This window comes from Enhydra lutris, unplaced genomic scaffold (genome assembly GCF_002288905.1).
Source record: "Enhydra lutris kenyoni isolate GAN:26980312 unplaced genomic scaffold, ASM228890v2 scaffoldscaffold6, whole genome shotgun sequence".
NCBI lineage: Eukaryota > Metazoa > Chordata > Mammalia > Carnivora > Mustelidae > Enhydra > Enhydra lutris.
In genome coordinates, this window is record NW_019154090.1 from 31,705,768 (window position 1) to 31,777,856 (window position 72,089).

The window sequence follows — 72,089 nt, forward strand, 5'->3', positions numbered from 1 at the left end:
ATGCCAGACGGCTCTGCTGAGACCCTTCCCCTGAGTGCTGGAGCCGGAATGTAAAAGCTTACGAGAGCCCGAGGCTGCATTCTTTTCTGACAGCAGAGATAAGCTGGAGGAATGGGAGGGGGCTTGAGGGAGGAGTCGGTACCAGGTTATGGAGTCTCCGGGCAGCCAGCTCTCAGGGAATGGTATGCAGAAAAGAGGCCTTCAGGTGGTGGGGACCAAGACCTCCATGTGGACTCTGCTGACACGGCCCACCTGCCTATGAGGAAATGATCTTCGGGGAATAAAATAATCATGGGTTGAGACTCATGGTATTTTCCTATTGAGGCAACCCTCAAGAGCAGTTAGGTTTTTAGCATAACGACTAGTAGAATGCTTAGAATTAGAAATACATATATCATTTGCGATTCTGTAAAAATTCACAGTGGTAAAATCCCACCTGAAATGAGAGGTCAGACTTGAATCTGCCGTTTTATTTGGCAGGTAGCACGTGGAACAAGACAGTACCTGGGCTTTATTATAAAACACATTCTGGAATTTATTACAGCCTGAGGCAGCACATGAGGGGGAAGGTCCTGAAACTGGGACAAGATACCGGGTTGGCATTTGAATGCTGCTTTTAAAATCGGGTACAGTATCTGTACTCTGAAGCTTCTATCTCTTACTTTTCATCTATAAAGTCAACAGACGGGTTCAGCTACCGAGCATGCCCCAGGTGCTCAGTGAATGAAATGGGGTCTCAGAGATGAATGGGATCTGGACTAGAAGGGGCAGTTCTCAGGCTAGGACAGATAGAAGACAGAGAAGAGCCACCAACAGCGTGAGCATGCTGTCTTGTCCTGAGAGGCTGAGATGCAAGCTCTGGCCTAGGCTGACTAAATGTCTAGCTTATCCTCTGCTGAACCTCAGCGCCTGGCAGTGCCTGGATACAACGCGTGTTTTTAAGAAATATTTGCTGACTGAATGAGTGTTTATTAACTGTGTCCTCCCCTTCTTTGGTTTCCGATCAGCTATATTTCCTTGATCGGGATTTTGCTCAGAGCAGCGACGATTTGCCTGCATATTTATGTAGATTTTTAGGACGTTAAAGAAAATCCTTCCCAAAGCAAAAGTGTTCAAGTTAATCTTGCAGAGCTTGGGTGGTGTTTATTTCCCATTGCCGCAGCGACCTACACACACGGTAAGACTTTGTTGAAAGGGAAAATGCCTGCTGTCCAATGAGCATATGGGCATGCGCTACTTACCGTGGAAATGCGAATTCAAACCACAGTGAAATACGGCTATGCACCTGCCAGAATGGCCAAAGTTAAAAATGTTATGCCCCAATAATGGGTCCGTGATTAAAGGAGCGAGACTGATACTAAGCGAAGGTCAAACAAAGCTTTATTTCGCGCCAAGCATCAAGAATCTAACCGAACATTCGGGGATGCACCTCTTACAAGAGAGGGCGACCCTTCTGTTTCACAGACTAGCTTTTAAGGGCAAAGGCCATGCAGCTGGGCCTGGCCACGCACAGGTGACCAATGAGATTGTAACACACACAGGAAATTCCACAGTGATGCTAGGTGACCAATTGAATTACAGTTTACCTTAGTAGACATTTGAACCAGCCTTGATTAGGATTTTAACACCTTGATTAGGATTGGCACCAAAAAGTGTTCCCAAATGGTGGGGGCTCCTACTCCTTGGTAGCTAGGGAGACCGTATGCATCCCCCTACTGATCGGATGTCTCCACTCTGCCTGACCCACCCTTGTGTCTGGGCTTTGTTACCTGAATCTGGTTTCTGGGACTTGTCTCCAAGTAAATCTCCTGGGGGAAGGGGAGCAGGGACAGTTTCTAAATAGGTCCTTACAAAAAAGACTGACTGTACCAAGTTTTGGGAAGGGTGTGGAGCGACTACAGGGCTGGTGGGAGTGTCAAATGGTACAACTACTTTGGAAAACTATCCATTTTGATGACTGCTAAGCATATGTCTATGTAATGACTCAGCAGATGCACCTTTTTTTTTTTTTTAAAGATTTCACTTATTTATTTGACAGAGATCACAAATAGGCAGAGAGAGAGAGAGAGAGAGGAGGAAGCAGGCTCCCCACTGAGCAGAGAGCCCGATACGGGGCTTGATCCCAGGACCCTGGGATCATGACCTGAGCCGAAGGGTGAGGCTTTAACCCACGGAGCCACTCAGGTGCCCCAGATGCACTCTTTATAGTCAAGAGAAAGGAGCATATATATCCACTGAAAGTATGTTTGTAATAACTTCATTCAAAAAAGCCCCAAACGGAAAATAACCCAAAGGGCTGTAAATAGGAAAATGAGTACAAAAAGTATGGTAGAGTCACACAATGGGCTACTACACAGTCACAAAACAACCACCACCACCAGCCAGATGAATGTCACAGACAACAGAAGGCAGGCGCAAGAGTACCTTCTGTATGGTTCCATTTATGTGAAGTTCAAGAACAGGCAAAACTAATACATGGTCAGAACAGTGGTTATTTTTGAAGAGCATCCCAAGTACAATGGTCCAGTAGGTGTGAATTGGAGGTATGACAAGACATGGTGGGTTGAAGGAACAGGCAGTTCAATATGGCAGGAGGCTAGCGGGGGCCATGGTGGAGTAGTGTAGGGAGAAGACATTGGAAACATTACTTGGGCTTATTTTGTAAAAGGCCCTGTGGTGATTATTAGAGCTATCTGCCACATATGTTAGCCTTTCTCCCTCTGGTCACTCAGTAGAATTGTGCTTCCTGATCCCTTATGGTTGAATGTTTCCACATTTTGTTCTGCTCAATGAGTGGTAATAGGAAGCTATGTGTGTCACTTCCAAACAATGCATTTAATTGCTGGTGTGAGACCCTCCAGGGCAATCCCTTCGGGTATTGGCAGTATTTGGGAAGGTGACTGCTCTATCAGCCTGGGTCCCTGGGAAGACCGGAGCTCCCCTGCTGCTGCTGTGCCTGTATTGGGGAATGGACAAGAAGTAAGTGAATAAGATAATTACAGATTGCAATTAACAATTATAAAAGAAATCAGGAGCGCCTGGGTGGCTCAGTGCGTTGGGCCTCTGCCTTCGGCTCAGGTTATGATCCCAGGGTCCTGGAATTGAGCCCCACATGGGCCTCTCTGCTCGGCAGGGAGCCTGCTTCTCCCTCTCTCTCTCTGCCTGCCTATTTGCCTACTTGTGATTTCTCTGTCAAATAAATAAATAATCTTAAAAAAAAGAATTATAAAAGAAATCAAAAGGCTGATGTCATATAAAGGAATTGGGGAGGAGTGTGGGGGTGGTGGTGGGGAGGGATTGCTTCATTTGCACCGAGGCCTGAGGATGAGATGGAGCTGACATGCAAAGGGCCAGGGGACTGATGTTCCAGGGAATAGCATGAGCAAAGATTTGGAAGGGAAAGAGCCACAAAGCAGATCTTTGTGGCTGGAGGATAGCGGGAGACGGGAGAGGTGGGCAGGGACATGATTACGCAAGTGGGTTGTGTTAAAGGTCACTCTAGTTGCTTTGTCTGTTGTAGGCCAGAGCAAAGCTAGACTGCTCCAGAGGGAGATGTTGCAAGTGTCCCTGGGGGAGGAGATGATCCTGGTTCAAGAGTGATGATGGTGAAAGTGCAGATAAGTGTTCACATCTGAAATATGTTGTGTAAGTGGAATCCGTAAGACTTCTTAATGGATTGGAAGTGAGGTGTGGTAGGCTAAATCATGGCCCCCAGAGATACACATAGCTTAATTCCTAGAAACTGTAGATATTACTAATATGGCAAAAGGAATTTGCATATGAGATTAAGGTGAGGATCTTGAGATGGGGAGATTATCCTGGATTATCTGGTTGGGCCCCCAGCTAGAACAATAGGTGTCTTTATGAGATGAAGGCAGAGGGAGATTTTACGACAGAGAAGGCTATGTGGAGACTGAAGGAAGATGCTATGTCGTTGGCTTTGAAGATAGAGGAAGGGCCTGGGAATGCAAGGAATGCAGTGTGGAAGCTGGAAAGGCAAGCACATGGGTTGTCCCCAACCCCTCCCAAGTTATATGGCCTTCCTGGCACTTTGTAGTTGGCTCAGGGAAACTGATTTCAGAATTCTCACCTCCAGAACTCTGAGAGAATAAATGGGTACATCGTTGGTGTTTTTATTGTGGTAAAACGTACAAAACAACCATATTACTTGAACCACTCCTTAGGTGAACTATTCAGTGACACTAAATACATTAATAATGTTGTGTAAGCATCGCTGTTATCTATGCCTGAAACATTTTCATCATCACAACAAAAACTCTACCCATTAAATAATAACCCATTAAATAATAATAATCCCCCTCCCCAACTTCCGCTAACCTCTTTTCTACTTTCTGTCTCTATATTTATCTATTCTAGATACTTCCTGTCAGGGGAATCGTGTGGTATTTGTCCTGGGTTGGCTTATTTCACTAGGTATGATGTTTATGCCAAGGTCCAACATGTTTTAGCATTTATCAAAATCTCATTCCTTTTTAAGGCTGAATAATATTGTATGTTGTTTTAAGCTGCCAAATTTGTGGTGATTTGTTATAGTAGCCATAGGAAACTAATACATGAGGGATGAGAGAAAAGGTATCAAGGATGATCCCTAGGCTCTCAGAGCTGAGGACTGGATGGATTGAGATGCCATTTACTGGGAAAGACAAGCCTAAGAGAGCAACAGATTTGGGGGAGGATAATCACAGACTCCGTCTTGGTCATGTGAAGTTTGAGATGTCTGTTAGACCTAGGGAGATGCTGAGGGAGATAACAGGACATCCAACTGTGGAATTCTGGGCAGAGGTTAGTGTGGGGGAGTTATACTTGGGAGGCATCCCCATAGAGATGGTGCTTAAAGCCAGCAGACTGGTTGAGACTCCGTAAGGCAAGTGTGCAGAGAGAGAAGAGAAGAGGACCAAACCAGCATCTGAAGGTGAAACAGAGGAAGAGGAGTCAGCCTAGCAGGCTGAGAAGCAGCAGCCAGGGAGGTGGGAGGAAAATCAGGAGAATTTGGAACCATGAAAGTTGGGAGAGAACAATATTGTATAAAGGAGGGCACAGCTAACCAGGCTGTTGTTGGTTTTTTTGGTTTGTTTGTTTTGTTTTGTTTTTTAAAATTTTATTTATTTATTTGACAGAGAGAGACACATTGAGAGAGGGAACACAAGCAGGGGAGTGGGAGAGGGAGAAGCAGGCCTCCTGCTGAGCAGGGAGCCCAATGCGGGGCTCTATCCCAGGACGCTGGGATCATGACCTGAGCTGAAGGCAGACACCTAACTATGGAGCCACCCAGGCACCCCTAGCCAACCAGGTTTTGACAGAGTGAGTAATGGAGGACATTGATGACGTGGACAAGTGTAGGGTTTAATGGGGGGAGGGACAGAAGCCAGAAAGGAGTGAATTAAGAGCATGAGAAAATAGGTACTAGCCTTCCTAACTATTTGAACTTTTGCTGTGAGCGGGAGCAGAAAAAGGGGGAAAGTAGAGTGTGAACCTTTTATAATGTGGAAAATATTGTTGTAGTTATCTATGGCTACCCAATCAGTACCTCCGAAACTTAGTGGCTTAAAGAAATGTTATTATATTCTATTCCATGATTTTTGAGGGTTAGGAATTTGGTCATAGTGTGGCTGGATGATTCCTTTGTTCCAAGTGCATTGACTGGCATCCCTGGCAATATTCAGCTGTTGAATGGACTGGTTTTGAGGCTTCAGGATGGCTTTACTCATGGGTCTGGCACCTGGGTGCGGCTGACTAGAGGACTGGGCTCTGCTGAGACTGTCAGTTGGAGTGCCTACACGTGGCCTCCCTAGCATGGTGGCCTCAGGGCTCCAAGAGGGAGTACCCTGTGAACAAAACAGAAACTACATGGCTTTTTATGACCTAAGGTTATAAGTCACATAGCATTACTTTAGCTGTACTCTATTGGCCAATAAGGCCATAAGCCTACTCAGATTTAAGAGGAGGGGACATAGATCCCATCTCTTGATGGGAAGACACTCAAAGAATTTGTAGCTATGTTTTAAAAGCTCCACAGATAGAAAAGGTGTTTGCAATCTGGTTGGGTATGTACCAGGAGATGGAGAGAAGTGAATGATGCCAAAGAGAGAAGAAAAACTGCGGGAGTCAAGTCCTTTGGAGGTCATGAGGGGACAATACCCAGAAGGCTGGGGATTGGGCACTTTTCCAACTGGGGCAGGAGGGAAGAAAGACATTGTGAAGACAGATGAAGAGTGAAAAGATGAGGCTCTTCCCATCTGATGACATCACTGTGCTTTATAATGTATAGGTCATTATGTTACAAATCATCAGCTGAGGGTAGGTGGTGAGGCAGGTTGAGAAGAAAAGAAGGTACAAAATAGTAATTTCAGAGACTTGGTATGTTAAGTATTCTTTTGAAAGGCAGATTTTAACAGTGATGGCTTTTTGTCATTGCTGAAAATAGTATAGATTGTAAGTACATGATTATTAATCTTTAATAACACATTAATAACAACATTACTTTTTGGTGTTTATTAATTATGCTGAGTGTTTATGGAACCTATTTGAGACACTGTAAATTCTAGGAAGTTGCTGAGCAATTCTTTTAGGTGGGAGCCACATGATATTATATTTCCATTTTGTTGCTGGAGAAACTAGTATTAATCTCATAAAGTAAATCTGAGAAAGAACCCAAGATTAGAACTCTTGAGATCATTTCCTTTTTTAGGAGAAGAGAGAACATGGAAAATACCTGTTTGTTTTACTTGAGGAGGATATTTGAATCATCAACTCCTGAGACTAATTAAAAAAAAAAAGTATCTGGCAAGGGTTGGTCTTGAACAAATTTATGTGGTAGATGACGTCATTTTGCAAATGAGGCTTTTAAGTGTTGAAAATATGTTTGTAATTCTTGTTCTGGAATTGCTTTCAGAATGAGTTTTTCATACACAAATCACCAGGGTTACTTTTGTTTGTTCAGTTGTTCACCAGAATATTTTAGTCACAATCTCCTAACTCACCTTATTTAGTCTTGGATAGTTCCAAAAATTAAACCCCCATGAAAGTAATGAAGATTCATCATCAGTAAGAATATCCCAAATAAGATGAACCAGGCTTTGCTGAGAATTTCCAAAGGGGAGTTCTGAGGATGTTTAGAAAGAAGCACTGTTGCAAAGGTCCACACACACTTCAGAGGGTCATACTGTTAGGAGAGATTGAGATCTTAGGGTCCCCCAAACCAAACTTACTAGCTGTGCCCACTGACTTCCCCTCTCCCTGGTATCCTTTAGAATTATTTACCATTTATCCACTGCCGATCAACTTGACCCTCTTCTCCATTACTCCACAAATTCACTTCTTTACTGTTCACCACAATCAGGAATATGTTCAGCTGCAAGTTACGGAAAGCCCAATTAATAGTGGCTTAAACACATCTGTTTATTTTTCTTCTATAACAAAGAGTCTAGAATCAGGGGCCTGTTGGTATCCCTTCAGCCACTCCATAATGACACAGACGTCTTCTGTTTGTAGGCTTTCCCATCTTTCATCCATTTTCTTTGTCCTCAATCTTGTTGCCTTCTGGTTGCAAGATGATTCTGTACCTCCAGGCATCATATCCGGACATTCAAAGCAGGCAGAGCATGGAACAGGGAAGGGGGAAGGTGAAGCCAGCTGCCTCTCCCTTCTCTCAGGACAGAAAAGCTTCCCCAGAAATCTCCATGGCATATTTTCCCTCAGGACTCATTGGTTAGAACGGTCACATGGCCACCCCTACCTGCACAGGAAACTGAGAAGTTGGGCAATAAGATTGTCACAATTGGTGTGGATCCTTAAGATCCATCACTGGAGGCGGCCACATTGGGTCAGCCAAAATCAGGTTCTGTTAGCAAGGAAGAAGGGAAAATGTTTCGGTAGGTAAATAATAGTGTTGACCACAATCGCAGTGTGCCAATTTTACTTCTGAAACAGCCCTCAGTTTTCCCTACCTCTCTTTCCCTTGGCTTAGCTCTGGTCCTCAGGGTCTTTTAATTTGGCTATCAGAGGCAGCCTCTGAACTGACCCATCAACTTCCGGTGTGACCCTCCTCCATCCATTCTCCATCCGCTGCCAGACTGACACTTCCTAAAATGCAAGTCTGATCATGGCACCCCGTGGATGAGAACTTTCCCTGGCTCTCTCTCCACTAATGGCCCCTCTCCCAGGCTTGACCTCATTTCCTGTCCTTCTCCCTACTCGGAAAACTCTCACTCATCCCTTAAGACCAAGTCTAAATGTCCCTTTCTCTGGGAAATCCTTCCCCTTTTGCTCTTGGCTCTAATAAAACGACTCCCTCCCATTTGTTCTCGTATATCTTTTTAACATGTCAAGAATAATGCCTGTTATATACAAAGTTATTTTCTCAGAGGTTTGTCTCTTGCTAGATGTATTATCCTTAGCAGGTAGCATAGTACCTAGCACACAGCAAGTGTTTATGGGCAGAGGAAGCTACTTGTTTCCTAATATCTATTCTCACCCTCTTTATCAGTAAAGGAACTCTTATTTTTAATTGAACCCATGGTGACTTTGAATAAAGACCAAATACTTCAACCTCCCTTGTAGTTCATTGAAGCCATGAAACTTAATGCCTCGAGCTACAGCAGCCATGTTGGATCACGAGATGACTTTGTGAATTGAAGCTGTAAATAGAGGATGGAAACAGTGAAAGGACATGGGTCATTGACATGGGATATAATGCTTTATTGGCCTGGGCTTGCCTTTGGAGTTTCTGGTGGAAAAGAGAAAAACTTCTCTTGTTTGAGCCACTATTATTTTCAATTTTCTGTCACTTGTAGCTAAGCAATTCTAACTGATAGAAGAAATAGATATATATACATATATAGTTTATATAATATATGTAAATAGTATAAAATATTCACATAAAATATGTAAATAGTAAATAAATGTAACAAATTATATCAACTATATATTTATATGTTATATAGCTCATATAAAATAAAAAATATATGTGTGTATATGTATTTTTATTTTTATTATTAATTTAAAAAATTTTATTTGAGAGAGAGAGACAGAGACAGCAAGAGAGATAGCAAGAGAGAGCATGAGCAGGGAGGAGAGGGAGAAGCAGGTTCCCCATTGAGCAGGGAGCCAATCTCAGGACACTGGGGTCATGACCTAAGCCGAAGACAAACGCTTAACCGACTGAACCACCAAGACACCCCTCTATATGTGTTTTTAACTGAATTGGTTGAAATACAGTTGGCTGAAACTTAGCATGGCTTGACAACTGTAGGCCCATAGGCTACATTAGGTTCTCAGACATATTCGCTATGTATTCATATATGTTAAGATATGTGACTGCTCTGCAGGGCATGCCTCCTTCATCCCCGTGGTCGCACAGCTGACTGAATGTGCCTGTGTACACGACCCACCCAAGCCCGTTAGCATTTGTAGCCACTTGTCCTAGAACGAACTTTGCTTAGGTTATAAATAATGGATTATTCAACAACTTCTTGCCAAGTGTTTGGCTGCCCAGTTGCTCTTCTGATGTCTACCTGACTCAAAGAGCCATTAATAAAGGGAAGAAAAGGTCAGAATGAAAATCATTTCACTCAGCCTCTAAGAGCAGAGCTCAGTCCCTGAGGGAAAGTCGCCTGTCTCTGGTGGAATTGGCATTAATCACTTTTATGCAATGGCAGGACCCGTGCCAACACCATTCATGGGGATGGGGATAGAGGAGGTTGTCTCTGGTCATGGGTTGGTGTTTTCTCTGCTGGGAAGAGGGCAGAACTCTTTCTCACCTTCCTGAGTGCCACCTCTGACCCAGATTTGCAGTCAAATGTCATATTGGACAAGTGGGCCAGCAGTTGGGGTCTGAAGATTTTTTTAGTAGAAATTGTCATTATTTTGACTTATGAAATCTGGTATATTGTAAATGAAGGACAAAATGTCTATGGAGTTCTGTAGTCCTTGCCCAAATATATTGGGGTTGAGGGGGCGGAAATCACCTCAGCAGAATTATCAGAAGTAAAGACAGTCTAGGGCTCTTGGCTGAAGAGGCCTTGCCATTCACATGGAATTATCAAGAGCAGTGCTGAAGAGCACAGCTCAAGTCAGGAGGATCTGGGTTTGAATCCCGACTGCCTACACTCTGGCTGGGTGACCTCAACAAGCTGCTTGACTTCTCCATCCACAGTAGATCTGCTGTGTCCTGGAGCTGGGTTGTCCCTGGCAGAGGGCTGGGTGTTCGGGTGTCTTCCCAGTTGTGTTCACTGATGCCACGCTGGCTATGGTGGGAGTTTTTACACCAGGAAGATTGGCAAACCAAATCTCCCATTGCTGACCCTTACACACAGAGCATTAAACATTTACCATTAAACATTTACCACTTCATGTTTTCTCATTTGTACAGTGAAGTTGACAACACCCATCGCATCCAGAGGTTGAATTGAAAGGACTCATGGGAAGCACATGTAAGAGTCCCTAATACACGATGGTGTTCTAATTCTTTAAGCCATGTAATAACAGCCCTATTACTGTTGAGAATATTCTTTGTGGGGAGTAGGGTGTGCAGATGTAAGATTTGATTTGCTCTCACACTGGTTGGCACAACCATTTAGCCTCCTTGGCATCTGTTTTGCCCGTACTGGGGCTCAACTGTCATGGCGGCCAGTTAACCTGCTCAGAAATTTGAGTTCTAGAACTGTGTGTCCCGACTCAGATAATGGGCCAGTGGTGGCAGAGTGAAGCCAGAGTTTCAGAGGAAAAGTATGTGCATGGTGCATAGGAGGGGGGATGTACCTCAACCTGACTGTGGGGAAGAGGGACCACAACGAGAGAGTGCTGGAGTGCAAAGGGCTGTAAGAGACCACACAGTCCAAACCCTTGTTCTACCGATGAGGAGACATACACTCTCAGACAGGGGCTTGGCTTTTCTTCTGCTACTGCTGTTCCAGGTTCCCTTTTCTCCCTCCCTCCCTCCCTCCCTTCCTTCCTTCCTTCCTCCCTTACTCCCTCCCTCCCTCCCGCCCTCTCTTTCTCTTTCTTTCTTTCTTTTTTTCAAGATTTTATTAATTTGAGAGAGAGAGAGAGCAAGCAAGCATGAATGGAGGGGGCAGAGGGAGAGGGAGAAGCAGACTCCCCACTGAGCAGGGAGCCTGACCCTGGGCTTGATCCCAGGACATTGGAGTTAATGACCTGGGTGGAAGGCAGACACTTAACTAACTGAGCCACTCAGGCATCGCTTCCTTTTTTTTTTTTTTTTTTAAGATTTATTTATTTTAGAGATCATATAGTGGGAAAGGCAAGAAGAGGGGCAGAAGGAGAGAGAGAATCCCAAGCAGATTCTATGCTGAGCATGGAACCCAACATGGAGCTCAATCCCACAACCTAAGATTATGACCTGAGCTGAAACCAAGAGTTGGATGCTTGACGGACTGAGTCACCCAGGTACCCTTCCAGTTTCCTTTTTGACCAGGCTAATGCAACACTGTCTGGAAGAGAAATCTGTATCCCCATGTTCACTGCAGCATTGTTCATAAGAGCCTAGACATGGAAACAACCCGTCTATTGATGGGTAAATGGATAAAGATAAAATATATATGTGTATGTACACAGTGGAATATTATTCAGCCATAAAGAGGGAAATTCTGCCATCTGCAACAATGTGGATGGACCTTGAGGGCATTATGCTAAGTGAAGTAAGTTAGGCAGAAAAAGACAAATACTGTATTATCTTACTTATATGTAAAATCTAAAAGAAACAAAGTCCTGGAAATAGAATAGATTGATGGTTGCCAGATGTGGAAGATGGAGGGTGGAGGAAATGGGTGAAGGTGGGGAAAAAAAATGTCTTAAAAGAGGAGGCATCATATTCCACATTAGAAGTTTTAAGCTGCCTTTGGGCAGGATCATAGCTCCGTACTTTGCATTCAGCCAGCTTAAATAGCTACTTTTTTTTTTTCTTAATGACTCTCTTATGAATTAGCCAATTTCCATGAATATGGAATGACTTACTGGATGTCATCTTAAAACATAAAAACAGGGGCACCTGGGGGGCTCAGTGGGTTAAGCCTCTGCCTTTGGCTCAGGTGGTGATCTCAGTGTCCTGGGATCAAGCCCCGCATCGGGCTCTCTGCTCAGCAGGGAGCCTGCTTCCCACTCCCCTCTCTGCCTGCCTCTCTGCCTACTTGTCATTTCTGTCTCTGTCAAATAAATAAATAAATAAAATCTTAAAAAAAAAAAACCCCATAAAAACAAAAAACCAGTACACGAGATGGTATAAAGACCAGAAAGACACAACACAACCCAAAATGCCAACAATGTGTGTCTTTGGATAGTGTTAGTAAGACAAAGCTGGCTTCGAATTCTGGTTCTGCTGCTTCCTGGCGGTGTGACCTGATGCACATGGTTCACCTTCTGAGCCTGCTTTCTCCTTTGTGGAATGAGAAGGCAAGCCCTTCCTGTCCCCCAGTGGGTTGATGTGAGAATTGTGAAGGGACATCTATAAAGTGCACGTCACTATCTGTTACAGACCCTCTACCACTCAATCAAAGAACTGTCCTAGACATTCGTCCATCAAATCAGAGGCCCTCTGATGCTCCCCTGCCTCTGGCTACTTCTTTGATTTCCGGTGCTTTTTCCAGAAGGTAGACCCGGGAAAAAACAGCTCATGATGTCAGGAAATCTAGGGACCTTCAATGGGAAAGGCATTGAAGCCAGCATTTAACTGAGGTTTCTAAGTCCATCTCACTGGAAAGAATGAGCTTAGATCTTAGAATTGTGAGGGTAAGTATGCCCTAAACCTGAAAGTTGCATTCCTTTTTCATGGGTGGAGAAAATATTCACCTTTTCAGAGACAGCAAAGTAGAGAGAACATGACCAGACCATACTCAAATCCATATAAAACTTTTATTTAAAAAAGTCCTATACAATAATAAATGCAGATTTCCCCATCTAGTGTAGCTAAGAAAGAATAGGAGGCTGAAAGGCACACATTAATTTAAAATTTCATCATAGGGAGTCAGATGACCTTTTGCAACCAATCTTAAAAAAAAAAAAGTCATTAAGTTGCTCTTTGGAATAGCAGCATTTGAGGTTTTCTTGTCCCACTTGTTTATTCCTCTGGGATGTGATGGTGTGTTCAGGGAAGAAACGTTCCTCGGAAAGTTTGGTTAAAACCAGTCCACTCCTTTGAGTGTTTTCATGGAACTGTCAGACAACCGTGAAGAGCTAAGGATGAGGGTCCCACTGAAGGTCTAGCTTTGGTAAATGAGGCAGGGCTGTCCCGGGCGGCAGACAGGTAAAGTGTGACGTCCAGGAGCATCACTTTCATGTAGGGCCTGACGTTCTCTTAAACACCTGACTTAGGTTCTAAAATAGTAGAGCCCGAGGCGATACCCAAATGACGAACAATGAGATGAACAGTAAGCTCATCACTAGTTTCTATACAAACATTTCAAATGAAGGTCTTTATGGTGTGGACCAGATCTGCCAAGTGCCTAAGCTGTCTCCGAGTTTAAGCGAGGCCTCGGAACTTCATCTGGTGCCTGGAGGGTTTTCATGAACCTGTGCCTCTAAGGAGAGGCTGAAAGGAGGAATTTCCAGGACAGCTTCCAGCCCAGGGCCTGGGGTTCCCTAGACCAGGCTGTCCTAATGTGGCTCCCAGAGCGGTGGAAGATCTCGGTTTCTCAAAAGAAAGTGACAGGTGACGTTTTGGGGCATCTGAGCTCTGGCCAGGCCCCCAGAGTTTTGCATTGTAAAAGAATTAAAAATGGAAATGGAGCCTCTGCTTTACTCCTGCAGCCCAAGTCCTTTCTGGGACAGAACATTTATAAAAACGTAATTAAATACCGTCTGGGATTTCCCTCTACCCCGGATATTGATTCTTTCCTTCTCAAAACCCACTCCTCTCATAGGTGACAAGCCAAAGCAGAAAATGACAACGATTACCTGGCTCATGCCCGTGGCTTGAGGCAGAGATGACAGAGCGAAAAGCAGAGAAAACAGAAGTCTGTTATCGGCTCCTGATTTACAAAATACACGCAGAAGCCAGCAGGGAAGCCGTCAGCCCTTGAACTTGGTGGTCTTTGAGAATGGGCTTGTCCTTCTCTCCCTGACCAGCTGGGAGGAAGACCCCACAGTAACCCCAGATGTGGGGCCGTGCTTCTTAGGAACAGAGAGAACTGGGCCCATCCCGCTCCAAGGAGCAGCAGTTGGGACCTGCCGCTGGGTTGAGGAATGGATTTCCCTGTACCTTTGTGTCACCCCGTCATCAAGAAAGGCATGAAGGTGGCTGAGGGACCTCCCAGGAATGGAATAGGACTCGCGGTATAACCTGAGGGGGCCAATGTCCAAGGCCAGATGGATCTGTAGTCACCTTTGCAGAAGTCACTGTGAGCTGATGACCTTGAAGGCCACTGCTCTGACCCCTTGTCACCAACCAGCACCAGGTAACTCCACCTCTCCCCTCCCCACCCCCAGGCCTTGACCTATAAGGAAAAAGTCTATGTGTACGTGAGGACCCTCCTCTGTCATTTTCACAGGCTGGGAGCTAAAAGCAGTTCTGTTAGGAAAGACCAATTACTTTTCATACCTGAGTTATGGAATAAGATCAGTCCTTGGCCACCTGTGCTTTCGACCTTTCTGTCTTTCGCCGACTTAGCAACAAAGCGGAGAAGCACACTGGTGGCTTCTAGCCATAGACCTGCAGGCTCTGCAAGTCAGAGAACGGTGGCTGCAGGCTGGGCCATAGAGTAATCTTTTGAGTTCTAGCCTGTCTCCCACCCACCCATTTTGCAGAAAAGGCAACTGAGGGCCCTTCCGTCACTGGTAGGATAGAGGAAAGTAAGGAAAAGGAGATACCGGGCAGGGTATCTGGAATGAGATGAGGCCCTCAACTGATGGACCAGTGGTGAGTACGCGCTGTCCGTCAGGCTGCAGTGCACACTGTGCGAGCCAAGGAGCCCATCTGTTCAGGGAGGACCATCCTTAGCTCACCGTCTGTGTGTGGGCAAGTCAGTTTTGCTTCATTCCTGACCACCAGTCAGCTTGTGGAACAGGTCCTCATCAAGGGTTTCATTCTGGTCCTTAGACCGAGTAGACAAGAAAATATAGCCACCGATGTACTCATGCACGATCTTGCAATCTGCACTCAGGCAGGTGAATGCAATGGAGACGTTCTGGTCAAATTCGATTGCCACCTGGAAGAGGAAGGCACAGGTGAGCTTGAACTCTGAGCTTTAAGGTAAGCTTAAACATTTCAAAGAAAATGAGGGAAAGACTGCCTTGGGATGGCTGCCAGAGCTGAGGACTGCTTAGGTGACTTACAGTTGATTTCCCTCCCCCTCCTGCCCCCCAAAATTTGCACAAAATATCAACCAACATACACACACACCCCCCAACCAAGCATCACTTCCATTGAACGCTTCCAGCAAACAAGTCTTTGCTCTCTGCGCGCCCTCTTGTGTCAACTATGCCGTACAGCAGGCAAAACATTCTAACTCTCAACACGCAGAGGTATTATTGGTTGCTCTTGTTTACTACAAAGCTGTGATCACCAAGACAGCATGGTTCTGGCATAAAAAGACACACAGACCAGTGGAACAGAGTAGAGAGCCCAGATATGGACCCTCAACTCTATGGTCAAATAATCTTCAACAAAGCAGGAAAAAATATACAGTGGAAAAAAGACAGTCTCTTCAATAAACGGTGCTGGGAAAATTGGACAGCTATATGTAGAAGAATGAAACTCGACCATTCTCTTACACCATACACAAAGATAAACCTGAAATGGATAAAAGACCTCAACGTGAGACAGGAATCCATCAGAATCCTAGAGGAGAACATAGGCAGTAACCTCTTCGATATTAGCCACAGCAACTTCTTTCAAGATATGTCTCCAAAGGCAAAGGAAACAAAAGTGAAAATGAACTTTTGGGACTTCAACAAGATCAAAAACTTCTGCACAGCAAAGGAAACAGTCAACAAAACAAAGAGGCAACCCACGGAATGGGAGAAGATATTTGCAAATGACAGTACAGATAAAAGGCTGATATCCAGGATCTATAAAGAACTTCTCAAACTCAACACACACAAAACAGATAATCATGTCAGAAAATGGGCAGAAGACATGAACAGACACTTCTCCAATGAAGACATACAAATGGCTATCAGACACATGAAAAAATGTTCATCATCACTAGCCATCAGGGAGATTCAAATCAAAACCACATTGAGATACCACCTTACACCAGTTAGAATGGCCAAAACTAGCAAGACAGGAAACAATGTGTGTTGGAGGGGTTGTGGAGAAAGGGGAACCCTCTTACACTGTTGGTGGGAATGCAAGTTGGTGCAGCCACTTTGGAAAACAGTGTGGAGATTCCTCAAGAAATTAAAAATAGAGCTACCCTATGACCCTGCCATTGCACTACTAGGTATTTATCCCAAAGATGTAGTGAAAAGAAGGGCCATCTGTACCCCAATGTTCATAGCAGCAATGGCCACGGTCGCCAAACTGTGGAAAGAACCAAGATGCCCTTCAACGGACGAATGGATAAGGAAGATGTGGTCCATATACACTATGGAGTATTATGCCTCCATCAGAAAGGATGAATACCCAACTTTTGGGGCAACATGGACGGGACTAGAAGAGATTATGCTGAGTGAAATAAGTCAAGCAGAGAGAGTTGATTATCATATGGTTTCACTTATTTGTGGAGCATAACAAATAACACTGAGGACATGGGGAGATGGAGAGGAGAAGGGAGTTGAGGGAAATTGGAGGGGGAGATGAACCATGAGAGACTATGGACCCTGAAAAACAATCTGAGGGTTTTGAAGGGGCGGGGAGTGGGAGGGTGGGGGAGCCTGGTGGTGGGTATTATGGAGGGCACATATTGCATGGAGCACTGGGTGTGGTGCATAAACAATGAATTCTGTTACACCGAAAAGAAATTAAATTAAAAAAAAAAAAAAAACAACTTCCTAAGCACGCCCTCTGTCAAGGGGCGGGGTGCTTTGCAGACTTTTGAATGGAAATAAAAGGCTCACCTGAATTTTCCTACCCCCAACAGCCCTGCACCATTTTCCAGCTGAAAGCTGTAAACTCTAAACTCTAGAAGAAACAGATTTCCCTGCTTCTCAACCCTGGTTGCCCAGTGGAATCACTGGTGGACCTTTAAAAATTGCTGCCTTGCGCCCACTCCCAGAGACTAGGATTTCAGGGGTCTAGGGTGTGGCCTGGGCCCGTGTGTTAAAGCTCCCTGTGCGAGCCTAATATGCAAGGTTTTAGAGCCACTGCCTTAGAGGTCACCTGATCTCACACTTTTATTCTATAAATGAGTTATCAGCCCTGCTGAGAGGATTCCATGGTTTAAAAAAAAAAAAAAAGGTGGGAGTCCCCTCCCCTCCCTCTAAGGCAGAGGGCTTTCTACTGGGAAAATGAGATAACGAAGGAGGAAGGATTCTAGATCAGCAACATCAGAACGTCTTAAATCAGCTGGACGCTCAAGTGCCTCTGACTTGATCTAGAATTTCCCATGCTATAGCCTTGGCTTGGACTTAGCTCCCCGGGTGCAAGTGCAATGGATGGGAGACAGAGGGCTTGCGGGCTCCTTAACTCAGGAGGCAAAGCTCTTCTCAGTCGTCCCTGCTCCCCTCACTTGCTTCTCTGGCAGCCTATCCCTGTGGGGACTGGAATGCTCCCCAGGTGCGCAGTTGAGCCTCTGAGTCCTCAACCGGTTAGACCTCCAGTCAGTGAAGCCTCTTTGGACTCCTTTTGGGTGACAGCGCCAACGCAGGCGATTTCTGTGAAGCACTTTTCAGTGTCTTATATAAGCCTCTGCTGAGTGGAAGGAAACTAATCGAACTGCTCGGCGGTTTAGAGTCTGTATGGAAAGTCCGGATGGAGACTAAGCCAACTTGTGGTGTTCATTCCGAGATCATTTGGCCTGTGCGTGTTAGCAAACTGCCCAGACCTGCATGTGATTAGTTTAGCAGACAATGAGCACAGGCTTGTGGTTTCTGAGTTCTACATATATGAACAGAGTAATCTACAATTCGGACGGAACACGCATTTATAGCCTCGACACTGAATACACCAAAAACGTTATACCTGCCGGATTTCCCAGTTTACGTTCCACTGTTTCATATTTGTGAATCTCCATGTTGTCATTGGAATCCCGGTGGCTGCATCGATTCTAATCAGCCTGTTATATGAAACTCCCAGGATATCATCTTTCTTGCTTCCTTTAAATCTAAAAAAAAAAAAAAAAAAAAAGAATATGAATGAAAAGCAACTGCTACATGAGGTTCATTCATACACAACTTCTTAAAGATAACAGGAACATTTCTAAATGACATCCGAAGAATGGACAGTGAGGGTTTAACTCTTCCACAGAAGGGAATTTTTATTGTGATAGGAAGAGAATATGAAGAATGGAGAGAATTAAGGCTGTCCTGCAGATATCCTTTATGTGAAACTGACGTCAGAGGGAAGCAAAGTAAGAGAGGGTCAAGTCAATGAATTTAAAATCCACTGTGTCTGCCAGGCACCCTTCTAGGCACAGGGAATACATTAGCGACCTAACTGGATAGACAATGTCTCACTTCTGGAGTTTGTATTCTAGGGGCGAGCGGGTCATGAATAAGTGAAAAAGATATGGCAGGTCAGATCATGAAGGCAAATAAAGCATAGGAGGGGGACAGGCAATACTGGCAATGAGGGGCTTACTATTTTAAGAAAAGGGAGTCAGGGAAGACTGCAGTGAGCGAGGACATTTGATTAAAGATGTCTGTCAGGGAACGAGCCACATGGGTATGGGGGGAAGAGTACTGGGGACAGAGGGCACAACCAGTGCAAGGCGGCAGCTTTCTTTTTTTTTCGGGGGGTGGGGGGCATGCTCATGAACCTGCCAGGAGGCCAGTGTGGCTGGGCACAGTGAGGGAGGGGCAGAGGATGTGAAATCCCAGAGCTAAGGTCTTACAGGGCCATTGTTAAGGATTTGGCTTATATGCCGAGTGAGCCAGAAGGCCTTCAGATGGTTCTGGGCAGATGCCTGCTGTGGTTTGACACAGGTCTTAAAAGGCTCACTCTAGCAGCCAACCTGAAAACTCAGGGGGAAAAGAGGAGAAGCAGGGAGCCTGGGTAAGTACTGTGAAGAGAAGGTGTGGAAGATCTTTACGAGCAGATGATGTGTTGGGGCCATTTGTGAGAGGACAGTATTCTTTCCTTTCCTTCCTTTTTTTTAAAAAAATTTTATTTTATTATTTATTTATTTGAGAGAGAGAGAGAGAGAGCACACGCTGCAGGGAGGAGCAGAGGGAGAGGGAGAAGCAGGCTCCCTGCAGGAAGCCCGATGTGGGGCTGGATCCTAGGACCATGGGATCATGACCTGAGCCAAAGGCAGATCCTTAACCAACTGAGCCAGGAACCCGAGAGGACAGTGTTCTAAAATTACAAAGAGTTCTACATTCTAGACTGAGAATAAACTGGGCTCTGAGAAAGGCACCTGGAGACAAACAGGAAGTGAGAGGGGCTGGTGAACAGTGTGATCACCTGACAAGGTAGTAGGTGAGGCCAAATTCCGGCAGAGACTGCCACGCCTGGATGAACCGCAGCTTGGCTTCGACCAGCGGCATCTGGGCCACGTTCTGGTGGGCTTCTAGAATCCGGGCTGCCAGCTGAGCAGAAGTGGAGAACATTGAACCGTCCTTAGCATACCCTCACTGTTCTGTAATCATCCTTTTACCTCAGGTCCCCAGGGAGAAACATAAATGCAAGGCCAACTGCAACTCTACAAAGACAATTAATTCCCATTCATTCATCCTCTGTTCTTCTCTGTAATTCACTGGGGAGAAGAAGGAATCACATCAGCCAACACATAAACCCTGAGGTTCATGGAGATGGAGGGTTCTGGCTCCCTCCTTCTGTATGGTGTCCGTGGACAATGGTTTCTCTTCAATCAGTTTATCTGTATCACTTTTAACCCCCTCTCATGGAAGCATCATTTAAATTTTTAACTTGTGGGGACTCAATGATTTTAATGAAATCTGGGAATACTGCCATGTTCAGTTAGCAGTAGTCAGCTCTACCAAAGGGAAAAATAATTTCTTAACATCATCTAATACTGAGTCCATAGGCAAAAATCCCCATCAGCCGATTTTTCATGCTGATGGCCTCGATCATTTTAATTCCTCATTTTATCTCAGAAAATACAGCATTTACTGCAAACAGTCTGCTCCAACAAGATTGGCAGTACCTGCTTTGACTTGTGTTTTTTTGCACACCGAGGTGACACAAAACATTCAGGGTTCATTTCCATGGTTTCGTTATTGGAAGCCACCTGAGATGTCAAGTTCCGATTTTTCATCCTCAGAAATGAAAGGATGTTGAGGACCTCTGGCTGGTAGGAGCTGTCTGCCATGGTTTTGCCCTTCGATGCCAGGATGCAGGCAGCCATCCATTGCGCATACTGGTTCTCCTGAAGCAAACATCAGAGGGCTGAGACACAAATTCCAGTGCAAAGTGCCCCCCTGCTGGGAACTGACCAGGACGTGAGCTCTCAGCTCTACAATACACAAAATTGTCAGCTACTGAGTGAGGCAAGAGGTGAAGTGCCCCATGTTCTGAGTGGCTGTTTAACACCCAACAGGAATTGGGTGTTTTGAGTTCTGTGTGGAGTTTCTCTATGCTAAGGGGCTAGAGAATAGGAATGTCAGTTGTGACCCATTCCACACAGAGAACTTTGCATTGAAAGATGAACCCAGGACACAGGTGTACCATGGAAGACAGACAGGTGAAAACTCAAGCTACCTGACAGCCTTCCTTGATACCTGTTTCCATTTTCATATCATGTCAGATCTCTGTGACAGAAGGAAAGGAGGGAAAAAAAAAATGAACTGATTTCCCATATTCTGTCTACCCTGGCCTATCCTTAGTAAAGATTCTGATCCCAAGGGAGGAATCAGGTCCACTGACGGGCTCTGAACCAGTCAGTGGTGGTCTCTATTGCTCTTGAACGTTTGCGTTCATTTTTTACCTCAGGGAGCAAAGGGATGTGGTTCTAGAAGCTGAGGGGATGCAGCTGGAGAGTGGAAGTCTTCAGAGCAACAGTCGCTGTGGTGCACTGAATTACTGACCTCAGTCTTCATCCTCTTGGTATCCGTACTTTCTGCCATGGAATTTTACAGTCTGTCTTATTAGAGACTAGATTAGAGTGTAATTTCCCACCTCTTGTCTTTGGACATGCTTTAGCCAACGGAATGTGGGTGGAAATAACAGTGTACTACCTGCCGGCCCGAGCTTTAGGTCGTCTGCCATGTTTGTAATTCCTCTCTTGCATTTCTGCCATCATTATGAGCAGAGCCTCCCCAAGCAGCCTGGCACTTCCAGCATAAATATAAGGAGTTTCACTTCCAGCAAGGAGCCAAGCCTAGCCAGGCCTACAGCTAGAAGCAGATCTGTCCAGGGGACGTGTGGCTGGATCACTGGAGCCCTAGCCTACTCGCCCTCGGTTCAGAGGCAAATGTTTATTGGTATATGACGTTTTGATTTTGTGGTTGGTTGTTACAAGGCAGTAACTGACTGATGAGTGCTCTGATGGAAAAAAACATCTCAGCTGGTTTGTCCTTAGGCTGAAGAAAAGTAAAGGGACTTAGCATTTTTTTTTTGGGGGGGGGATTTACTTACATGGTCACATCTCAGATACACTTCATTCATACCATCGGCAACAGGGATTAGTAACTTGATTCCAAATTTTCTCCCTGCTACATTGACGTCTGGCACAACTTCACAGCCTGAATGATAAAAGGCAGAAACAAAACTGAGTTCTGAGAAATGTGTTCTGTAAATCAGATGTGCATCTAAAAGAAATACTATGAACATAAGCCCTTGGCATTTGCTTCTTTTCTGAAAAACTGAGGACAAGCAGACAACATTAATTAAAGAGGAACTAAATAAGACTCATGAACAATTCATGTGGATAACAAAAAAAAAAATCTTCTGTTACGATTTTCTTAAATATGTCATCAATTGAATTCATTTTCCAGGTCAATTTGGCTATCCTAATTCATTGTAACATGGAGTTATGAATATGAACTTTTAAATAAACCCACATAGAGGGAATTCTCTTACTGTCACAATGCTAAGGGAACTGAGTGCCCCGGTTAATTAAATATTTCAGTTAATGGAGTTACCAGCACAATCATGGCCATTTTCAGAAATTAGAACAGAAACTAAAGTGACATTGAATTAAACATAACCCTTCTGGAATGCAGGAAGCTTTTCAGGACCCTACAATCCCTCATGTACTATGTGGGTGACACCAACTGTCACCACTTCAGAGACTTGGATACGCTGGGGAAGAAGGGACAGCAGAATGGAAATAATCACATTTATCGCTCCACATTCCAGGCCCATGCTCCATGAAGCGAAGCTGAAGGCAGGCTGCCATGTGGGAACCAGTGAAATAGAGGGGCTCCCCTCCTTCAGGGGGTAAGAGTTTGGCTTTCATGGCTGGGATGACAAGCCATACCCAGATATAATACTTTCTTACCTCTAAGATTTAGTTTTTCTACTGGTTCTCCTTGCTCAAGTTCCTTATTTTTAAAGTAGGCTATAGATGTGTCTTTAAAGATGAACCAATATTGCTTGAAAGCCTTTAAGATCAGCTTCTTGGGCCTGCAAATTAAAGTAAAGTAAGCATTTTAACAGCTATCCAGAAATGGAGGGACACATCGCAAATTTCACGTGGCTCGAGATGTTCTGGAAACCTGGTCAATTAACATATTCTGTATTGTTGAAAATAAATTTCACATTGCTAACTCATTTCTAAAAACTGAAAATGGGGTTTTTAACAGACGTAGTAGTTACTGCAGAATCTCAGCGTTTCGACCACTTTGGCTTTGCTACTGCCTGACATATTACCCTGAGGAAGACACTTCCTCTGCCTGGGCCGCATGTCCTGCCTCTGTGTGATGGGGACAGTACCAGCCTCCAGCTCATAGGGCTTCTGTGAGAATGGGAAGAGGTAATCTCTGAGGGTGCTTATCACAGGACCTGGCATAACTCAATAAATAATAATAACGATATACATTATAAGTAATATAATAAATAAACATAATGATAAATAATTATTATTAGAGAAACATCTATGGATCTGGAGACATCTGTCATTTCAGTATACTTCTTGGATCTGAGAAAGCTTTCCATATGGATGGCAAAGCTTTCAAGGTATCAGACATAAACACTAGATCTAAAAGTAAGCAAATTTTTCTGTAGTTTCCTCTTGATCCTTAGGAGAAACCGCCATAGGGGGCACCTGGGTGGCTCAGTGGGTTAAAGCCTCTGCCTTCGGCTCAGGGCATGATCCCAGGGTCCTGGGATCAAGCCCCACATCGGGCTCTCTGCTCAGTGGGGAGCCTGCTTCCCCCCCTCTCTCTGCCTGCTTGTGATCTCTGTCTGTCAAATAAATAGATAAAATCTTAAAAAAAAAGAGAGAGAAACCGCTATAGGATTCCCAGTAAGTCATAGAAATCACAAAAATCTACAGCTAATCTATACAGATTTTATTGTTACTAAAAAAACATTTTGAGGGGTAAGATTCCCAAAAGTGAGACATGTGGGGGCCAGAACACTTTGCACTTTGGGCTGGATAAGGTTGGTAGGGCTAATGGCAGGTCTCAGTTGGGTCATTCAAAATAGAAAATGTGAGACAGAGCTGGGGAGTAGGAAAGGGGATACAGCTGGGCAAAGAAAAGGTAATATGAACTGTCCACTGTTCCATGGGACAGTGCTGGCTGGCCATGGGGGTAGGTCAGGGTCTCTTATCTAAAGCAGTGGATTTCTGCACTCATGAATGAGACAAAGGGGGGAAACCTGGTGTTGACCCCACTTATACATAATTTGGGGCAACTTTTCTGACATGTCAGTCCTGGATTTTCCTTAGCTAAGAATGTGTTATCCTTAACAGAAAGATAAGGGAGAAGATGATCATTTAAAAATTGGTGTGCTACATAAAAAGTATAAAATAAAATTGGAAAACATTATAGGCAGTTAACATTTCCAAGATTTAGAAAACCGCTGCATTAAAGTAATATTTGTCATTATTTTATATTTATATTTATTTAAATACTATTTGTCATGTTCAAAGTTGTAGTTATAATTCCAAGAAACCTATTTAGAATCAGGTTCTCCAAAATTAATAGTATTTTCAAAATAGAATCTAAAGACAAGCCTATAACCAAAAGATAGTAAGGTCTTGGTTTAGTCCTAGGCATTTAAATATTTCATTCAGAATTAAGACTGAAACTCTCTGTCTCCATTCCAACTGGACTCTGAGAGTATGGACAGATTCCCTCTGCTACCGTCTCCCAGTTTAGCTCGTCTTTCAGGCTATTTCCATTCATTTCCAAGGCTAATGATTACTGCTCCCGTTCCATGGTCCAGAGACTGGGGCAGGACAGGGCTGGGGAAGAAGTGGAGAAGGTGGCTGGCTGGAGCATGATACCCACAGAATGCGGCAGTCATCTGAATCCTCATGGAACCCACAGGGTCAAGAGGGCTCATGAAGAGATAAAATATGCAAAGTCACCTAATGAGGATGTGCGGCATGAGGAGTTACAGGGGACACGGCACGTAAACAGAGAATGAAGGATGGATAAGACTTTGATTGGAGGAGGGGCGCCTGGGTGGCTCAGTGGGTGAAAGCCTCTGCCTTTGGCTTGGGTCGAGCCCCTCGTCTGACTCTCTGCTCAGCAGGGAGCCTGCTTCCCCCTCTCTCTCTGCCTGCCTCTCTGCCTACTTGAGCCCTCTGTCTGTCAAATAAATAAATAAAATCTTAAAAAAAAAAAAGACTTTGATTGGAGGAAAGGGAAGAGAATTTCAGAAGGCGGCAACTGCAAGAGCCAAACATAGAGGTGAGTCAGAGCTGGCCCCTTGTGAACCAGAGTTGGGTCAAACACATTTTGAACTCCTACCTCCCGCTGGGCGCTGTGCAGAGCAGGTGGAAAGGGGGGGTGGGGAGAGCTCTTCTGTAGTTACAGCATTTCCATGGGTGAGGGATGATGGAGACAGGAATACCAAGATAGTTTGGGGCCAGGGTTGGACTTCGCATGTTTGGCTAAGGCACTGGACTTTATTTTCTAGAATAATGGCTCTCACACTCTGGTGTTCATCAGAATTAGAAGGGAGCTTGTTAAAGGTACCTGAGCAGGGGCCCTAATCCCAGAGACTCATAGTCAGCAGGTCCAGGTTAGAGGCCAGGGTTCTGCATTTTAAGTAAGCTTTCCTGTGGTGATTTCCAAGTTTGAGAAATGTGAGTCTAGGCCAGTAATCTACAAACTAAAACTGGGTACACCCAATCTTTAAAATATTTTTGATATTTTAATATATAATGTTACCAATATATGTTAGGTGAATATAATAAATACCCATCCCTTAACATATTTATAATTCTTAATGTGTAATATTTGTAATATATATACATTACAATCCTATACAAATAAATTAAAAATGAACATGGAAAGTTCAATTTGTTTCAAAAAGGGAGGTCGTTACTCAGTGATATAAATCCCAGTTGAGGAAATACACTATTGGCTATGCTCACTAAATCACAGTGTCCATGGTAGAATGCCATCTACCTCATTTTGAAGGTTTCTGTTACAACAAAGCTACTGAGTTCCATCTTCCCTGATCTCCATCACTCACTTATGCAAATTAATCAGAAGAGGCTGCATTTTTATATATTTAGTAAGTGGGTTTCAAACACACTAGAACTTCATTTAGATGACGTTTAACAGAGTTTAAAACTCTGTTTCCAAGTTTTAAATGTGTGCAGATAACATTGTTTTATTATTTTTTAAACTAAAAATTGTTTTATTCTAATTGGCTTTATTAAGTGATTCATAAAGTGGGCAGCATCCCACCTGGCAAGTAGAGAGAAGCTATGAGGGGTACAAAATGGAAGGTTGCTATAGGAAGGAAGGTGGGGTAAGAAAGTTATTAGTAAAAGAAAGGACCATCCCAGGCAAGGCCACCTTCCTTGTGGGGAAGGGCAGGAGGTCTTATTAGGTGATTACCTCATCTTTTGGGAGATGGAGGGCCCATGTGACAGATGACCTCATTGGTGTTGATCTTAAAATTCCCTTCTGATTGATTAGGACTCATTTCTGGGGGAAGCTGAAATTACAACTAGGTTAGGTGTTAAGCCCTAGTTTGGAGACGGGATCTAAGTGATGCTGTTTTGAGCTTGTGGTTTTCTTTTTCACAGTTCTCCCATTCTGAAGAGACTCTCAGCTTAACTGAGAGATGTGATCAAAATTTAGGGCAAGAGAATATTGTTTTAATAGGCGGTATCATTATTGGCAACACTGTGACAATGGAAACATTTCCAAATAAGTGCTTTCCAAAACATTCTCTTCACAGCACTAATCTCTTCCGAATACCAATTGCATTCTCACTCATTTCACAGTCACCTTTTTCTTGAAGGAGAGGTGAAGTGTGTTCATTATTTTGAAAGCATATGCAGGCTGACCACAGACAGCCACTTGTCTTCACAGAGAGGTCATAAATTTGGAACACATTCTTTTGAAAAAACAAGAGGACATGACTCCTCTTAGAGGTATTTTTCCATGTGATGACCAGGGTGTCTTAGTGGGACCAAAGATTTTAATGGTCACTCCCTCTTTATGAAGTTTCCACTGTATTTTAGGTGTCTTTTATTTATCAAGAATCTCACCGATAACCTCCCATAGACATTGTGTAAGTCAGCCTTGAACTTCTTTGGTCCAGTAACTTGTCTACTTGCCTACAGTAACTTGTCTGTGAATGAGGCAATGAATGAATTTTACATGTGCTCCTCTCTCTGTAATCCTCTAGAGGAGCCATTTTATTTATTCCAAAGTAATCCCTGCAACAGTGGTCACACCTTACAGTTTGGACATAAATAATTGTTTTTATTTATAAGGGTGTAACTTAGCAGTAGGATTATAACTTGTCTGATCTGTACTTAGGGGTTTGCATAAAGTAGAATCCTGAAAGCCTGGTTGGGCAGGGAGTTCTAGATTGAGTGTTATTTTCTCTTAGCACTTTCAAGAGATTTTCTAGCCAACAAGAAGTCTGCTGCCCACTTAACTGTTTTTCCTTGCTAGGAAATCTGTCTTTTCTCTCTGATTTAAAGACTTTCTCTTATCAATTACTGGCCTTGCTAAGATGTGCATTTATAGTGATTTATTTTGATTGGAATTTATGATTCCTGAACTTAAGGATTTTTGGCTTCAATAATTATGGAACACTCTCAAGCTTTCTGTTTTGAATACTTGCCTCTTTCCCATATATTCTTCTAGAACTCCTGGTAGGGGGCGCTTGGGTGGCTCAGTTGGTTGAATGACTGCCTTGGGCTCAGGTCATGATCCCAGACTTCCAGGATCGAGTCCCGCATCGGGCTCCCAGCTCCTTGGGGAGTCTGCTTCTCCCTCTGACCTCCTCCTCTCTCATGTTCTCTCTCTCTCATTCTCTCTCAAATAAATAAATAAAAAAAAATCTTAAAAAAAATTTTAGAGCTCCTAGTAGGTATATATTGAAACTTCTCATTCTACCTATAACATTTTCCATTTCTACCTATCTGTGTTCTCTATTCAATTGTGTTTTTATTTTTATTATTTATTTTAATTATTATTATTATTATTATTATTATTTTTTAGAGAGAGAGAGAGCGGGCACATGTGTGTGAGTGGTGGGGCAGGGGAAGGCAGAGAGAGAGGGAGAGACAGAATCTTAAGCAGGCTCCATGCTCAGTGTGGAGCCCGAGGCAGGGCTCGATCTCACAACCCTGAGATGATGACTTGAGCTGAAATCAGGAGTCAGAGGCTTAACCTACTGAGCCATTCAGGCGCCCCTTAACTGTGCTTTTAAACTTGACATTCAGTGCACCTATTCAATTTTAAATTCCTATGACTAAATTTTTCATTTCCAGAATTTCTATCTGGGTCCTTTTCAATATTGCCTCTTCTCTTTCATGAGGATTTTATCTGTTAGTTTCCTTAAGGATTCTAAACATTTTCATTTTACTGTTTTTCCAGATTGTTCTATTACCTAAACTTACTGAAACTGCTAATCTTCTTGTTTGTTGGGTCTGCTGTCTTTCCTTTATGGTGGTTCATGGTTAGTAGTTTTTATCGGGAGGTCAGTTTTTAGGGGGTTACTCTTTCCTCTAGAAGGCCCATGCATGCTAGCTAGATTGTGATTATTTCCCTCCAGGTATTTTTGTAATTACATTTGCTAGGGCTTCATGGGTTTTGTGATCTTGGGCCATTTCTATTTTATTTATTTATTTTTTCAGAATTCACTTCTCATATAAGACATTTAAATTTAGATCTACATCCACGTGGGGCATAGGGGTTTGACTCCAGTTTCTCCAGAGACTTTTCATTTCCCCACGTAGGACCCCACCCAGGAAGAACTTCCTGGTTCTTCCTCCCTGCTTCCTGGGGCAGATGGACAGCTTTTCTACCCCCGGCTAAACAGAGAAGGCCACCTGTGCAAGTTTCTGCCATTAGGCACGGGCTTTAGGCCAGTGTCAGTACCTTACAACAGGCCTACAGGGTCATCTCCTGTCTCTCCCAGGGATTAAAATCCCAGCCCCAAACCATGAGAATCTAGGTCTCGGCCCAAATCCCTCTGTGCGTCGAGGCTTCATTTGTAGAATCAGATTCCCTCTGCCTCGCCTGCAAGCTGGACCTCCCTGTCTCACCTCAACCTCGTATTCACGATGCTTTTATTTTCACTTTATCTTGCACTCATGCATATTTAGAGCAAGACTGAAGTTTGTATTAGATCAGATGCGTTTAGATAAGTTGCTGGAAACCAAAGTCCACTGCTTATATAGTGGGTTCAATAGATTTTGTTTATGAAAAAAAAAGAGTTCACTGTTTAAAAAAAAAACAAAAACGATTAAAGATGGTTCACAGGACCGGCTCAATGCTCTCCTACTGATAAGGAAAGGAAGCCCAAGGAAATGAAGGGTCTTTAAGGGTCACACACACTAAGAAGTAGGAGGAGTGGAGCTCCACTCTCCATGCTCCTTCCCGCCTTCCTGTCTCCTTTCTTCTTTGCTTCCTTCTTCCTTCTCTTCCTCCTTCATTTCTCCCTTCCATGAACTGTATTATCTATTAAAGTCAACCTCTTTAGACCTTTGGTAGATAAAATGACTGCTGTGAAACAGAAGACAATTTTGTGTGTTTGAGCAAAGCCATTACATTAAAGGGAAGTGGATGGAGGGCTTAACCCCAGAATGTTCTCTCCTTCACTGAAAACATCTAGAGGAAGGGAAAGGTCATCATTTGGTTTGTGAAGAGCTGCATTTGCTCTAGACAGAGAATATGGCAACTTACTTTCTTTAGAGAATGATTATTAAAAATTATAAAGATGTATTTGTGGATTCAAATTATTACTGTAGGGGGCACCTGGGTGGCTCAGTGGGTTAAAGCCTCTGCCTTCTGCTCGGGTCATGATCCCAGGGTCCTGGGATTGAGCCCCGAGTCGGGCTCTCTGCTTGGCAGGGAGCCTGCTTTCTCCTCTCTCTCTCTGCTTACCTCTCTGTCAACTTGTGATCTCTGTCTGTCAAATAAAATAAATAAAAATCTAAAAAAAAAATTACTGTAGCTCTGACTATAACAATATATGTGGTTGCAACCACGTATGCCGCAAAAGTTAAAATTAATTAATTAATTACTAAAAATTAATTATTGAAATTGACTTAATTTTTTAAAATGGGCATTTCTGGTTTATTCATTTTTTATTTTATAAAAATATTTTATTTATTTCTTTATTTGACAGAGAGATAGATGGCACAAGTAGGCAGAGCAGCAGGCAGAGGGAGAGGGAGAAGCAGGTTCTCCACCAAGCAGGGAGCCTAATGTGGGGCTTGATCCTAGGACCCTGGGATCATGACCTGAGCCGAAGGCAGCCGGTTAACTGACTGAGCCACCCAGGCATCCCTTTGGTTTTTAAAATTTTTTGTTGAAGATTTTATGTATTTATTTGACACAGAGAGATATAACGGGAGAGGAAACACAAGCAGAGGGAGTGGGAGAGGGAAAAGCAGGCTTCCCGCCGAGCAGGGAGTGCAATGTGGGGTTTGATCCCCCCTGGGATCATGACCTGAGCCGAAGGCAGATGCTTAATGACTGAGCTACCCATTGTTTGAGATCACATTAAAAAAAAAAAAAGAAAAAAGCAACTTATAGAAACCCAGTGATAAAAATCGTTACCTTTGGATGCTTCTCACTTATACCTGATTCGCTGTTCACTCTTTCTAAGTCTTTCTTTGCATCATATGTTCCCCAAACAACTCGTGTTTCTTTTCAAGCCAACTGACCCGCTGAAGTGTCAGTGTGTTAAAAAAGTCAACGAACCATAAAGTGACATGAATAATTGATAGAACTTCAAAGGGGCCTTATTCTTTTCATCTTAACACACCCTGGCACCATCACAAATGTTTTATTTGTTTCCATGAAATAAAAAACTCCTCTGTCTTTTTAAGTCTCAGATTGATCTGAGGTGACTGGGGAATTTCTCAGAAACACTGTTAACAAGCAAATGTTGATAAACCGAGGTGTCTACTTCTGTATAAGCCCAGGACCAAAGTTCTAGAAACAACTGACTTTTCAACCATGAAAGAACCTTCAAATGATGCCCAGTCCTGAGCCTCGCAAATGACCAGTCTAGCATAGGTGTTCACTAGTTGCAGACATGGCCATGTTTACACCATTTATTGAGCACATACTATGAGCCAGGGACCATGCTCAATACTGCATATATGTTATCTTCAATCCCCCCAATAAACCCAAGAAGAGGTATGTTCCCATTTTATAGATCAGGAGACTGAGGCTCAGGCTCATGACAATGCCCAAGGTGACCCAGCTAGTACAGGTTGTCGAGCCAGGATTCAGCCCATTATCTGTCTGATGCCAAAGCTCAAGCTCCACCTTTGAACCAGGAACTTGCCTAGTGCGGGTTCAGTTTAAATTCCTGAACTGTTGATCTGCGAGGCTTTGTTAGGAGAAATCCCTTTCCCCTTTAAGGGTGACTTACCTAAATAATTTGAGATGATCTGCAAGTTTAGGGATATCAGTAATGTCCTCCTAAGGAAAAACAGATAACATTTCATAAGTGGTTAATTAGGTGGTGTTGATCCTCTGTATTTGCACCATCCAATACTGTAGCCACTTACCACGCGGGGTGATGAAAATGTGAATTAATCAAAATTAAACTAATGAGAAACTCAGTTCCTCAGTCACACGAGCCACATTTCTAGTAGTGACCCCAGCAGATGGGGAGTGGGCAAGGGAGGGGGGGTGGGAAGGGGCATAAGCATGGGTATCTGGATGGCTGGCAAAGTTCTAGTTCTTGATCTGGGTGGTGACTTGGATGACAATACAAGTTTGTTAAGTCGTACGTTTCCTCCCCCACTTTTCTGTATGGGTCATGGGTCATAAAAATGAAAAGAGATTAAAAAACCTGACCAAACACTACCATTCAAGGTAAAAATTTGAGTTAGAAACTGCTACTTTTATGTACAAACAAAATATTTTGCAAATTTTACCTCAGAGAGGGTAAATCTAGTTACATCTAGTTCACTGATTAACTTCTCAAAAGGAACCTGGTTCAGAGTTCATTCTGCGGTGTAGGCGGGTGCCTACTTTCTAAATGAAAAGCCTATTGTTTAGCATCATGTGAAAATATTGAGGGTGGGAGCAAGGAATTTTTCATTTATTCTGAGAAGGATCACGGTCTACCTATTCAGTGGAGGAAGTCGACAAAAGAGAAGTCCAATTCAATGAGCCCTGTGTCTCCTATAAACGTGAGACAGGGCTCTGAATCTCCACAGAATCTTGGCATTTAGTTTGTGTGAAGTATTTGATTTTGCGTAATACCAACTTCCCATTTTAAGGAAATCAGTTACAGGGGAACATGCATTAAATCCATAATAATATAGTGATTCATTTTTATCTCTTACTATTTATATCCAATGACAATAGATCCACCTCTCTGATTCAGTGTGCATTAAACTAATAATTACTCCCATGACTGAGGTACTTAGTTAAACAAAAGGGTGGCACTCAACAGGTGAATCAAACAGGAGAGGCATTCCGATTATAAAGCCACCATTCGGCCATGTTTCATGGATAAGGAGATGATAAAATAGTTGTATTACTTTATGTCTCACCGGAAGGTTTTTGTCTGTTTCCTGAAGTCAAAAGGGTTTAGGAGCTTTTTCGAGTGTCCCAGAATAAACGCCCTCACTGTGTCAACCTCGCCCAGCTGCAGTGCATGGCTAGGTCAGTAGATAATAGGCTTTGTATCTGTGAAGCATATTCTCCATTCTCACAGCTAGCTGTACAACAGACTGGGTGGTTCTCTCCACACCTGAGAGGAGGGACTGCCTCAGTGAAGAAAAGCCCTCGGCAGGGGCAGTCTTTGCCTCCTACTCCCCAGCTTCTCCCTAAGAAATACATATAAAAGTACTGCCCTTAATAGCACCGAACATATCTCATAGTCCCTTCCGGAACTGACTTGAGAAAAGCCAGTCAGGTCTTGCTAGCTTTAAGCTTGTGGAAAGTATGTTTTCTTTTTTCAAAATCAGACACAAGATTCTCTTATTTCTCATAAAAAAGAGCTCATTTAGATGTGTCAGCTCATGAGAACGCAGCCACGGTTCTGAGTTACCAGAAAAGTTCATACCAAAACGTTGTCTGCTTTTCCACCTTCTAGAGTCACTTCCAAATTAGAGAGTGCCGCTTCTACTTCGTCGACCTCAGACTCATTTGCAAAATCCTGTGTGTCTGCTGACAGCGACAGTTTGCTAATGTGATACTACGATATAAACAGAGGTTTCAGAAACGTTATAAACACACATGCATCCCTCAGCACTTTCCTCTTTTTGAAGACAATCTCTTCTGAACGTCTCCTGGAAGGAGGTCTCCCTCCTCTGAAGGGAAAATGACATTTTCATCTGAATTATTTTGAGAAGGATGCTCAGTCATGTTCAAACTTGGTTCTTCTCCATCACTGGTTGAGCTTGTAGTAGGGATGAGATAAAAATTACAAGACTAACGCCTTATAGAAGCAGGGCGCATGTGCGGGTTATGAGGAATATTTTATTTTATTTTATTTTTTTAAAGATTTTATTTATTTGCCAGAGAGAGAGAGAGAGTGAGTACACACAAGCAGGCAGAGAGGCAGGCAGAGGCAGTGAGAGAAGCAGGTTCCCTGCCGAGCAAGGAGCCCGATGCGGGACTCGATTCCATGACCCTGGGATCATGACCTGAGCCGAAGGCAGCGGCTTAACCCACTGAGCCACCCAGGCATCCCATGAGGAATATTTTAAATTGAAATAGATTCCCCTCACTTTCAGTTCTTTCTTCAAAGAAAAGAAACAGTATGAAGAAAAGGAAACTTTAAGAAAACAAATTTGCTTTGTTTTCTTGCAGAGAGAAGGTACCGAAGTTCCCATACTTGCAGTGCTGCAAAAATCAACATTTCTTCTTCCGTGCAGTCAATTTCTTCCAAGAGGATGGCCCACCTGGCTTGTTCATAGAGTTGGTTGATTCGGACAGCATCGTACTAAGGGAAGAAACAGGTAGGTATGTATGTGTTGTGGAGGGGACATATTTAGATTCCTCAGTACGAAAACACTGGAAACATGGAAGCCATTCCTTGTTAATGCAGAAAACTTGCGCTCAGGCAAGTGAAAGAAATACCTCTCTTTCCACTACCCCAGCTCCTTTTACTTCTGAACTTAGAAACTGCTTTGTCAAAATATTTTCTAGAGCTTCTTCAAGGGGCCAAACTGACCCATCTTTGATTGCATTATTTCTCCCTCTCTTTTATCACACTTCCACTGGTAGGAAAAATCACTGTCATCACCTACCTAACAAGACTCTCTTCAACTAACAAAACTGCAACTCTGTACCCATTAAACCGTAACTCCTACTCTGCACCCCCCCCCACGGTATACAGTTTACTGTTTCCTTAAAGAAAAAAGGTGAGGAAAATATGGAGGAGGAATAGAAAGATAGAGTGCCTATCACAGGGTGATTAGCATTAGTTTATTTTTCCTTTTGCATTAACCTTGTACACACTAGAAAAAAAGGTGATAGGGGATCTAAAAATCTGTAGCGAGCCCAAACCAGCAAAGACCATTGCTATCAGGTCAGCCGGAAATGGAACCCACCATAGAGGCACGGTCCTTTCCGGCAGTGCCGAAGCTGCCGGCAGGGCAAGACAAACACGAACCCACACGTGTGGCCTTTGGGAAGCTGGAGGACTGAGAACATTAAGAAAGTCTGTCTTTGCTTTGTGAACTTTGTGGGACACAAAGCTGGCGCCAGGACCTGCCCCAAACAAACCAAAACAGAACACACGTGAGAATATTCACAACAGCGTTGCTTATAACAGCTCTGAACCAGAAAGTTTCCAGGGGGTCCCTCGACTGGTGAAAGGCTAAAAACGTGGGCCTCATGCACAAGGGGATGCCACTTGGCAGTAAGAAGGAATGTGCTATAGGTACACGTGAAAACACAGAGAGACCTCAGATCCAGAGGCACAAGATGACATACTGTATGAGTCCATCCATAGGAAACTTCCAGAAAAGGCAAACCTGGAGACAGAAGGCGGACCAAGTGGTGGGCTGGGGCTGGGAGCCAGGACTGACCACAGATGGGATATGAGAAAACTTTTTTTGGGTGATGCCAAGTGTTTTACAACTGGATTGTGGTGATGGTTGCACAACCATATGAATGTACTACAATCATTATAATAGAATTTTATGGCATGTAAATGACATGGCAATCAAGATAAAAACAACTAAAAAAGCACATACCATGCACACCAAAAATGAGGCAACCCCTGCCCTCCTCCCGAACAAAAAGACCCTTGCTTCATGAACAGTTTATAGGCAAAATCCAAATAGTATGTGTGGCTACTAAAATTTGAATTGGACTGTCTGTCTGTCTCGGTCTGTCCCCCAGTCAGTCACAGTGTCTTCAATCCTAATGCTGAAGGAGTTTTAGTGAGAGTAAGTCAAATCACCCGATCAGGTTTTTCTCTCAAATGCAGTCAGTAAAGACTTACAAAAATGAATCAGAGCTTCCACACCCGAACAAACCTAATTCCCCTGCCGCCTCCCCCCACCACCAAAGCCAAATAAAACAATATGGTGGAAGAACATTGGCCAAACAGAAGTTGGCCCACATTTGCAGACTGGTAGTAGGAGAACAGGCTCTAGTACAAGATGTTATGATGGACAGGATGAACCCTGGCTCCCACTGAGGAACACTGGATTGTTCTGTGGCAGCCAGAAGAGCTCCGGATTTCCTTCTTTGGAGTCTTGTTCATGTTCCCCCTGAGGCTCTAGAACATCAAAAGTTCCCAGTTTTTGGTGGGTCATTTATTAACAGGCACCCTAACAGGTCTTTCTCCCTCTGAGAACTCTGTCAGTGGTTTCCCTGACGCAAGAGACAAATTTTCTTCCCTTGGTGGGGATTGGCTGTTCTTGCCCTTTCCTTGGCTCTCGATTTCCTTTGTCTTCTGGTTTACTGAAAACAGAAATCCTAGACTGGGAAGCACATGGTTTCTGCCACCTCCATTGCCTGAATCCCTGTTTCTTCTCATCCAGACAATTCAGTTAACGCCTCCCTCCATCCACCAGCCACCAATACAAACAAGTACCAAAACCTGTTTCCCAGAGTTTCACTCCCTCAAGAAAGGGTCATTATAGAGATCTCCTCACAAAGGGTTCCCAGTTAGCTGGGAGGAACTTTCAGTGTCCTCTAGGACTCTTATTAAAACAGATGTGCACCTTTTCTCTACTGAACAGTAAAAAAAATACTATGAATTACTGGAGTTGTAACAGTTTTTTCTTCACAATTGAAATGGGGCAAATGAATAGATAATGAAGGAATTTGGTTTGCATGAATTCTAAAGGGACAAAAGAACGGACAACAAAAAGTCTCTTTCTCTTCCTTGTTCCCTACAAATGATGGTTTCTCTATGGACTGTTTTGTACCTTGTTCCTATTCATTCTATAATATGCCTTGAATGGGTTCCACATCAAAAGAAAGCTGATTCATTCTTCTTAGCAACAACACTATATGGATATACCATAATATCCTTAACCACTTCCCTATTGATGGATGGTTAGGTAGTTTCCAATTTTCTTCCTCAAGCCTTATTTCTGGTCAGTTTTTGGTTTAGATCCAACTTAATGCCCCTGGACCTAGCTTGTGTCTGGAGTGCCTCACTTCCACTGAATCATGGCAAATGAGCAAATTTTGGTAATAACTGTTCTCGTATACAGATATATCAATGTGCATATTTGAGTATAACTGTGCCATAAATACAGTGCAGTGGATTTGCTGGGTCAAAGCTATGTAGAATTGTAATTCTGATAGATATTGCCAAATTACTTTCAATAAGGATCAGATTAATTTGTACTTTGGACTACAAGCAGGGTATGAGAGCCATTTCCCCCACACTCTTGCTAAGACGGTATATGAAACTTTTTGATCTTTGCCGATATAAGGCTAAAAGTCAGTCTAGTTCCTTTTCTATGAACTACATGTTCACATCCTTTGCTCATTAGGTTACTGGGTGGTTGCTGTTCTTCTTCTTCTTCTTCTTCTTTTTTTTTTTTAAGATTTTATTTATTTATTTATTTGACAGAGAGAGAGAGAGAGAGAGAGAGAGATCACCAGTAGGCAGAGAGAGAGAGAGAGAGAGGGAAGCAAGCTCCCTGTTCTTTTTCTTTTAATTGATTTTCAGGAGCTCTTTATTAGGGAAATTAGCCTTTTGTTTGTCGACTGATTTTTTTCACTGTGTATATAGTTTTTTGTCATGCATAAAATTTTAATTTATGAAAATGTATCAGTCTTTTATGGATTTTGTATTTTGTATTTTTAAAGTATATTATTTTTGAAATTTTGTATATTCTAGTATTTTTGTGTATCTGAGATTTTAATCAGTACTTGTAACCCTAGTGCAACTGCCTGCCTACATCTCTCCTCTGAAAGCTGGAGAGGAGAAGCTCCTTCATTCTACTATACAATCTTGTTCCCTTCTGTGGGGTGTCCTGTCTGTTTTACCTGGTTTCATGGGTGCTATCTTTGTTCTTCTTGCTTTGATTGTAGATTCTATAAAAACATGAACTGCATCTTAAGTTTCTGTATGCCTCTATCTACTCAGCATCTAGTAGAAAGTTGGAACTAAACGTGGTTATATTTATAGCATTTCATACTTTAGAAGAGGGGAGAAGGGAACTCTGAAGTGGTTTTTCCTGTGCCCCAAAGCCATATCCCCAAAGCCTGAGTTTTCTGGCCATGTTTGGGTTGACAGCTTCTATTTGGCTGTTAGATTCAAATAGGTTTCCTTCATGAGCCATGTGGAGAGAACTCCTTAGCAATTAAACAAATCTGATCATTCAAAGCACCCTTGAAAAAAATCAAAACCAAAAAAACCTCCTCTATTTTGGAAGAAGCTGTAGAGTAGTTTCTCCTGAAGGTTTTATCAAAGAGCCAAAATTTGCTTGTTTGCCATGATTCAGTGGAAGTTAGGTGCTCCAGACACAAGTGAGGTCCAGGGGCATTAAGTTGGATCTAAACCAAGGACTGACTTATTTTGAAGAAGATGCCAGTTACGGAAGCACTGGGACCCAAGTTGCACCTGCGAAGACCAGACTTAACATCAGGATCCAGGAGAAGACAGTGCCACGAGAGGCAGAATCACTGTTGTGGGTGAGAAAGGGGTCTACACAGAAGGGCCCTCCAGTGAATGGAAGAAAGCAACAAGCACCAACCTGGGATAAAATCACCCTGTGCACTTGGAGGGCCCGTTTATATTCTTGACATGTGGCAGGTTAAGTGCTGACTCACAACTCCACAAATAGGCCAAGCAGGGCCAAGGAAGGGGCAGAAATTCAGAGGATTTATTTCACCCCTCAGTTGTCCTAGTAAACGTCGGGAGGCAGATGGGCACTTAATGGGGGTTGCTGACCAGCTGGGGTCTTTATTCATACAGATGGTCTCTCTTTCTCATCATCAAATTCTTATCTGGCCCTGAAGTGGGGAGTGTGGCGTGCACCATCATGGGGTCCTGGCTTGTTCATGAGAACCGGCTCTTAAACTTGGCTCGGATGCTCCTTCCTTCCTAGAAGAATCCAGCTCTGTGAGCCACTCTCCTCTTGTTCCTCTGTTCGTGGGGAGATGGAGAGGGGCAGCACACACCACGCTGGGAGGGAAGACCCCGAGAGGCTCCCACTAACTCAGGGGCAGCTGATCACGTCATTGCTTTTACATAAAAAGACTAGAGAGTTTAGCAGAGCTAAACAGAAGATTATACAAATTAACCCTAATTCGGAGAACTAAATGACTGGATCTTCCACTTCTAGGCCTTCGCATTGAAAAAGGGAGAGAGAGAAGAGGCACCTGGGTGGCTTAGTTGACCAAGTGTCTGCCTTGGGCTCAGGTCATGATCCTGGGGTCCTGGGATCAAGTCCCACGTCTGGCTCCCAGCTTGATGGGGAGTCTGCTTCTCCCTCTGCCTCTACCCTCCTGCCCCCTGCTCATTCTCTCTCTCTCTCAAATAAATAAAATCTTTAAAAAAATGAAGAAGATAAAAAGTATCTTACTTTGGGATTCAAGTCAAAGAAAGTGTAGTATTTAAATCGTAACAGCAGCTGCTCATCCTCCTGGATGCCTTGCTCCATAAGGGAACGTGAGGAGTCCAGCCAACTGGAAAAGAGTAGGTTGAGTTTTAATAGTCAATCAATTTTACACACACCTATTATAGCATTACCTAATATGTTTCTATACATATTTAGATCTATATACATGTATTTACATTTATATACACATAGATGTAGATATACACATACGTGTGTGTGTATTTCCCTGAACAATGTCCGAGTAAGTAATATAACCAAAAATCTGTAAGGGAGAGGACTTGATAATATCTTACATCTGCATTTTATTTTATAGCTTTTAATAACTTTCCAAGTGTTTTTTGTATGTATATTTTGTTTACACTGATACTTTAAAGTAACCCAGTGAAGAAGCCAAGGCAGTTCCTATTTTCTCAGTGTTATGGGTGGGAAAATAGAGTCTTAGTGACATTAAGTGCTATGTTCAAGGTCATGTGCCTTGTCATGGAGCCAGAATGGAAATCTCTACTTGCTGACTTCCCGCACTGCTTCTCCTCTGTCTGGTCTGACTCAACACTGGGTCTATCTTATTGGCTAGAACTTTCTATAACCATGTAAATATTCTGTATTGCCCTGTCTGACAGACTGCCCACTAGTCACATGTGGCTAGTGAAGATTTAAGTGTAGCTAGTGCCACACTTTAATTTTAATTAAATTCAAAGTGAAATGTAAATATCCACCTGTGGCTAGTGACTCCTGTCTGGATGGCACAGTTCTAGAGCTGAAAAATAAATACTGGGTCACAGTAAGGGGTGGAGAGGTGGAGAATAAAAGTGAGCAACAGAATGAGATGGGGATGAATGCCATCCAGTCCCACGGAATGAAGATGGCCTGAATGTCTGTTCTACCAGGTCTTGGGGGTAAATAAGGATGACTGAGATACAAACGCTGGTGTAGTGGGGGAGTGAGGTCCAGTGGGGGAGAGTGAGCCTCATACCAGAGGAACGTGGTGACAGAGAAGCGAAATGGAGCCATGTCCTTACCCTGCGTTAAGCCTGGCTTTGTCAACCAGAGACCGAGGCTGGTACATATCTGCCAGTGCTTCTGATGACTGGGGGGGTTGGCTGAATGCCAGGATGCTGCAGTTTTGTTCTGTCAAAGGGCTGTCGCTGAACCAAGTCATGGTGGAGGATGCGGGTGTTCCACTGATGGGGTCGTACGTGGGAGTCATGGTTTTACTGTATAAGCCAGGACTTACTGCAAGGCAAAGGGAAGCATGCACTATGATACGAGGTTCAGGGGGAAGGGTCTTTAGAAAAATAGGTGCTAACATTGCTTATACCCAAATGGATTTTGAATTTAAATGTTTGTACCACTTTAGGTCCTGAAAAGGCAGAGAACTCATAGTCCATAAAAACGCCTAAAACCAACCCAGGCAAATGTTGGGGGCTCTCTCTTTGTCAGTTCAAAATTCTATTTCAGCAGTGAGTTTTGGCACCATCAGAGAACAGAAGGTCCCCCAAAAGTGCATGTACAGACTTTATTTTTGGGCAAATCCTTTAGGCAAATAACAGTACTTGCCAATTTTAAGAATCCAGCTAGTTGATGGTTTATAAATCATATGGTCTGTGTAAGGAAAACGCAAAAAATGTTTTTGTTCTTTGCATTGGGATATACTATGCAAGAAGACCTTTATTGCAAGCAAGGTAGAGATTGATTTATGCCTATGTAAAAAGACAAGGATAGTGTCTTTCCAGAATTTTTACCTGCCCACTTGTTAGACACCCAATGCAAAATTTAAACCTAATTCAGGAAAGAGTCACATGAAGATAGAATCAGGAAGAGAAAAGTATTATTTGAGTGATCCAACTAATCTCTTTTCCCCCAGATTCACAGCCAATTCCCCTAAAGTTTTGCATTCACCAACAAAATAATATACACAGTGAAACCAATAATGTATATAGTGGGTAGAGCACGTCTTCATCTCAGGGTCATGAGTTCAAGCTCCACGCTGGGTGTAGAGCTCACTTAAAAAAGTAGTGAGCCGGGGGGGCGACTGGGTGGTTCAGTGGTTAAAGCCTCTGCCTTCAGCTCAGGTCATGATCCCAGGGTCCTGGGATCGAGCCTCACATCGGGCTCTCTGCTCGGCAGGGAGCCTGCCTCCTCCTCCTCTCTCTCTCTGCCTGCCTCTCCGCCTACTTGTGATCTGTCTGTCAAATAAATAAAAATCTTAAAAAAAAAAAAAAAAAAGTAGTGAGCCGGGGCACCTGGGTGGCTCAGTGGGTTAAAGCCTCTGCCTTCGGCTCAGGTCATGATCCCAGAGTCCTAGGATCGAGCCCCGCATCGGGCTCTCTGCTCAGCAGGGAGCCTGCTTCCCTTCCTCTCTCTCTGCCTGTCTCTCTGCCTACTTGTGATCTCTGTCAAATAAATAAATAAAATTTAAATTAAAAAAAAAGTAGCGAGCCATAAAACAAACCTTATTGAAAATATTCTGTGAGCTCTAAGATTAATTGCATATTCTTTCTTCATCACAGGAATCCTGAAATTTTAGTCCTTTGGGGGCAAGGGAGGGGAGGGATGGGAAGACGAGGGCAAGAGGAGCAGAGGGAGTGAAATGTCTTGGGATTTAAAAAATCTTTGGATTTAAGAATGAAACACAACAATAAAACAGCTGTCACGAATCATACCTGGTGGACCTGAAGTCGTTGGAGAACCCTCCAGGTTCAAAATATCTTCAATTATGGGCTCCCTGTTACTTTTGTCTTTTTTTTTCTTCTTTTTTAAATAGTCACCAGATGGCTTTAACAAGGAAAGTTCTTCTGATCTTCTGATATCTAACAAACAAATAAATATAAAGAAAAATGAAAAACTATCAAAAAGGAAAAAGAGGGGGTGTCTGGCTGGCTCAGTTGGAGGGGAAGGTGACTCCTGACCTCAGAGCTGTGAGTTCAAGCCCCACGTTGGGCATCGAGATTACTAAAAAGAAATAAAATAAAACTTAAAAAAAAAAAAAAGTAAAACGAAAATTCCTTCTAAGACTCAGAGTCATGCTGGGCATCTGAAATCATTTCTCAGGACATTCCTGAAAAGTCAATGGAACTGAATTACACCTCTTTGGAAGAAACAGAAGGGGACCACAGACTCCTAAAACAGGTGCAGGCACGTGGTGGGGGGGAGGGGAATGTCCAAGAGTGGAGGGAGATTTAGTCTAATAAAAGTCCTAGTTGTTTTTTTAGTGTATTATGAAAATATTTCAAAGATAACCAAAGCAAAGGGAATAGTATAATAGCCCCCTCGTGTTTTCATGAGCCAGCTTCAACCACCATCAGCACTTGGCTATTCTTGCATTATCTGTTCACTACCAATTTTTCCCTCCTTCTCTTTTGTCTCTTTTTTCAGTGTTTTTTCTAAAATAACAACCAAGAACTCCCCTTTTTCTTTATAGAACATAGATCCTGAAAGCCTTTCTATTACACTGTGCCCGTTCACTAATTTCATCCCTATGGCAGGAAGCCCGGGTGCCCTGCGCATCTCTTCGCCGCCCTTACCACTTCCGCGCGCTCTGACGCAACTTCCGGTGGGTGCTAGGACAAGTGTCTCTGCGCCACAGAGATGCCATAGTCTGCATACGAGTGCAGAGGCCACATAGAGGCCACACGAGTTCAGAGAATTAACATTCCCTGAGGGTAGCCCTCAATGACTGACGGGAGTGGTATATTAATCCTCCCGGTCCCTCACCCCTTGGGCAGGCCAGCTCTGAGGCATGTTACATTGTCTCCCAGGAGCCCCCAACTGCCCCAAATGCGACTGGGTTGGTGACACTCTCTTATGGATGGCATTCTCTTTCTAGTCTTACCTCCTCACCCCCAACCAGTGTCTTCTGGAATCACCTTCCCCCTTCTCACCCAAATAAATGTTTGTCCTTGAATTCTTGTCTCAGGGTCTGCTTCTGGAGCACTCAAACCAAGAGGATTCCCAGTTTTCTCCATTAGTCAAATATATTTATAATTGCCATTGCCAATCAGAATACCTGATGACCATTAACCACACTGAGCTGCTATGTGATTCCAAGTAAAAGCCAGGGAATGTGCAGGTTAGAATCTGAAATCAGCTTTCCTGGAGGCGGATGCACCCATTCCATAGGTCCTGCCATTTTGCAGTTGAAACACTGCTTCCTGCTGAGGCTGAGGCTAGCAGTTCAGCTTCATCATCTTCCCCTGTAACCGTGGATGCTTGATTGTCAGGTTGCAACCCACACCTGTGCCCATTCCAAATGCATAATTTATAGATGAGACCAGGAGATGAATCAGAATTTCCAGTAGGAGCACTAGAAACAAAACAACCAAACCAAACCAAACCTGCATCTCTAAGCCCAAGATTTGCATCTTGCCTTTTCTTTGTGAGAACACCCATCATATTGCTAAATATTATTTAGCTTCAGTTGAACAGATACAAAAGATAATAATCAGAAATGCCAGGTTGAGCCCTTTAGAATGACTATGAAGATATATTCTGGAAAAGAGAAGAATGTCTGACTTCTTCTGCTGGCCCCAGCCACGATGTGTCTTTCTTGTCTACTGTGGACTGGGCTTTATTTTATCATTTCCTTTGTTTTCCAATCCTCATTGGAATATTGCTGGAAACAACACGCCCTGGTGCTCGCCATATTCCCACCATGTACCAGAGGCACTGCTGTGAAATGGAAGGCTCTGAAATGGAAGGCTCCATTCACTTGTTCACTTAATAGTTAAGGAACAGCAAACATGTGCCTGTGTGCTGGGTGTTAGGAACTCGGGCATGCTCAAGTAATGGTTTCTGTCTTCACCCTATTTAATACCATAGCAGTCCCTACTGCCCAACATTGGAACTCCCAATCCTGCATATACTGTTAGAGCTTTTCTTTTTTTTCCTCTACCAAATATCTCCTTTTAACATCTTATTTTTAAATTACTTTTACACTCATTCTTTCTTGTCTCTTCATCTTAGCATGTCAGCTCAAGAAGGGAAGGGGTTTGGTACTGTTTTTATTGTTCACCAATCCCTAGCACTCACCACAATGCCTGCCTAATCAGGATATATTTGTTGAAGGAATGAATGAATGAGCAGTTTATAGTTTAATGGGGAAGAGAGATCACTCACTCATATATCGTAAATACTGTATTCAAATGCCAAATCTTAGCCTTAGAAGCAAAGAATGCACCTATACACTTTAAAAAAATATTAAACAAGAAAACAAGAAAAATATTAAACAAGAAAATATTAAACAAGGACGTAGGATTCACTTCCATTATAGAAGTTCCCCAAATACATGGTTTGGGCAGTGTTGTCCCTAAAGACTGTTAAAACTGTAAGGATTAGTTTTCAATCCATAATGAAGTATAACTTCCTGCTGTAAATAAATTCCACAGATAATTTTTGTGGATAGAGTATTTGCTGTAGTGAAGTGTTAGTAAAGCAATTAAGACACTGAAACACCATTATCTCAAAAACAATAAAGATATATCAGCTCTATGGTGATGATGATTGAATGGAACTTCCTTATTTGCCTTAAAAATAATGATGATATTAGCACAGCTTAAAAGAATTAATTTTTTTTTGTGGGGGGATAATCTTAATGGGTTTGTTTCTTCTGTTTACAGATCTCTTTTGAAATAGTGTTAAGCTTTGTGGAAATGAATCTGATTTACTCCAATAATGTTCCATTTGGTTTAACTCCACTTGCACGGCGAAAGTCCCCAGAAAAAAAACTTGAAAAGTATGCTTCCTAGTAAAGGAAGTGTTCTGTAAAGCCAACCACTTGTAGGCAGAAAGCACACATAATTTCTCTGTCCTCCTTCACCAACAGTCCAAAGGGCACAGGGCCCCTCTAGGGTACTCACTCAGGATTTTGCAGATATCACTGACAGCTTTAAAAACCACAGCCGAGAAGCTGACTCGCAACCTCACTGTCTTCGCGTTTGGCAAGCGGAGGCGAAGCATTTTGTGCTGAGGGGTGAAGAGAAGCTTTGCGTCTGCCTGGACCCCACATTTATCCAGAGTCCAGTGTGTTTTCAGAAGCCAGCAATGTTTCTGTTCCCACCAGAGGGCAAAGTCTGACCAGTCTTGGGCTACGTCTGCAAAAATGGAAAATACCATGAAGTGAAATGAGAGAGAACTCTAGAGTCCGTTTCATTGTATTCCAGAGCTGAAACCTACAAATGGTCTTCAGCTCCGCATCTCCTTTTACAACCCGAGGCTCAAACAAGCCTTGGACTGTCTTCAAAGTCTCTAAGGTGGGGCAGGTAGAAAACAGAGACTGAACCTTATCCTGATTACATGTGAACACAGTGAAAGGAACAGAAACATACATTTTGTTCTTGATAAAAAAGCTGGAGATCTTTTCCCTAAAGTCCTTTAGGGGCATGGTCCTTTCTGGGAAAGCCAGGAGTTTTCGACTTCAACCAAGATTATTTCCTACTAGAAATGAATCCTTACATCACTGCTCCGCAGAGGAACCACTATCTCCCAAAATCTGCACACAAGGACTATAAAGCCGACATTCCCCACCCCCATAATGTCCAGCTCTCTTAGCACTGCCACCAGATTCCCAGTTTCCGAAGTGTCTACACTGAGATCAGCTGAGCATTTTCTCTCTCTCAATGTCAGCATCAGTGTGGATTCCTTCCCCTCCTTCAATGCTGACATCAAAGTTGAATCTTCTTCCTTTGACAATGTTGGAACCAACAGTCCCATCCTTTATTTGTTTTTTAAAACACGTTTCTCTTTCTCTCATTCTCTCACTTTGTTAGAAAACTTTTCTTTCAATGCTGTTGGTAGAAGTATAAATTCTGTAACTATTTCAGAAAGTCCTGTTGTACATTAGTTCCTCTCTGAGCTATACCCCAATGAAAATGCCTAAATCACCAAAGACCCTGAAAATGGAAACAACCCAAATGCCCACCAATAGGTAAATGGATAAATTGTGGCCTAATCACATGATGCAGTATCACACAGCAATGAGAGTAAACGAACCAAACTGTATGCAACAATATGGGTAAATCTCACAGATACAACGTTAAGTGAAAGAAAGCAGATGCATAAAAGTATGTTCTATGTGAGTGCACCTATATACAGTTTAAAAACAAGTAAAATTATTCCCATGGTGTTAGAAGTCAGGATAGTGGTTTCCCTTCGTGGGGCAGTGACTGGGGGCGGGGGGGTGTCTGATGTGATACTTGGGTGGGGGAAGTCAGTAATATTCTATTTTTTGATCTGCGTGGATGCTACATGACTGAAATTTCATTGAGCAGTACACTGAATGATAAGTGCACTTTTCTCTGTACGTATTATACTTAAATGAAGACTTACTTAAAAAAAAAATCTCCAGCTCATTAATGTAAATGAAAAGTCAGCATCTGGACAACTTTGGATAGAAGGTAAAAACAAATAAGAGAAAAGAAAAACACTGTTAAGTTTTAGGTTGATCATGTTGATTCCTGATGTGAAGACTGACACTTAAGACTTCTCTTCCTTTGTTTAAACAGGAAGAGTAGCAAATGGTGGATATGTATTAGAAGACACATTAGCACTGAGCTGACTTTCTCACTGAGCAACCAAACTTTAACAAAGAGAATCAACACAGTCAATCTAAAGTCATGCTACCTAAAGTCACCTCAGATGCCACCAGTGGGATGAGCCTGTGGGGACATGGTTTCATACCCACTGGAGAGCTTTAGTTTGCCACCAGACTCAACTTTTTATGAGGGTGGCTGAAGGGTTCCGTTTATGGCTTTTGCAGGATCCTCTATTCCTCTTCTTCCTGTGGTAAGGAGCTTGTTCTCTGATTGGTAAGATTAGAAAAACTTAGACGATCAGATGACCTAGATCAGCCATTGACTGTTGATGCAAGAGAGAGGGTTTCAAATATAGGGAAACCATAAAGAAACAATAACTTACTGATCTGTTCTACTAACTTGAGCATCAACCCCCCAACATGCAGGTCTCCAGACACTCTCAGTGTGACCTCTTTCTGCTCCTCCTCGTTTGGATGGTCAACTCTGACGATGAGCTCCCAAGAAGCAGACGCAAAGTCGCTGGATGAGAGCATCGTGGCAAACGCAGGCGTCTGCCACAGAAAAAGGAGGACACGGATCAGAATGTGAGAAGGATGATGGAGCTTGTCAGTAGACCCTGCAGGGCAAAACTTTTTCTCATGTTAGCCTCTTCTTCAGAAACTCGGCAGGGTGTCCAGTGCTCCATATTTAATTCAACATCTTTTTTAGTTTAATTTTATTTATTTATTTGACAGAGAGAGAGAGGTCACAAGTAGACAGAGCAGCAGACAGAGAGAGAGGGGGAAGGAGGCTCCCTGTTGAGCAGGGAGGCGATTGTGGGGCTCGATTCCAAGTCCCTGAGACCATGACCCTGCGACCACGACCTAAGCCAAAGGCAGAGTCCTAACCCACTGAGCCACCCAGGCACCCCTTATTCAACATCTTAACTTTAAAGACAAAAAGTCCTATCAAAATGGTCTCAAGTCTCTTAATTTATGTAACTTTCTTTCCATAGGGACTTGACTATTTTCTGTGCCTGCCCAATGCATCAATCTTCACTTGCTGTCTCCATTGACTTCTCTTCGCTTTCTCTGAACTATTTTGAATAGTTCTCTGAATTATTGTGGCAATAGGCAATAAATCATGGGAATCCTTCATATCTTAAAAAAAATCAACTTCATTGAAGTGTAATTTGCATATAACAAAATGCATACTTTTTTTTTTTGAAATACGTTCCATGCCCAACATGGAGCCAAACAAGGGGCTTGAACTCACGACCCTGAGATCAAGACCTGAGCTGGGATCAAGAGTCAGATGCTCAACCAAGTGAGCCACCCAGGTACCCCTGCTCAGATTCTTTTGTGAGTATAGTTGATATACAATGTTACATTAGTTTCAGGTATACAATATAATGATTCAACAACTCCATATGTTATGCTGTGTTCATCACAAAAATGCACATATTTTAAATGTATAATTTGATTGCAGTTTGATGCAAATTATGCCTTGATAAAGTTTATTTTAGAAAAGGATGCCGTTAAAATCCTCCTCTATTTACATTATTATATTCCTCCTATATATATATATATATATATATATATATATATATTAAAGATTCTATTTATTTATATGGCAGAGAGAGAGAGAGATCACAAGTAGGCAGAGAGGCAGGTAGAGAGAGAGAGGGAAGCAGGCTCCCCACTGAGCAGACACAGGGCAAGACCTCAGGACCCTGAGATCATGACCTGAGCCAAAGGCAGAGGCTTAACCCACTGAGCCACCCAGGCACCCCTCCTCCGATAAATACTGATGACATCTTCTGCTATGAAAATTCAAAAAATGGAAATATAGGAAAATAGTTTCTATTTCAGTCATATACTATGTAGTTTTACCTTAAATGCATATAAAGATAAAGGTCATTAATAATTATTGTCATATATTTGACTTACTTGAGCTACCAATTTATGGTATATAAAAGTTAATAAATTAAGTGCATCAATTAAAATTGTGGACATACCTCCGGCAAAATATTTAAAACAGGAGTGAGAGATGTACAAAGCCCACTCTTCAAAATACAGATGGAGTGAGAACTTCAAAATCAGAGTTTTCCTCTTAGTGGAGGAACGAGAATAAAATAAGCTACACAGAATCAAGACTGAAATGTGTCAGGGGGTAATAGGAACACTGGAATCTGAAATTGGCAGAATTAAAATGAGGGCTCTTACTTCTAAACAGAAAACAAATGATACTACCACTCCTGACTATTTTATTATTTAAAAGAAAAATCAGTCATTTAAACGATAACACATCTTTTTCACTTCACTATGTAAAGACATCTTATGAGATGCCCATGTTTTCATAAGGCCTATGAAACATCAGTGCACTCCAACTCCTAAAAAGGGACTTATCCAAGGGAAAGTGCATGAGTCCCCTGGGGTCTTCCTCACCCCAGATTCTGTTCAGCAGATGTGCGGTGCACCTAAATTTTTTATTTATAAGAATTTATAAGAAGCACCAGGTACCACTGGTCTGTGGCTCACAGTTTTGAGTCCAAACAGCCACATGAAAAATTAGCTTCAGGACTCCGTTCTGCCCTTCAATCTACCCAAATCAATATTAAGCCAGGGACTGTGGTGACACCTGAGGAACATTATTTATTTTTTTTTAAGATTTTTATTTATTTATTTGACACAGAGAGAGAGATCACAAGTAGGCAGAGAGGCAGGCAGAGGGAGCAGGGGAGGCAGGCTCCCTGCTGAGCAGAGAGCCCGATGTGGGGCTCGATCCCAGAAACCTGAGATCATGACCTGAGCCGAAGGCAGAAGCTCAACCCACTGAGCCACCCAGGCACCCCAGGAACATTATTTTTAATAATAATTACACCCCCAGTGGTATACCAATGTTGTTTGCATTCGAAACCATTCACATTTGAAAGCATAAGAGGGGGGCACCTGGGTGGCAAATCTTTATGGAACAAAAAAGAAAGAAACCGTAAGAGAATCTCAAAATACACAAAAAATACACTGCAAATCTGAATGGGCTTAGGACAGATTTTATTTGTCCAAGTCGAATTCGAGAGTTCAGAAGTAGCTCCTGTGTGTTTGTATGACCAAAAGGGATGTAATGCTTGTACCTCCCCATGCACAGATCTCCTGCATGGCCAGTGAAGGCCACGTAATGACTATATTGGGCCTAACCACTTGCATCACTGTCATCATCAGGCTCAAGTATCACTGTGTGATATACTCTGTTTGAAGCACTATTTTGTGTTATCTCCTTCATCGGCTCAACAGTCCCCTTGGAAAGGAGGAAACTCAGGCTCAGAGAGGTTAGGCAACTTGTGGGAAGCCACACAGCAAATTAGATGGCAGCGCCCAGACAGAAATCCAAGTCTTTCCAACTCTAAACTCTTAGCCACTACCCTGGGTCAGGTCCTTCATAAAGTTGAAACACCAGTATGAAATAAAACTCTTAAAACCACATTAGCTAAACTCTCAGGAGGCTTCACTAAGCATTTCTACTAATATCCTTCCCAGTGAGGAAGCAATAAAGATAACTCCATACCGTGGCATTGAACTATTTGACTTTAAGACCCTCACAATTTCTAAACTGCTATGGTTCGATGTGTAGTTATTTTAAAAATTTGTGCTTTAAAGTGACTCTTTACTGCTTGTTTCTGCAGTATTAGACATTGGTCTCTTCCTAACTTGGGCAATCAAAACCCTTCTCAAACAAAAACAACAAAAAAAGAAAACCACTTCTCACGCAGTTAATAATATACGGTGATTCCCTTACAGCGAAATTCAGGCTTAAATTGGACAATCTGGTTTCCCCGCATTCCTCTCCTATCTTTCTGCACCTTCAGTTTTGAGTGAACTTCTCATTCGCAACAAGCTGCTACTTGTAGAGGGGAGCAGCAAACTCCAACTGGGAAAAGACATCGAAAGAGCCCAGAACAGAAAGCCAAGAGCGCCAGTTGACCTGCCTTCCCTGGGAAGGGAAGTCCTGCAGTCCACCTCCTCCTGTCCTCCTTGTCTACAGAAAATGCAACAAAGGACAGCCAGCCAGCCAGGCAGACAGAAAGATGAGGGGAATAGCCCCCATGCTTCCCCTGGAAGATCAGAGAGTGTGCCTGTCCAAAGGCCACTCCACCTGTCGGTTGCCAGTCCTGCAGGGTCCTGGGGCCAGAGGGGGTGAGATGGGTGGACAGAAACCTGCCCCTTTACCCGCAGGGCGGCCCCCGCGGCTAAACGGAGAGTTTATGTTGCCGGGCCAGATACACAAGGCCAGACAAAGTGGCCACACAGACGGAATTTTTAATTTCGCAGCTATTTACGTGCAAGGGAGGCTGAAGAAAGGAGAACAGGGGTCTTCAGCTAGGGCGGCGCCCGTCTCAGCCCCCCCGGCGCCCCGAACCCCAGCCCCAGCCCTCCGCACCCACCTGCTTTCCGGGCGCGGGTGGCGCGCAGCCCTGCGGACGCGCACGTGGACGCCTGCGCCCCCGGAGTCCCGGCGGAGGCGCCCCAGGCCCGGCGGGCGCGCGAAGCGGGGTGCCGGGTTGGACGCTCGCGGCGGCCGCTGGAGGCTAAGGCTGGGCCCACGGGGAAGCCGCCCGGGGCCTCCCGCCGAGGCTCGGCGCCCGCCCCCGGCAACACGCGGGGCGCAGAGTGCGCGGTCTCTGCCCTGCGCGGACCCCGCAAGCACGGCCGAGGCCGGCGCGCGGCGGGGCAGGTGAGGGCACGCCCAGCCCCGGGCCTGCTGGGTCTCGCTCCCGGGGAGGGGAAGCGCTCGGCGGCAGAGTCGGGAGGGCTGAGGGTGCCCGCAGGGCGGGAGGGCGGGGAGAACCGGGGCGGACGCCCGTCGCCTGCGCCCCTCGAGCGAACTCTCCACCGGCCCCTCGCAGGCCGCCTCCTGTTTCTGGGGTTCCCGAGACCCTGCGGGGCCTAGCCCAGGTGGCTGAAGTCCGGCTCCGTGCCCTGCCCTCCAGGTATACCCATCACTCCCACCCCCGTGTGCGTCCGGGTCCGGAGACTCCCTTCTCCCCTTTAAAGAGCCTGGGGGACCTGCGAGCGCCGGGTGGAAGAAACGAGAGCGGCTCATCTCTGAGTAAGAGGGTGATGTAAACCCCCGACAAGGGCGAGGCGCCCAAAATATGCACAATGCGAGACCCGGGGGCAACTCAAGGCCGCGCCCCAGGCCGGAATTGGGCGGCCCGCCTCAGATTCATCGCCTGGTCTCGCGGGTCACCTTCCTGTCGGATTTCCTCCCAAAGAAGGCTGGAACACCCTGGAAGGGTGGGTGACGTTGGCCAATGTACACAACCTGCCCAAGCCTCTTTGGTTCATATTACACACCTCTGAGGAGTACGACATGCCAGGCATCGGGCTGAGTTCTATGGATGCAGTGGTTTAACGAGACAGTCAGGGCCTTGATGTCTTCCTCATCTGTGAAATGGGTAGAGGTGGAATGTCCACCACCAACCAGTGCGAGATTTCATTCAGTCCATGGCAGAACTTCCTGCAGTATAATATAGACTTTAGCGATTTACACCAAGTACATATGGCGCGTGATAATTTAAAATGCTATCAAATTTAGAAATGGAATCCTTGTTTTTCTTGCACATTACCATATTCAGCCATTATAATGGTTTTAAAATATTTTACATTTAATTTTTAAAAAGGTTAGTTGACTTTAATTTCAGGGTTGTAATTTCGAGCCCCTGTTTGGGTGTACAGATTACTTAAAAAAAATAATAACATTCTTAAAAAGATCAGTTGAGGGGCGCCTGGGTGGCTCAGTGGGTTAAGCATCTGTCTTCAGGGCAGGTCATGATGCCAGGGTCTGGGATGGAGCCCCTCATCGGACTCCCTCCCCAGCAGGGAGTCTGCTTCTCCCTCTACCCTTCCCACCTGCTCATGAGCCTGCTTTCTCTCCCTCTCTCTGTCTCTCTCAACTAAATAAAATCTTTAAAAAAAATTTTTAAAAATAAAAGGATAAGTTGAATAATTGTTAGCAAATGTGGGATTTTACACTTGATCTTAGCCAAAAGGCCGAGAAGCGATGCAAATGTGGGATTTTAAATTAAAACAAAATAATTAAAACACGAAACTGAATTTCCTGATTTGGTAAATTTTGTCACCTATGGGAAGGGCATCGACTGTCATCCGGTCCCTCTTCCCTATGTGTCCAATACCAACAGCACAATTATGTTATCTTAGGCACAAAGTGTCTAAAGCCTTGCTTTGTGGAGACTGTTCGTGGCTGCTTAGAACATAGACATTCTTTAAGATCTCCTGTGTGAACTTGAAGTACTAATGGCTTTATTTCTACCAAATTGGTGTCTCATATTAGTTGAAAATATCTGGATTTTGCTGAAGAATTTAACTGGCTTTAAGCTTTCTGCTTGGTCTATGTTATTTTTTCAGCTTTTAATTAAAATACTATATATTTATATGCAAGAGCACAAATTATGATTATATAGCTGATGAGTTTTCACATACTGATTACACCTGTGTAATGAGCATCCAGATCAAGAAACAAAACTTACCAGTCCCCAGAAGTTCCCTAGTCCCCCTTTTTAGTTACTAGCACCCCCCACCAACATAAACATTGTCCTGACTTATAACTCCTTACCTGGGTTTTGTTAATCTTTATACTGTGTATACATGGTACCAGATGGTATGTACTATTTAATGTCTGGTTTCTTTTGTTCTACATTATGTTTTTGAGTTTCATCCATATTGTGTGTCCTAAGCTTTTTTTTTTTTTTTTTACTATCTGGTTATTATCATTCTTGTGCGTGTGTGTGTGTGTGTGTGTGTGTGTGTGTGTAGAGAGAGAGAGAGAGTGTGTGAGAGTAGTAGGTAGGGGAGGGGCAGAGAATCCCAAGCAGACTCCATGGTCAGCACAGAGCCCAACATGGAGCTCGATCCCACGACCCTTAGATCATAAACCAAGTGAAAAGCAAGAATCTGATGCTTAACCAACTGAGCCACCCTGGAACCCCTGGTTATTATCATTCTTGTGACACAGGTCTAACACATCCCTAAGGTCCTGGGTCAGAAATGAATTAAAAAGTGTATTCTGGACTTGAATATATATATTGCTTGTTCATATGTATATATGAACAAGCAATACTCACCTTTTCTGTCTCTTAAAAAACAAGCAGAATCAACACTTTGAATCAGTTATTTAATTAATTTACACATCCTGATCAAGTAATGAATTAGTTTAATAAATCATTCAGTCATTGTGTTACTTTGGGCTAGATGCTGTGACATGTGCTGAAAATACTCAGATTATCGAGGCACAGAGACTTTATCTTCAGATCATAGTTATGATGCCAGGGAATTCAGAAGAGGGATATCTACTTCAGTCAACTTTGCAGAGTTGGGAGAAGTGTGAGAAAAGATGTTGGAAAGGAGATGATTTTTTTTTTTAAAGATTTTATTTATTTATTTGACAGGGAGAGAGAGATCACAAGCAGGCAGAGAAGCAGGCAGAGAGTGAGGGGGAATCAGGCTCCCTGCCGAGCAGAGAACCCGACGCAGGGCTCGATCCCAGGACCCTGGGATCATGACCTGAGCCGAAGGCAGAGGCTTAACCCACTGAGCCACCCAGGCGCCCCAAGGAGATGATTTTTGAGATGGATTTTGAAGCATTGGATAAAAGCTTGATAGTTGCCTATAATAACCTGTAGTCTCTAGAAAACTGTTTTAAGATTGTTTTAAAAGATTTTATTTATTTGAGAGAGAGAGTGTGAGTGAGCAAGTGAGAGAGAGTACAAGCAGGGGTGGGGCAGAGGGAGCTGATGTGGGACCCAATCCCAGGACCCTGGGATCATGACCTGAGCCGAAGGCAGTTGCTTAAACAACTGAGCCGCCCAGGCACCCTGTTTTAAGATGTTTTTAAGTTAGCAAATAGTTCTTGTTAGCTTCGTTGGCAAAAGATGGAGGATAAAGAGGAGGTCTCCTGACCGCAAAATGTTATGTGTTCATGGTACAAATAAATATTGAAACAATAACTGTTATCAGACACCCATATGCTGACTTGGGGATTAGTGTCCTCCAGTTGTAAGTTAGTCACGTCTGCTTTATCGTATGAGATATGAGTGGATTGGACTGGGTGAGAGCTGTGACCACGTTCTTATTCACTGAACAGGAAGGGGAAGTAAACAAGTAGAGGACCTCTGAAGGTCCTAGTTGTCTTGTTAAATACTAGCAACTTCCCTCCTCCAGCACCTTTCCACTTCCACTAAATGAGCCCTCAGAGCTTTAAAAAATTATATATAATTGAGAGAGAATGAGAAAAAGCTGCTGGGAGGAGAAAAGGGGTGGGGTTTCTCTGGATTGATGGTTTTATTTGACCAGACAGGATGTTGTCCAACATAAACTTCTTTATTAAATATTATCAACATGCTAAATGTCCAGCAACTAAGAAATGACAACGGGTACTTAAAATGTGTTTTTTATTTTCACCTAGTCCTTGGGACTCAGGAGCTTGTTCATGTTTGCGGCGAACATGTTCTGTTCAGCGCAAAGAATCCAAATGTGCCTCCTTTCCAGCTGGATGGATAATGAGCACTTTCTATGCCCAGGCAAGTTCTATAATTTTCTCCTTGCGAGGGTGGAGAGGGTGTGTCCTGATGTATCTATAGGCACTAGATGGAGAAAGAAAAGTAAGCAGGCCTTGCTGGAGGCCACAATAGAGCTGACTATCAAGGATGAGAGGAGCAAGGAAGATGGTCACTGTCTCCCTTGTTCCCTCCCTTCTTCTCCCTTCTTTCACTTTTCTTCCATTACATCCATCTCAATCAATGTGTACAAAAGAATATATACAGATAGTCAAATCTTCCTCCTCTTTGATAATAAAGTTCTCTTGCCCAGAGAAAATGGTTACCTATTTCTTCTAGAACCTTCTAGAGATAGTCCATGCATGTAGATTATTTTTGCTTTTTATACAAGTGACTGTATTCTACACATATTGTTCTGTGTTCTTGTTTTTCTCATTTTAAAATAGCTTGGTGATTATAGTGGGCATCGTGACTACCGACCATCCTTGGAAAGTCTTCTTTATGTTTGGAGAAATCCTTACGTTAGCATCCCCATCTAGAAATTGGAACTCACATTCCCAACCTCCCCTGCGGCTGGGGCACAGGCCTATAACCTGGACTCTGTCCCTCAGATACAGTTAGACTTTAATTTGGAAGTGAGTGAGATGTGGAGACAGGATGCATTTGGGGTTTCCACCCAATCATCGCAGCCCAGAATCATTGATAGATTTAAAAATTAGTGAATAAAAATATGATGAGAAACAGGATATTGGCAGTTTCAAGATATCTTCCTACAAAATGTCAATGACCTAGAGAAAGATAGTAACACCAGAGTGGAAAAAACTGGTAGCTATCCCCTTAACCAAGTGATCAAAATGAACATCTTTGCTGGTGATGCGAATTGACCTCCCCCATATTCTGATAGGATACACTGAGAAGGACACAGTGTCATTTCTGTGGTATTCTTGACCAAAATGTATAAATTCAGTTTAACCATGAGAAATTATCCAGCCCAAATGGGAGGACAGTCACTAATACTCTCCAGAAGTATCGGGGTCCTGAGAGTAGACAACCTGAAGAACTTTCTCAGATCAGAAGAGACTGAGGAGAGACGGGAACTGAATGCCACATGAGACCCTGGACTGAATGCTGGAGCAGAGAGAGAATATCAGACGTTTGGAAACTGACCACTCTGGGTTTACCTGCTTGTACTGCTGACTTTAAATAGATCAGAGGGCTTGGGCATATTTTAGTTTGTTTCTCTGAAACCTTCTGTTTCTGTAAAATTGGGAGTAGTCATACCCACTTTGTTGGGTGCTATGAGATGAGAGAATGTGTGTAAAGCACTGAGCACAGAGCCTAAAACATGGCAAATGTTCAATAATTAATTTAGAGAAGTCAATAAATCAGAAGGAGTGAGGGTGTTCTCAGGGAGGTAGGACTGTACTCACCTCTCCTCTTTTCTTGCTCACACGTAAGGGATCAAAGAAGGGGAGGACCTGGCATTCAGGTGAACCCGTGTAGAGTGCACCACAGGGAAACTGAGAGGTTACATCCAGGTTAGTAGCAAAGGGTCACAGTGAACTCTTTCCAAATCCAGTGCAGTTGCAGGGTGCTCCAGAAATGTGGGAATGACTTCTATGTTACTTTCTGGCAATGGATGTTCAGTAAACACTGGTTATTTATGTGGTAGTGGGCATGATTTTGAAAAAAATCTAGAATGCTGAGTGTGAGAATGGTCATCTTTATTTTTCTGAATCTAACTTATTCTGATTGATTTTTGGTTAAAGATGGTTGATTGGCTACTCCTATTTATTGTTTCTCCCTATTGAGTTCTCCGTTAAAGTAATAGTCTCTGGGTGCCTGGGTAGCTCAGTTGGTTAAGCAACAGCCTTCAGCTCAGGTCATGATCCTAGAGTCCCGGGATCGAGTCCCACATTGGGTTCCCTGCTTGGCGGGGAGTCTGCTTCTCCCTCTGACGTCTCCCTCCTCATGCTCTCCCTTTCTGTCATTCTCTCTCACTCAAATAAACAAATAAAATCTTAAAAGAAAAATCGGAATAAGAAGGTCTAAATCTACCATGACAAATGTTACCAGGAGAAAGGTCATCAGTCAGTGAGAGATTTCAAAGATTTTCTATAGGATAGAAAATTGAAGAAGAAGCGTTTGGCAATGAAGAAGGGTAGTACAATCTATAGTCTAGGAGTATATGAAAATGGGGATGTCCCTGAGGTTTTCCAGAATATTTTCAGAGAAACTCAGGACTTGGAAATGCCGGGTATGGCAGACAGTGGAAGTGAAATATATTGCCGAAAAAAAGGGAATGAATAAAATGTCTCTCTACAAGACAGTCAATCCCCCACTATCACATATTGGCTAAGTATGTGAATGCTAGAACTCCACCCTGCTAGCCCAAATCCAGGGGGCTCTACTCAATAGAAGTTAAATGTCTCTTTGGAAGGGTTACCTGGTTTAAAGGCTAACTCTCCTCTCATTTACCCTAAAGCAAACCTTATCGGTAGAACCTTGGACACTGAACTCCCAAACAGATTTAAAACAAAACAAAACAAAACAAAAAAAACCTCCCCATCCTCAAAAATTATCAAACATTCAAGGAAATCCTCCAATATGCAAGAGAGACAAAAAAATTCTTTTGAATCTTTGCTTTACTTTTTTTCTGGTTTTATGAAGTAAAATTAACATGACAAAATTTAACCTAGAAATAAATGAATAAAAAGATAAGAAACCTTTAAGATTAATACAAGAGACAAAAGCAGAGTAGAATAAATTATCACAGAATTAATATGAAAAACTGCCCAGAGATAAGGAACATGAACCTCAGTTTAAAGAGTTTACTGGATACCCAACAAATGAATAAGCAGCTACACCAAAGGACAGAATTGTGAAACGTAAGCTCACCATGGGAAAAAAAATGAAAATTCAAAAACTTGCAGTAAGAAAAACCAGGTTACTTACAAAGGAACACAAGTCAACATCCTGTACCCAGATGATCAGTCAAGATATTTTTCAGACATGCAAGGACTCAGAAAATTCAATTCTCACATAACCTGCCCTAGAAAACAAGCAATGTTTTCTAAAACATTTTTCAAAAACAAGCAAGTGGATCAAGAAAGGGGAATACCCAGGAGGCAGGAAATAGTAAATCCAATCCAAAAAGAGGAGAGAGGGAGAATCGAGGGCCCCGGGGAGAGGTCTCCCGGGCAAATGAAGACCTCAAAGAAAATCTGGCATTATGAGAAGTTTGGGAAAAAACCTGGGATATGGTGAAAGGAAAATACAGCAAAAAAAATAATAAAGTCAGTTAGAAAATTCAGGAAAGCAAATGGTTGTAAGAAAAGGAAACAAAATGCTAACTCTTTCAATTTCAAAAAGTAATCTATAAACAAAGCAAATACGGATTATAGTTATGAAACAATGTAAACATTGTCATGGTATAATAAGGAAGATATTGGTCTTCCGCTGGTTCCTGACACACAGCTTCGAAAACCCTTGGAATTTCCCATATGATACAAATGACAGGAGTGTCTCTTGTTCTAAGGTGGTGACTCTTGGTGGGGCTCTAGATAGCTTCAGGAGTGGGGGGTGGGGGTGGTGGTGGCCAGAAAGACCAGACTTTGATTAAAATCTTGGAATTTTCGGCACCTCCGTCTAATCTCCGGGGAGGGAAGAGGGGCGTGTCATTGAGTTAATCACTAACTGCTATAATCCTGCCTATGGTAAGAAACCTCCTTAAAAACCTTTAAATGTGGGTTTTGAAGAACTTCTGAATTGGTGAGCACATCCACATGCCAGAAGGAGGGTGCACCCTAACCCCAAGGGGACAAATGTCCCTATCTTTGGGATCCATCTAAAACTACACTCTAAAACTACCTCTTTTATCTTGCTGTTCATTTGTTTCCTTTATAAGTAACTCATAGAATAAATATAGCATTATTCTGAGTTCTGTGAGTTGTGCCAGCAAATTATCAAGCCTTGAGGGTTAGGCAACCCCTGATTTTGTGGCCAAATCAGAGTATAGGTACCCTGGGGACACAATTCTTACAAATGGCATCTGAATAAAGACCCTTCCTCTCATGCCAATAGGCAGAATGGGAAACAAATAAGATAATTTAAAAAAAATTACAGTGCATAAATCTTGCTTAGTTAATGGAGTAGAGATACATATATTTCCATAATACTGAACAGGATCACAAACTTTCTGTTATCTGTATATACATAATTTATTTTAATCCTGTAAACTTACTGTTTTGAATTGTCCTTTTCCCTAACTCAAAGCTGTCCTGGACATTTTGGTAAAGTGTAGTGCATGCACACAAAAATTTAAAGAGTATTTTTCCAGAGAGATTGGACCCATAAATAGACTCTCAAGCAATATATCAGAACTCCTCTAAGATTATTATTTACTGTTATCAGGCAGTGCCTTGTGTTAAATATTTAAACTACTAAGTGCTCTACCAGGGCCTTGGGAAACTTGCTGCTGACACGTAGGTGAAATAGCGAGGGTACTTATCGCAAACAGCTGTGCAGTCATAATAATATGTGCTTATTGCTGTATAGTTTATAAAGCATTTTCATATGCCTTTGTTCAAGACTTCTCAAACTATAATGTGCCTATGTGTCGTTTGGGTTTCTTTTTTAAATGCAGACTCTGGTTCAGTGGGTCTGGGTTGGAGCCTGAGAATCTGCATTCTAGCAAACTGCCAGGTGAGGCTGATGCTGTTGTCTCCAGACTACGGTTTTTTTCCTTTTCAAATTTTTACTTAAATTCTAGTTAGTTAACATACCGTGCAGTATTGGTTTCAGGAGTAGACTTCAGTGATTCATCACTTACACATAAGATCTAGTGCTCATCACAAGTGTCCTCTTTAATACCCATCGCCCATCTAGCCCATCTCCCACCTTCCTCCCTCCACTATCCCTCAGTTTATTCTCTATCTTTAAGAGTCTCTTATGGTTTGTTTCCCTCTCTCTTTTGTCTTTTTTTCCTCCTCCCATATGTTCATCTGCTTTGTTTCTTGAATTCCACACACGAGTGAAGTCATAGGGTATTTGTCTTTCTGACTGACTTATTTCACTTAGCATAACACACTCTAGCTCCATTCACATCACTGCAAATGGCAAGATGTCATTCTTTTTGATGGCTGAGTAATATTCCACTATATATATACCCCACATCTTCATCCATTCATCAGTCAGGGGACATTTGGGTTCACTCCGTAGTTTGATTATTGTTGATAATGGTGCTATAAACATCAGCGTGCATGTACCCCTTTGACTCTGTATTTTTGTATCCTTTGGGTAAATACCTAGTAGTGCAATTGCTGGATTGTAGGTAGTTCTATTTTTAACTTTTCTTGAAAAATATTTATTTATCAATTTGAGAGAGAGTACATGTGTGAGGGGGGTGGGCAGAAGGAGAGGCTCCTGCTGAGTGCAGAGCCTAAGTGGAGCTTAATCCCACAACCCATGAAATTGTGACCAGAGCCGAAACCAAGAGTCAGAGGCTTAACTGACTAAGCCACCCAGATGCTTCTATTAACTTTTTGAGGAAAGTCCATACTGCTCTCCAGAGTGGCTGCACGAGTTTGCATTGCCACCAACAGTGCAAGAGGGATCCTCTTTCTCCACATCCTCGCCAACACCTGTTGTTCCTTGTGTTGTTAATTTTTGCCATTCTGACAGGTGTGAGGTGATACCTCATCATGCTTTTGATTTGTGTTTCCCTGATGGTAAGTGATGTTGAGCATCTTGTCATGTGTCTGTTAGCCATCTGGATATCTTCCTTGGAAGTGTCTGATCATGTCTTCTGACCATTTCTTAACTGGGTTATTTAATATTTGGGTATTGAGTTTGTTTAGTTCTTTATAGATTTTGGATACTAACCTTTTATCAGATGTCATTTGCAAATATTTTCTCCCATTCCAAAGACGTTTTAGGGTTTTTTTTTTTTAATGATTTTATTTATTTCTTTGACAGAGAGAGAGATCAGAAGCAGGCAGAGAGGCAGGCAGAGAGAGAGAAGGGGAAGCAGGCTCCCAACCGAACCAGAGAGACCAATGCGGGGCTGGATCCCAGGACCCTGAGATCATGACCTGAGCTGAAGGCAGAGGCTTAATCCACTGAGCCACCCAGGTACCCCTGCCTTTTAGTTTTGTTAATTTTTTCCTTCACTGTGCAAAATGTTTTGGTCCTGATGTAGTCCCAATAGTTCATTTTTGCTTTTGTTTCCTTTGCCTCTGACACCATATCTAGTAAGAAGTTGCTGGGGCCCAGCGAGGCGTTGCTGTCAGTGTTCTGTCAGTGAGGTTGCTGTGTGTGTTCTCTTGTAGGATTTTGATGGTTTCCTGTCTGACTTTTAGGTGTTTCATCCATTTTGGATTTATTTTTGTGTGTGGTATAAGAAAGTGGTCCAGTTTCATTCTTCTGCATGTGGCAGTCCAGTTTTCCCAACACCGTTTGTTGAAAAGGCTGTCTTTTCCCCATTGACAAGTCTTCCCTGCTTCGTTGAAGATTAGTTGACTGTAGAGTTGAGGGTCCGTTTCTGGGTTTTATATTCTGTTCCAGGGATGGATGTGTCAATTTTTGTGTGAGTGCCATACTTTCCAGACTACATTTTGAATAGTTAGCCTTACTTCATCTTAATTCCTGGAATCACCTAACAAAGTAGGTTTTAGCATTCCCGTTTTAGCAATGAGGACATTAAAACTCAGATAAAGGAATGTGTTTGCAGTGCTAACAGGATAGCTGGTTTGAAGCTTGTTGCTTTTATTCATTTCTTCATTCTCTCATTTATTCCTTCTGGCACTGTGGGTTCAGCAGTGAATGAAACCAAGCCCTTGCCTTTGTGGAACTCGTCTTCTAGTAGAGAAGACTGACAGTGGGTAAGTAAATAAATACAGATAAAGTGTACTTTCAGGTTACAGAGGAAAATAAAGCAGGATAAGGGATTGATTTTTAACTGAAGGGGTCTTTTCAATCTAAAGTTTATTGCTTGAGCATCCTCATTTGAAGATATGGGCCTTCATTATTGTGTAACACCTTGTAGCCCATGTTTTTCTTTCAAATCTGTTTCCCCTGTTTAATTGTCACAATAGCCCTGTGATAAGCTTAGGCAAGACTTCAACACAATCTAACCAGTGAACCATCCAAGCTTCTTGAACTAAAATACAGAGGGAAAGAGGTACCCTTGTTAAATAAAAAGTCACTTGGCAAGTCCTTCTGTTTTCTTTTTCTTTTCTTTTAAAGATTATTTATTTATTTGACAGAGAGAGAGAAAGAGAGAGGGAAAACAAGCAGGGGGAGTTGCAGGCAGAGGGAGAGGGAGAAGCAGGCTCCCCACTGAGCAAGGAGCCCAATGCGGGCCTCGATCCCAGGACTCTGGGATCATGACCTGAGCCGAAGGCAGCCGCTTAACCAACTGAGCCACCCAGGCACCCCTGTTTTCTTCTTCTTCTTTACGTTTTTAAATTTATTTAAGTAATCTCTATGCCCAAGGTGGGGCTAGAACTCATGACCCTGAGATTAAGGGTTGTATGCTCCTCTGACTGAGCCAGCCAGGCACCCCATCCTTTTGTTTTCATTTAAGTTGACAAAGGAACCCCTTGGCCTCTTCTTGCCAAGGTTACTCTTCAAGGTCCAAAGGGAAGGGAGGTGGGAGCAATGACACTGTGCATGTGTGTAGCACACTTAGCCCTTTTGTTTTGGAGGACTGCGTTTAGCTGTTAAGGGACTTTGGTTTTAGGCAGCATGAACCAATTCTGTCTTAAAAGGGTAAAAAGACAAAATTAAAAGGAGTTTATGGTAAGGATATGAAGGTATAGTTTATTGAATCAAGGAAAATCTCCCCACTAGACTTTGGAAAACAGAAAGACCAAGGCACACCAGGGATCCAGGAAGTCTCTTCAGGCTCCCCTCTCCGGATGAATGAGTTCCATATGGTTTTAGACTTCATGTCTACTATGGGTTGGATTGTGTCCTCCCCAAAATATATGTTGACGTTTTAGCCCTCCATTCCTGTGAATGGGATCTAATTGGGAAGAAGGATATTGGTAGATGTACTCAAGACGAGGTCCTGCTCATCTAGTGGTGAGCCAGTAGGGTAGCGATCCAGTAGATCCAGCGATCCCGGTGTCCATATAAGAGGAGAGACAGTGACATGCAAGGGCATGATGATGTGACGATGGAGCAGAGACTGGGTTGATACATCCAAAACCCAAAATACAATGAGGACTGCCAGCAAACACCAGATGCTAGGAGAGACAAGGAAGTGTTCTCCCCTATAGATTTCCGAGGGAGCATGTGGGCCCTGCCAGCTACTTGATTTTGGAATTGTAGCTTCCAGAATTGTGCGATTAAAAGTTTTAAGCCACCTGTTTGTAGTGCTTGCTTATGGCAGCTCTAGGAAATGATTAGTGTTCTTCTGCTCCAAGTTCAAATCCCAAGAGGCAAACATCTGGGTAGCTTAGCTTATGTCATGTGACCACTCAGGAGATCATATTGGGAGGAGGAAGTAATTCTTCCAATGGCAAAGAGATGCTATTGTCAGGAGTAGGGAAAATGGTGAGGATAGCAAAAACAAGAGGTACTCTTGACACTGACCCATGTGTGCTGCTGGAGCCTCATGACCTGGGATGACGATTCAGCAATGTGTAGGTCACTTCCTGGCCATGGGCTGCTCCAAACCCTGGTGGTGTTTCTGTGATTGGAGCAAATTCAAAACTCTACAAACTGAACATTATCATAAGTATCATGGTCACTGTACTGAAACTTTGCTGTTTTAAAAATCACCCAACCCACATAAGCACCAACCCAACCACACATCTATTCACCCACTCATTCATGTCACATTAACCTTCCCTACCTTCTCCTTGTCATCCACCATTAACTCACCTGTATACGTATCCATCCACTCCTCTATCCACCACCTGTTCATCCATCTAACTTCCACAAACCAGCGCCTACCATCTACCAGGCAATATTTCTAGGTTCATTTGTTTATTCATTCATTCAGTAAGTTAATCTTTGTTGAGTGCCTCCTAGGTGCCAGGCACTGTTCTAGGTGCTGCAGATAAAGCAGTGAATTAAAAGACGTGACCCCTGTTCTCATGGAGCTTGAAGTATACTTGCAAGGGTAGATTTTAGACCAATAATTAAGGAGATAAAATGTGAAGCAACTTCTCTTCTCCCAATGCCTTTCCCCCTGGTGCCTCTCTCTCTTCAATGTGCACGGGAAGCTTTGATTTTGGAACATTTGCAGAGCATTTAGCATAGAAAGATGACAAAAGGAAATAATTTCTAGAGGTGAGTGAGATTTAAATCCACTAAGTTCTAAGGTCCCTTAGGGCAGGAAGAGTGGTTTTAATTCATCAATTTACCCCCAGGGTCTGTAACGTAGAAGGCACTGAGCAAATAGTCGCTAAATGATAAAGAGGGATCAGACTTGAGTTTTGACCCATCGGAATGTTTAAAGACAATTTTTTTTTAAAGAAATTAGGGAAGATCTTAGTAATATCTTTATAAATTTCACAGCTGTTCTGCGCCAGCCATTGTGGAGGTAGGAAAGCAGCCAGGAAACGGAGAGGATGTGTGGACTAAAGAATCCAGAATAGATGATTCAAAGCTGATTGAGTTTGAAGGATCCCAAAGAGCAAAAACAAATGCTAGGGAAAAAAATATTCTCAGCACTATGAAGCTTGACAGGATGCAAACTACTTCTTTGAGTATATTTCCAACATATGTTTAATGTTTTTATGGAACAAACATTTGCCTTTAAAAATGCATTTTTCTCTATTAAAAGATGCATGATGATGGTAGAAGATGTAGAAAGGAGAGCCCCTGTGTGGAACCTCACCTTTTCCCCCTCAAAGGACCACATGGGTTCTTCCACATGGAAGAGATCCCAAGAGAGTGCCAAGCTGTGAGTGCCCCTCTGACAACACTTGGCTGAAGAGACACCAAATGGAAGTGAGAGGGAATTTGATGGCACCTCTGGGATCCTTCACTCTAGCAGCTTAGAACCCACTGGGAAACACTGGGACAGGTGGCCACACCAAGGGGGTATTAACCAATGTTGTTTCTAGATTCAAGAAGATTCCCTCAGTCCATTTTCAGCTGAGGTGATTCCTAGGAGCCTGACAGCTCTCAGGTAGCAGTAGGGAAGGATAGAGGCGGGAGAACTCTGGCACCCCACATCTGTCAACTACTGAGTCTTTGGAAGTCTCTTAATTAAAATCCCAGACACACGCACAAAGGTTAACTATAAGCTTCTATTCAGCAATGATAACCTTGTTAATATTTGGATATAAATTTCTGCAGTCATTATTTTCTTGTCTACCTGTAGAAAGGTGTACACAGAAAAGTATTTTTGACAACAGGACTTCATATATAAACACTGTTTTGTGTCGGCCTAGCAATAAAATAGCTAAATAATACAAGATAGCATTAGAAGAGTCCGCAGTACAGTTTGAGGAAGAATGTTGACATTATCTCAGCAGTGTTGTCCAGTAAATGATTCTACCTTACAATCATTTTCTGTCTCCTCATCTACAAAATGGGTATGAAGATAAAAATCATACCTTCCCTGGGAGGTTGTCTTGGGGAAAAAATAATAATAAAAATAATGATAGTCGTGGTAATAGTAGATGCTTCTATGGAAACTACCATGCGTTGGACACTGTACTCAGAATTTAACATATGTTAATGAACCAAACATCACAGCAGTCCCGTGAGTAAGGAACTATAATTATCCCCACTTACTGATGAGGAAATGGAAGCACAGGGAAGTTAAGTAACTGGCCCAACATCATACAGCTAAGAAGTGGCGAAGGTGGGATTTGAACTCAGGCAGTTTAGCTCTTGTCTTGACTAGGCATCTAAGGAAGACTTAGCAACTGAGAAGCTTAGAGGCATGGATAGATGCAGGATTTTAGCAGAGTCCTGCCTCTTTCTCATCATGTCTTGGCTATGTTTTCTTCTGCGATGGTGTCATTCTCAGGCTGACTCAACCCGGCGAGAGGATGACCTTCACCATGTTCATTACAAATGCACAGTTGGCAATGCTGAGTAGTTCTGACAATGTCCTGGGAAGGCTTCCCATAAGCCTGGCTTGGGGCATGTGCCTGTTTTGGGGAGGGTAGAACCAGCCTTAAGTGAATCACTTGGAATGAGGCAGATTCCTATGGAATGGGAGTGGAATTCCTACGGAATTGCAATGTGGCCCACAGAAAAGCAGCAGCCTCAGCACCTGGGAGTTGTTAGAAATGCGTGTTCTTGCTGCCCCTCCTGACCCACTGAATCAGGATCTGTGTTCTGACAAGATTCCAGGTGATTCCCGAACCCAGTGACGTATAAGAAGAGCTGTACTCCAGAGGGCTTTTAGAAAGAGAGGTGTGGTTACTCTCTCCCACTCCTCTTTGACACTGCCTATATGAATGTGTAAACAGTTGTTGCAGTCATGATAATGGTCCCAGCTGGGAACTCTCACAGTAAGAGCAGTAGTGCCCTTAAGTCTTGGCAAGACCTCCCTTTCCTCCCCCATGGTTCTCCTTTGGCTTCTCACTGCCTGAGGAGTCCATGAAGGCTAAGAGGAGTGTCCACTTGGAGCCCACCCCTGCCCTTGTAGACCTTGTTTTGGGTGCCTGAGACTCAGGAATTCCTTGCACAGATGGTCCCAAGCATATCTCTGCATGGGTCTCTCCTCCAGCCATTGGACTCTGAACACCCAACTTCCACTGGGTCTCCAGCCTGCTGTGAGGTGTAGGACCTCAGCACAGAGAGGAACAGTGCCTGGGGCTCCCCTTTCTCTGCATAGTGGATCTATCACAAGTGTATGAACTTTTAGGTCCGAGGGCCAAATGACCTCCCTTTCCTCCAAGCCCTGTCTACTTCTTCCCCTTCCTTTCTTCTCTCACAGCCCTTGTATTGTCTGTAGGGTGCTTTGTGTTTGTTGGAGGAAGAACACAGGAACAATCACAGGGAACAGAGCATGGAAGTAGTTTGTGGAGTAGAGAATGACCCCACCCCTAGGGTCAACATCATAATCGACCTGAGTGCACATGTTTTTCTTTGTCCCCATGAACAAATATCCCTTGCCTAGATTTGGTAGTCTCATAACCCACATGAGTTTTTGCTTTGGCACTGACTCTGCAGTCAGTTCATTTTAGAAGGTTAAGAATAGCCAGAATCATTTTACCTACCTTGTGTCTGGGATTTGGCTGAGGTATGTACACGTGAGGCTATTATGGTGTGGAATAGAGCCAGGGGCTGGAAAAGAACACGAGTGGGCTGATGGCCTGGACCAAATGAGATATTAATCTATAATAGGTGCTCAATAAATGTTTAACGAGTGGTTCTCTTCTTGATTTCAAAATCTGTAGCATTTCTTGGTGGGTACTTGAGGTGCCTTAGCATATGATGCCCACTAGATGTCACTGTTGTCATGTTCACCAATCCCCTACCTCCTGATTCCTCCCACCCCTCCCCCACCCTGGTTTGATTTCATTAGATTGAGAACCCAAATATGCCCGTTTTTAAGTTAGAAGGCAGATTTGCCTCAATAAATTATCAGAATCCTTGCTTTGTTTGTATATTGCCACTGACTTTCCATTACGTTTGTGGGGTTTTTTTGCTTATAGTGGGTATGTGGAGGTCTCTGTGCTCAGTAGGTACTAAATGAAATTTGGATTGAATTGGAAGGGACAGTTTCCAGAAATTTGAGGAGATGGTGTCCTTCTACTTTAACTTGCTGAAGTACTATTTATTTATTAAAACAATTTTATTTATTTATTTATGAGGGGCAGGGGAGAAGCAGAGGGAGAGGGACAAGCAGACTCCGTGCCGAGCTTAGAGCCCATGAGGGGCTCGATCCAAGGACACTGAAATCATTACCTGAGCCAAAATTAAGAGTCAGATGCTTAACCAACCGAGCCACCCAGGCGCCCCCTATTTATTTCTTTTAAATTAAGTAAATTCCTTGATTCTACCCAGGTTCTCAACCAGAGCTTAATCCAAATTTGGTGTGAATTTGAGTAGGAAAAAAAAAATTACTAACTCCAGCAGGAAAGTAGCATTGCCTTTGAGTATAAATGTAGGTGTAAATGTAGGGAGTAGTTGTACTACCTAGAACTCTGCCACCGATAGAAGTCACAGTTTTTATAATACACGATTGTAGATTTTGAAGTAGCATATATACTTCATCTCCACTTTGAAATTAACATTGTTACTAGATTCACTGTTAGATCTTATCATGTGTTAGAAGAGAAGTGCATATATTTCTGTATCACACATTTACTTTTTTTTTTAAATAAATTGTGTGAAGAACCGACTACTTTATTTTTTTTTAAGATATTTTTTATTTATTTGACACACACACAGAGAGAGAGAGAGGTCACAAGTAGGCAGAGAGGCAGGCAGAGAGAGAGGGGGAAGCAGGCTCCCTGCTGAGCAGAGAGCCCGAGGCGGGGCTCCATCCCAGCACCCTGGGATCATGACCTGAGCTGAAGGCAGAGGCTTTAACCCACTGAGCCACCCAGGTGCCCCCACACATTTACTTTTAAAGTATTTTGATAATCATATTTAGTGGGGTTGGTTTCTTTGGTAGTCGTATGCATATTATGGAATGCCTTTAAAAACATCATCCTGAGAGGGGTTCTGTGGATTCCACCAGACTGACTAATGGTAGGCAGAAAAGTGGCTCCCCAAAGACATTCACAACCTACTCCCTAGAACCTGTGAAATGTCATGCAACATGGCAAAGGGGGAATTAAGGTTGCAGGTAGAATTAATGTGGCTAATCATCTGACCTTAAAATAGGGAGAACATCCTAGAGAGTCCGGATGAACCCAACGTAATCACAAAGGTTTTTGTAAGTGAAAGAGGGAGTCAGAGTTGGAATCAGAGTCAGAGGGTTAATGACTTTGTGATGATCGAAACAGTAAAGGGATTGCTTTGAAGATGGAAGGGGCCCCAAACTGAAGAATGTGAACAGCCTCTAGCAACTGGAAAAGGTAAGGAAACAGATTCTCCCCTGGAGCCTGTAGAAGAAAACAACCCAGCCAACACCTTGGTTTTAGCCTTATGAGTTCCGTATGAACTTTTGACCTGCAGAGCTGTAAGACAATACATTTGTGTTGTTCTAAGTGTTTAGGTTTGTGGTCATTTGTTAATAGCAGCAATAGGAAGCAAATATAGTGTCAAAGAGGTCTATGGCACAAACAAATCTACGAGACCCGGTGTCAAGACTAAGGATCACTTAAGGACAGGTCTACCTTTGGTAGAGGTCGGTGGTGAATAAGGAGTTGTGGCTGTGTAGCAAATTACCCAAAGCACTGCAACTTAAACAATACACATTTATTATCTTAAGAGTTTCTGTGGGTCAGGAATTTGGGAGTGACTTAGCTGGGTGGTTCTGGCTCTGAGACTTTCATGAATCTGTAGTCGGGATGTTGGCCGGGGCTGTAGTTAGCTGAGGGCTGAACTGGGAAGTCTTCTAAGATGGTGTGCTCACACTGATGTGCATGGGAGGCCTCAGTTCCTTGCAGCGTGGACCTGTTCATGGGGCCTCTGGAGGATCCTCCCAACATGGCGACTGGCTTCCCTGAGAATGGGTGACTTATGAGAGAGGGAGAGAAAGGCAGAAGCCGCATGCTATTTACAATCTGATCTCTGAAGTCACACCATCACATCTGTCACATACATTTCTTAGAAATGAAGGGACAGGAATGAGCTCCACCTCAAGGATCAAAGAATCTGTAGACTTATTTTGAACTATCATACTACTTCTGTCTCTTTCTTCCTTTTGAAAACTTCTATGAATAGATTCATATCAAGAGCTGAAACCAAGAAAATTGGGAGATGGAGAGTCAGTGACAAACAAGACCATGTATTGATAATTTTATTTTTAATTTCATTCATTAAAGCCCTCTTTTAATCATATTAATGGTTGAAGTCTTAAGCCAAGGAAATAGTGTCCTTCCTTTGTAGAAATTCTGCGATTACCAACTTGACTTGGCAAGTATTTTTTTTTTTAAGATTTTATTTATTTATTTGACAGAGAGAGACACAGCGAGAGAAGGAACACAGCAGATGGAGTGGGAGAGGGAGAAGCAGGCTTCCTGGGGAGCAGGGAGCCCAATGCAGGACTGATCCCGGGGCTCTGGCATCATGACCTAAACCAAAGGCAGATGCTTAACGACTGAGCCACCCAGGCACCCCTCTTTCGGGATAGTTCTACAATCACAGAAAATTTGCCAAGATAGCACAGAGAGATCTTGTATACCCTGTACGCAGTTTCCTCTATTGTTAGTATTTTACATTACTAAGGTACATCTGTCATAACTAATGAACCAATATTGGTTCTATTGGTTCAATACTATTAGTAACTAAAGTCTATGGTTTATTTTTGTTTTGGATTTCCTTTGTTTTTACTTAATGCCTTTTTCTCTGAGCAGTACATTTTTGGGTCGGTTTCTTCCATGTGTCTCTGGTATCTTCCTGGTACCAGACCTTTTAGAAATGCCTACAAAAACAAGTAGGTATGATGAAGAGGACAGGAACTCTGGAGATGGATTAGGCTTTGAATTGTGCATGTATATTATTTACTGATTGAGGGTCTCATCATATTTTCCTTCATGACCTCAGTTTCCTCATCTGTAAAACGGCAATGATGATCCATCATAGGAATGTTGTGATGATTAAACAAATCCATTTACGTAAAGCACTTTGGATGATATTTGGCACATTAGCTATTTGGGCATAGCTATTTCTATTGTTACTATCATTACTGTTGTTAACTCAGGCATTTTGTGAGGTAATCTGGCCCAGAAGACCCTTCCTATATAACATGGGACGTGCAAAATCCCCATTAGTGTTTGGGGATGATTATAAGGGTTCCTGCACAAGTGACATGGATTGAGTCTTGAAGAATGGAGGGGTGTTGGTGGAAGAAGGGCCCACTGGATAGGAAGTACGGTTTTGAGGAAGAAGGGTGATGGCATGATCCTTGCTGAGGGGATGTGTATCAGCTGGGGAACTTTAGAGAAGGCAAGCTGCCCTGTGTGAGGTGTGAATGGCCAGGAGCTCGGCCAGGAGCCAGACTCATAGGCTGTGGTGGGGAATGTGGACTTTTCTCTTTCCTGTGGGGAATGGGGAGCAACTGAAGGGGGTTTCAACAGGGGAGTCACTCAGATGAAGTTCTTGTAGGAAAGAATTTGATGGAGAAGCAAATCGGAGATACATCTACACCTTTTATGTAACACCATGGGTTTTTTGTTTTTTTTGTTTTTGTTTTTTTCCTTCTAGTAAGCTGGCTGGAGTGGCGACCACCCCCAAATAACTGGATATTGAAGATGGCAGAGGTGAATATGCCTAACTCCCACCTCTCCCCTGCCCAGGACTCATTGCTTGGAGTAGAGATGCTCGATGATAGGAAACACTTGTTTTGGAGTTTACATAAATAAGAGATACTTCTCTTGTGTTCAGACACTGATCTTTAGGGTTATTTGTTATAGCCATTAGCCTACCCTGACAAACATAGCTACTATAGCTACTATGGATTGGTCATATGGCAGGGAAGAGTTTCAAACACTAATGGATTTTTTCTTTTTAAAGATTTTTATTTATTTATTTGACAGAGATCACAAGTAGGCAGAGAGGAAGGCAGAGAGAGAGGAGGAAGCAGGCTCCCTGCAGAGTGGAGAGCCCAATGTGGGGCTCGATCCCAGGACCCTGGGATCATGACCTGAGCTGAAGGCAGAGGCTGAACCCACTGAGCTACACAGGTGCCCCTGGATTTGGGGTTTTAAACTTCTGACATAAATTTGTAAAATCCTGGGAAGGAGCTTTGCCTTGCCTCTTATGAAGGTCTCTAAAGCAAGCCACAGGAGCTGCAGTGATCACCGACCACTGTGTCATTCATAGGGATTTTCAATGGTTTTCAAGTAGAGAGAAATGAAATGCAGAGGCTTCATGTTAAAGCTTAATATATTTCATCAAAAAAGGAGGAGATTATATGTACCTTAAGGTTTCCTTGAAAAGCACTTGAAGTATAGAAGGAATCTCTTTCCTCATGATATCATAATAAACTTAAGAAAGACCACATAATATATATATACAATGGAATACTATGCAGCCATCAAAAGAAATGAAATCTTGCCATTTGCAATGACGTGGATGGAACTAGAGGGTATCATGCTTAGCGAAATAAGTCAATCGGAGAAAGACAACTATCATATGATTTCCCTGATATGAGGAAGTGGAGATGCAACATGGGGGGTTAAGGGGGTAGGAGAAGAATGAATGAAACAAGATGGGATT

At 43.1% G+C, this 72,089-nt stretch overlaps 1 protein-coding gene across 1 annotated transcript; it reads right to left on the bottom strand.

The window, feature by feature from the left end:
* Positions 1-15,005: 15,005 nt before the first annotated feature.
* On the bottom strand, positions 15,006-48,251 carry LOC111141730 (fermitin family member 1). Its single transcript, XM_022494520.1, has 15 exons — positions 48,225-48,251; positions 46,611-46,779; positions 44,555-44,788; positions 41,363-41,509; positions 39,719-39,932; positions 38,664-38,766; positions 33,497-33,604; positions 32,723-32,854; positions 31,073-31,122; positions 22,536-22,660; positions 21,671-21,777; positions 20,241-20,462; positions 19,538-19,662; positions 18,095-18,236; positions 15,006-15,179 (listed from the first exon to the last, which is right to left on the bottom strand). Exons 2-15 carry the CDS (start codon positions 46,759-46,761, stop codon positions 15,006-15,008), a joined length of 2,034 nt encoding a protein of 677 aa, XP_022350228.1. The 5' UTR covers positions 46,762-46,779; positions 48,225-48,251.
* Positions 48,252-72,089: the final 23,838 nt, after the last annotated feature.

Coding starts and splice junctions, on each gene's coding strand:
- LOC111141730 (XM_022494520.1), bottom strand. CDS start 46,761: ATGCTCTCATCCAGCGACTTTGCGTCTGCTTCTTGGGAGCTCATCGTC. Junction 19,663..20,240: donor AAAAACACAAGTCAAAGCAG/GTACTGCCAATC, acceptor ACTTCTGCTCAG/CTGGCAGCCCGGATTCTAGA. Junction 15,180..18,094: donor TAAACTGGGAAATCCGGCAG/GTATAACGTTTT, acceptor TTCCTCTTCCAG/GTGGCAATCGAATTTGACCA.